Source organism: Mytilus galloprovincialis, chromosome 2 (assembly GCF_965363235.1).
Source record: "Mytilus galloprovincialis chromosome 2, xbMytGall1.hap1.1, whole genome shotgun sequence".
Taxonomy (NCBI): domain Eukaryota; kingdom Metazoa; phylum Mollusca; class Bivalvia; order Mytilida; family Mytilidae; genus Mytilus; species Mytilus galloprovincialis.
In genome coordinates, this window is record NC_134839.1 from 95,894,329 (window position 1) to 95,966,417 (window position 72,089).

Here is a 72,089-nt window from a genome sequence, read left to right on the forward strand (position 1 = left end):
GGGGTCATTAATTGTGGTCTTGGGCCTAATTATTAGGGGCCAAAAACTTGACCAATTCCAATAAAACTTGGCATGATTTAAGCTTAGTGTATTATGAGTCAGTTTACAAAGTTTCAAAGCCATATGATATATATTATAGAAAATGTGGCATTTTTTATATCTCAACTTTGGTTGCTGAATTGTGACGTTGAAATAGAACAATTTCAACTTTCAAATTTTGGCTTCAAAAATCCAAAAAAAACACCAAATTGCACTTTTTAATGTCTCAATGGATAAGATATTATCTATTCAAAGTACATGATAGCATACTTAATGTATGAGACTTATAAAAATTTGACAAAAGTTAATTTTATATGTGCCTATGCCTAAAAATAGAGGTTTTCAAATGAAGTGAGGCCTTATATGAAATGTAATATTTTCCACTTACAACAATTTTCTGAAGTTGTTAAATTAAAACAAAACATTTTACATATCATAAATGTTCTTTTGATGTAAATATAAGTTTCAAATAGCATAACACATGAGTTTTACATGGTCTTAAGCAATGTCAAGCTTAAAATAACAAGTTGTCAATTTGGGCCGTTCCCTATATTTCCATATTAAATTGCATATAAATGATATTGGAGATGGAAATATGCTTCTTTTTGCTCAAATCCTTGCTGAGATATGATCAAATATGAAGCCTGGATGTTACAAGACTGTTGCTTTTAACTATGTATGTAGACAGTATGGTCTGATGCAAAGTTTTTTTCAATTTACTGTTTAAAACCTGCATGAAATTTCAATCTTAAAATGCCAATATTTTAACCACCAGCCATCCAACAGAAGAAAATAAAGGTATTCTGTGAAACAGACAAGTTTAAACAACCAGTAATAAATGCTTTTGATATAGATTCAGTGCAATCTGTTTAAAGAAATACAATTTTTAAGTGCATAGAACTTCATATTTCACTTGCTTCATACGGACCGTTAGACCTAGACTATTAAAACAGCACATTTTGCACTCTTTTAATGCTTTTATCCACTTTTCTTTGTGTTCAGAGTTCACAAATGAGTAAAACACATGAAATAAATACCACAAACACAAATAGATATAAAAAAAAAAATGTCAGAGAAAAATTAAGGATGCTGCTTTTGCAAAAATATTGAAAAAAGTGAAAAAGCTACTTTTTGGGCATATCAGCTGAAAAGTGACTTTTTTTACAAATTTCTATGAAATAAAAGTGGAAATCATTTCTTCTCATATAGTTTGACAAATCAATACCAATAGATCATTCAGAGAAGTTGTCAAAGTATAAATTCAAAATTTGCTGAAATGCACCTCTTAGGCCCGAGACCACAATTAATTCCTCTATCATTTCTTTATAACGTTTTGTCGCATTAAAAAAAATTTGCCTATTCTTTTTGTCTAATTTTTTGTGTGTGTAATGTACAGTACAAGTCCAAAAATATGTCCAAGTTTCAGAAAAAACTTACAAATTTAGCCAATACACATCCATACCCCTATGGACAAGTCAAGAGATGTTCCGAAAACTGTAAATATCACCTTTTTGCACCTGACCTAATCACTCTTTCCATATCAAAATCAGTTAAAATTAAACATCTAAAAATTTATTTCACCTCTCTTCTTTCATTTCCACCTTATAAAAGCTAAGAAATGTTTGAGAAAAGGAAAGAAAAAAATTTAAGAAGAAATACACTATAATTAAAGGGAACTATATTCGTGAACAACGAAAAGCGGGGTCATTAATTGTGGTCTTGGGCCTATTACTTCAATGATGATTATGGCCAAGTATGGTTAAATTTGGACCAGTAGTTTTAGAGGAGAAGATTTTTGTAAAAGATAAGAAAACATTACGAAAAATTGGTAAAAAATTACTATAAAGGGCAATAGCTCCTTAAGAGGTCAACTGACCATTTTAGTCATATTTACTTATTTGTAGATCTTACTTTGCTGAACATTATTGCTGTTTACAGTTTATCTCTATCTATAATAATATTCAAGATAATAGCAAAACTAGAGGCTCTTGAGAGCCTGTGTCACTCACCTTGGTCTATGTGCATACATGTATTAAACAAAGGACACAGATGGATTCATGACAAAATTGTGTTTTGATGATGGTGATGTGTTTGCAGATCTTACTTTACAGAACATTCTTGCTACTTACAATTTTCTCTATCTATAATAAACTTGGCCCTATAGATACACAGAGGAAATATTTTGTAAAAATTTACAAAAATTTATAAAATTAATGAATATTGTTAAAAATTGACTATAAAGGGCAATAACTCTTTGAGGGGGTTAACTGACCATTTCGGTCATGTTGAATTATTTGTAGATCTTACTTTGCTGAACATTATTGCTGTTGACAGTTTATCTCTATCTATACTAATATTCAAAATAATAACCAACAAGAGGCTGTCACAACGACAGCAAACCGGATTTATTAACATTTATTTGTGTCCTGGCAATATCACAAGAACCATTACTGATGAATGGTGAAAGTGAAAATCGTCAATATCTAATTTGACCTCCATTTAGTCATCAGTATCAACATATTAAAATTTGAAAAGCTTAGATTGAATGGTTCATGAGTAAATGCAACAACGTGAATGGAAACGCCATTTTACGATCTTTCAAGAACTCCTGAACAGTAAAAGTCAAAATCGTCATTATTGAACTTGACCTCTATTTTGTCATCAGTAACAACATATAAAAATTTCAAAAGCTTTGGTTGAATGGTTCATGAGAAAATGCACGGACACGACTGGAAACACCATTTTTCAATCTTTCAAGAACCATAACTCATGAACGGTGAAAGTCAAAATCGTCATTATTGAACTTGACCTCCATTTTGTCTTCAGTAACAACATATTAAAATTTGGGAAGCTTTGGTAGAACAGTTCATGCGTAAATTCACGGACACGACTGGAAACTCCATTTTTCAATCTTTCAAGAACCATAACTCCTGAACGGTAAAAGTCAAAATCACCATTGTTGAACTTGACATTCATTTAGTTGTCAGTAACAACATATTAAAATTTGGGAAGCTTTGGTAGAACAGTTCATGCGTAAATGCACGGACACGACTGGAAACTCCATTTTTCAATCTTTCAAGAACCATAACTCCTGAACAGTAAAAGTCAAAATCGCCATTGTTGAACTTGACCTTCATTTAGTTGTCAGTAACAACATATTAAAATTTGGGAAGCTTTGGTAGAACAGTTCATGCGTAAATGCACGGACACGACTGGAAACTCCATTTTTCAATCTTTCAAGAACCATAACTCCTGAACGGTAAAAGTCAAAATCGCCATTATTGAATTTGACCTTCATTTAGTTGTCAGTAACAACATATTAAAATTTTAAAAGCTTTGGTTGAACGTTTCATGAGTTAATGCACGGACAACATTTGATTGCCGCACGCCCGCCCACCCACCCGCCCGTCCGCAGTACATCCCCAAATCAATAACCAACATTTTTGTCACAAAAATCCAGTTAAAAACAGCAAAATTTCTTTAAAAATTACCAATTGTGGGGCAGCAACCCAACAACCCATTGTCCAATTCATCTGAAAATTTCAGAGCAGATAATTATTGACTAGGTAAACAATTTAACCCCTTTCAGATTTGCTCTAAATGCTTTGGTTTCAGAGTTATAGCCAAAATCTACATTTAACCCCTATGTTCTATTTTTAGTCATGGCGGTCATCTTGGTTGGTTGGCCGGGTCACTGGACACATTTTTTAAACTTAAAGAGGCTCGAGGGTGTAAGATTTTCAGAAAAAAATTAAACATTAATTTTTCATTACAAATTTAATTTATTACCTTATTAAAGTAGTTGTTACTTTATCATATGGTACAAAAATAATTCCAAAAAATCAATTCGTGTTGGCCCCAGCGAATTTTTGAAATGTAGTTATCATTGAAAAAGCTCCAAATTATCTCCCTTTGGTGCAAAAATGCCATTTTTTGGCATTAGAATTGAAATATCTTTTTTAACTCATCGGTGAACTGTATTTTTTATTGTTGTTTTCGAATAAGCTGTACATAAACTAAATAATTGTAAAATTTTAGCGATTTCTGTAATTTAGTTCTTTTTTTATATCCATATTACCGCTATTTCTCCTATTAGTTCAACAGATAAAAAAGGACATTAACAAAAATGTATGCTTCTTTCGAATGCAGATTGTAAGCGTAAATGAACGGTGACCCCATTTTTTTATTTCATTTTTCCATTAAGTATAAGACAAAGTTCATTTATAGAAAAATATAGAGAAATCCTATATTAAATAAAAAATTTCATTTAGACCCGCGAGCCCCCTTAATACTCGAATGATGATTGTGGCTAAGTTTTGTAAAATTTGGCCTTGTAGTTTCAGAGAAGAAGATTTTTGTTAAAGACTACAATATTTACGAAAAATTGGTAAAATTTGACTATAAAGGGCAATAACTCTTTGAGGGGGTTAACTGACCATTTAGGTCATGTTGAATTATTTGTAGATCTTTGCTGAATATATTGCTGTTGACAGTTTATCTCTATCTATACTAATATTCAAGATAATAACAAAAAACAGCAAAATTTCCTTAAAACTGCCAATTCAGGGGCAGCAACCCAACAACCGGTTGTCCGATTCATCTGAAAATTTCAGGGCAGATAAATCTTTACCTCATAAACAATTTTATCCCATGTCAGATTTGCTCTAAATGCTTTGATTTCAGAGTTATATAAGCCAAAATCTACATTTTACCCCTATGTTCTATTTTTAGCCATGGTGGCCATCTTGGTTTGTTGGCTGGCTCACGCCACACATTTTTTAAACTAGATACCCCAATGATGATTGTGGCCAAGTTTAGTTAAATTTGGCCCAGTAGTTTCAGAGGAGAAGATTTTTGTAAAAGTTTACAGACGACGACGGACATCAAGTGATGAGAAAAGCTCACTTGACCTTTCAGGTCAGGTGAGCTAAAAATGTACATTTGCAAAACAAGTTTGTATGTATAAAAGATCATTTTATTTACATGATTTTATTTATATATATATATGTACACATTAAATAATACATAACATTTGTATCATAAATTAACAAATAATAATATTTCAACCAACAATAAATTGCATATTCATAATTCAATAATATTTTGAAAATTAACAATTAAAGATCAAAAGATGAAATCTTTAATAGAGTGAATACAAGTTAGATATGTAAATACCATTAAATCATTGCAACGATTTCTACAATGATTCCCAAATGTTTGTTCAAGTAAATGTTGGGTTAAAGGTAATACTGAAATTTAAGACAGAAAGTTTGATGCAACAAAATATTATCAAGTAGTTAACTTTTGTTTTGAGTGAAGCAATTCAACACATGCATCTCATTATTCAAATGAACCTAAAAAATCGGATGGATATACTGAAAGATCTATCAAACAGGAGTAACAGGGATAAAATCAACCAAAATCTTAAATATCAGTGGCAGATCCAGATTTTTTCATAAGGGGGGTCGCTGACTGACCTAGGGGGCCCGCTCCAGTCATGCTTCAGTGATTACATACCTACTTACGAGGGTTTGGATGGGGTTAAATGATTAAAGAATAATGCCTTTAAAAAATGAAGATTAGCGAAAAAAGGGGTCAATTTTTTGAAGATTAAAGAAAAAAGGGGTTAATTTTTTAAAGATTAGAGAAAAAAATGGGTGAAAATTAAATGTTTACAGTATAACAGACCCCCCCCCTCCCCCCCCCATCCAGACCCTCACTTACCAGATTGATAATACAAGATTCAATGTTGAAATAATGAAAAAATACAATGCAAGTTGCAACTACAGATGAGCTCAAGTTAAAACTTGGATAAATAAATAAGTTATGTTGGGTCCCATCAACTTTGCTTTATCAAGACTTAAATATGAGAGTCAGACACCTGAACTATGAGACGTCACATACTGCCCTTTGTTGTATCAACAAATGATCATGAGCAAAAAGTGTTACCATGGACGGAAGGAAAAACTTGTTATTAGAGGGTTATAAGGCTCCTTTTAAATCTTACATTTCATCAGTAGTTTATAAGCAACTGTATAGACAATAGTGTTTTCATGACTTATAAGTAACAAACAGGCTATTATTTCAACTTGGAATTTTTTATAATAATGGAATGTATTTTGTATAGATAGTGTTGTGCACAGCACAGCACATTCTATTGAAAATGTGCTATCTTCTTTGTACATGTAATAGAAAGTGTTGTGCACAGCACAGATCACTAAATACATAATAAACATGGAATTAATTAAAAATTTTAAGCACAAGAAATTATGCAAATTCCATAATTAAAAATAATTCCAAGTTGAAATAATAGCCTGTTATTACTGTTCATTATAGTGGTTTTTTTATGACTTATAAAGTAATGTTTGTTATAGTGTCTTTTGTGACTTACAAGTAATGATTAATAAAAGTGTTTATTCATAACATAAACCTTTTTTTACAAATATCAATAGCCAACGTTGAGAAACATGTTTATATGACTGAGCTATAAATATTTGTAATCCGTGTCATGAAACTTGTCAATTCAATAAAAATATAAATAGTTGCTGTAATTAATGTTGTCATTGTAAATGAGATAACGATATTGGACAGTTACTACTGACATCAAGGAAGAATGGTCCTTCTTGGCCTGGCAGGAATGTACTGGGCATAATATTATACAACCCGCCAGATATTCTGCTAATTTCTAGTACACAGTAACCATTCCTGTAAATAATGCAAACATTTTAAATGATTTTAACATTTCTACATGTCTGTTTTTGCAAACATACACTAAAATATCCAGTGTAAATATTGTAGTTTGAAGATTTCACAAAACTTGTTTTAATCTTATTATATCAGCTATGAAGACATGATAATTATGTATCTTGATGATGTTTTATCCTTTTATATTGTATAAATTCTCATGTTAGTGATACAAATGTGAAACTTTAAAAAGGTGTGTTTTTACATACATGTATATGATATCTAGTATAACTACAATACTCCAAAGACCTGCCTAGACCTTGTACTTTTATTTCTTTTATATTATAAGTATAAAAACTACAAATTTAAATATATAGATGAAATGTTGATGTTGTGGTCTTCTTATATTATCATTTGTAAATGTAAATACAGTATATAATTTCTTTAACATCCCCATATCATAATAAGTACATCACCTGTAATCTCCTGAAGAAGTCTTTTTGAAGGCACCTGGAGCCCCTGGATTTGTCTCATTCACTGTTGTTATCTCAAATCCTACACTGTACTGTCTGGAAAAGTTAAATATCAACATTAGTAGGTTTTATACATCAATGACCAACAAGATTAAATCCTCCTTAAGTATTGTCTCTGTGACAGTCTGACGTAAGCCCAAGAAAAAACATTCCATTTTGTTATCTTATAAAGTCACATGCCTTATCGTGATAAGTTGATACAGAAATTATAGTCGCTGAAACATTAAAATGAATTCAAGAACAACAGATAGTTGCAAAATCATTTTTAAATTTCAAATTTTAGTCAACTTTACCTTTTTACCATGATAGCACATGCTTTCAATTTTTATGATGCAACTTTATTATATGTATTAGGATTAAACTTACTTAGGTCCAAGCAGTTCTATTAGTACAAAATTATCTGTTCCATTCCCCTCCACCCGTAGTTGATAGATTGGATTTTTACTATGACTTTCCCTGTAATTTCCACACCCACCAGCAGATGGTCCACTCCAATTTCCACTGACCTGTTAAATTGTTATCCAAAGAATTAATATTTTAGTTGACTAGTCTTTTTATATTCTGTTTTCTGTCAGCTGCATTTATCTTAATTATTGTTTTCTATGTATTCACAAGTTTTTATCTTGAATCTAGATTTCATTTTACAGCAGATTCCATCGAGTATGTAGGCAAAGGTAGTATCCTTGTATTTGTTAGCTTGCTTGCTAGCTGATCTGTGAAGTCATTATTAGGTTAGGTAAACTACCCTCCTTTGAGAGTAGACTAATCAGACAGATAACCAATCTAAATGTCTGTAGGACTAGGCCACTTTGACAGGAGGGTAAAATACCTTACCTAATAATGACTTCACGATTCAGCTAACAAGCAAGCTAACGAAAGATATTACCTTTGCCCACACACTCAATGGAATCGGCTGTTATACCCCTCAAGATCTCTTTTTTCTAAACTTTTTATTTTATTCTAGTGAGAGCAATTAAACAATATTTTTATTTAAAAAAAAATATTGTTTAATTGTTCTCACTAGCAAATGACTAGAATAAAATATACTGATCAAACCATTTTTGGTAATTGTGAGATTACATTTTCCTTTAATAATCTTCTTATGAAATCTTGCTTTACCTTTTTTCATACATGTCAATGTAAAATGTGTGTTGATGTTAACAATAAATGGTAATGTTTTGTCTTTTGATTACATATATAGTTCCTGGCTTGTTCATTTGAATTTGTCAGGGGGAGATAATTTTGCCAAAAACATGTCCAATTCAGGGGCAGTTAATTTGGCCAAAAAAGTTTCTATTAAAGGGGAGATAACTTTGCCAAATGCGTTCAATTCAGAGGGGATAATCAAACTTGACATGAATGCAAATCAACCTTATTGTTTATGGAAAAAGCCAAATTCCTTTGCCTTACAAAATATGTGATTGAACTTAACTTTCTCTCCCTTCCCAAAAAAGAAGTTTTTTCAGTTTTTATTTACTTAAAGATTGGTTCAGTTGCCACCAATTATATATAATAAGCATAGAGTTCATATTTCTAGGGAAAAAAAAATAAAAATTAAGCACAGTGACCTTTATTTTTCAAATGTTTCTTTTTCTTCTTCAGATATTGAAGTAAAATCCATAGTTATATCCAGAATATAAATGCAAGTGTCAGGTTTATTTAATCAAAAGTTTCAGGTTAACTTGAATATGAATTTGGCAAAGCCTTGTTTATAAATTATCTAGTAAGAGTAATTATTCAAAATATTTACCCTTTTTTCATACTCCTTTTTATATGGATCTGTAATTCTGCTGAGTGAGAACTCACATGAGGAGTAAACCCTGAGTGTATAACTGATTGTGTTATTTTTCTCATATTGTGACACCACTAGTGAGTACCTTGAGATTCCTTTAGGTTCTACCATTTTACACAAGTAATGGGGACTGTTGATACGAACTCCATCTTTGTAAGGTGCTGGGCTATCTATAAAAAACATATGTCAAGAATTGGTTTGAAAGAGACATCTCACTATTTTAATTAGTACGGAAATCTAAGGTTATGTTTGCATCAATCACATGATTTGTTAACAATATGTATGGGCATGCAAAAAAAAAAAAAACATCTAATGACACAAAAAGAGGAAGAAGCAAATTAGAATAAAAACGCATTAACTGCGGCAGAATAACTATACTTGGACAACGCCTCTCATGTTTTATGGGGTAAAAAAGTTGTTTTTTATATGTTGAAGTTTTCATACTTTAAAGATGATAGTCAGAGTTTTGCCATAACTCACAGTTGTTACTAGTAATTGGAAGTGGCCAGTGATTTTAATAATCATGCATGCATGACTTATAATTGATTTGATTTTATTTGTTTAATATACTGTGGTAAATATTCAATGAATCTTCAGGACAATTGTAATATAGATATAGTATAAGATTGGTTAATAGTTCATGCATATTCAGGATGATTGTATTTAAGATTTAATCATATATATTGTAATAACTTCATGTTTAATGTTGAACATACATGGATAGTAAACTTTCTGTCCATTATTTTTGTATACTAGCAGTGTAATAAATTCTCTATTATCAGCAAAGTCATCCTGAAAATAGAACAAACCACAATACTTCAAACAAAGTCATTTTGGCGACTTTCTTGAGTAGAAATAAATGTAAATATAAATCATTTATGAATTTTCTTTAACTGGGTCTTCCACTATTCAAATACATCAAGAAAATAAAAAATAAAATGCTACGAAGTTGTCTAGAGAGGGCTTAACACAAAATAAATCATCTCCGAAATTATGTTTACTGCATGTTTTTGTAAGTCAACTGCATCATTTTTCTATATAATGTCATTGAATCTTTATTCATAACAATCTAACCATCCTTCAGGTGTACACTCTCTATAACAAATTACAGCCTTTAAAAGAGGAAATTATTTCTTCCTGATTTCTGTATATAAGATTTAATATACTGATGTAGGTTGAATACAATATGAGATCTCATTTAAAAGTCTTAATTATCTTTGATAAGGCAAATTGTATATTCACACAGAGATCTTCAATATTCTTAATTCCAATTTTTTAAATAAATGATATGGTATGAACAATTAACAATGGTTTTACCATAATTGTATGTTGGTTTGTCAACAAATAAAGATGTAGAAATAAACAAATATGCTGCATCTATTATTTCAAATGTATCAAATGTTGATATACAAATTACTGCTTATGTCAGAAAATATTGAAAGGTCATCTTTGAATCAATGTCCATTCGCTTTTACAATAACCATAACTACGTATTATAAAACTAAATATTTTAAAAGTGTTATGTAAAACTTGCAAAATAAAAGTCAGAAAAATGGAAAAACTATTAAAAATATCTATGAAAAGAATGAAAAGCTCTGACAGCATGCCTCACATGAGAGGGGTTTCAACCAATAATCTTTGTACAAATCAATTGTAAATTTTCTGACAATGTTTTGTATGTATACACACAAGTAAAACCTATTGAACCCCTTGAACCCCCACCACCACCCTCATTTGAATGGTAAGGTCAAACAAAATACTAGAACTTTAGGGTGTGGTTACCTTATCTGTGATATGTCTTGTCAGCAGTATCCAAACAGCAGAAGCCTGTGGTGCCCTGAGTTCTAACCTGTATTGTGGATTGTCACTTATATTATAAGCATCTCTCTTTGGTCCATCTTTGGCAGGCCATACACTGAAAGGTTGACATTTATGTTCAATTTTATATACAGGAAAACGTTCAGGTACAAAAATCAAAGAAAACAAACTAAGAGTAATCACTTTATTTTAGATAATCCATTGTGAATAGTTATAAATAACATTTATATACCGGTAAAATAAAATATGTGGTTCATATAATAAAACAAATAACAGGCATTTATCAAAAATATTTCCATAACCCATTTTGATGAATTGATTAGTGGTGTTTTCCTACTTTAACCAAAAATAAGAGTACTGAATGTAATGTTTTTTTAAAGGCACAACAGAAACAACACTTTAAATAGGATTTTACCTGTGTATACCATGAGTGTATTTAAACAGTTCTGGATTCCAGTTTATATAAATAACGTCATAAAATCTACATAATGAGTCATAATCAATCCAGAAAACACCTGTAAATAAAACAAGAATGCTTACTTATAATAAATGAAAATACTTTTTGAGAGCAAAAGTTGTGACAGCTAGTGGTGAATCCAAAACAAATTTGCAATTTTTTAGTTTTAAGGAGCATAACTCTGGAACAGTAAGCAACTCACTTCCAAATTTAGAACTCAGTGCGATAGATTTGGTTCTTAGCATTGAGTATGAGTTTCATAAAATTTGAATGAGGCAAACTTAAGTTAGAGTGCAGAAACAAAAAAAATGTTTTTTCTTATTTATAAAGAGGCATAACTCTTGAAATATCACTGACATCGAGCTGTGGGGGCATTAATAATTAATTAATAAATAGCAAACCTAATATGTTCTTTTGACTCAAATCAACACTTAACTTGCACACAATTTCTTCACATTAATAACAGACTTCTGGAGTTTACTATAGCCAATCACAAATTTTCAATGTGTGTCTAAGAGGATATAGATCTCTAACCTACTACTCCTATCAGACTGCTAAAGAGATGCAACCAAACTCGGAAAGACTTTTCAAAAGAAAATGAAGTTGTGCATATTGCCTGTCTCAGATTTAACATTAAAAATAATAATTAAAAGATCTAACAGTAGACAGTCTGCACATGACACTGGCATTTCAATTTTGATACCAGAATAAGGCCATCAACACATATCTTCCTACAGTTGTTGATAGCACTTAATAGTGACAGCCATTTATTTTTTTGTTTAATTAATATTTTACCATTGTCAAATTGTTGAGCACTTTTAGGATCATAATTTAAAGCTTTCTGCATTTCTGGTGTCCAATTTGGTGCATCATTCTCACTAAAATTCCCTTTCCATCTTAAATGATTCCAGGGATTTTTCAACATAAATAACTTTTTTCCCTGAAAAAAAACACATAAATAATCTGTAAATTTTAGAAAATCTCTGACAATGTTTGTCTCTCCTTGTTGTAAACATCATTAAAATGTGTAGAACAATAAATTCAATCACATGGATGTTAAGATTTGTTTTGATCCTTTGAATATAGCTACATCTGCATGAGTTTCAGTTTACTTTAAATACAATAAATGGAGAATGTGTCCCCATGGACACAGCTGATGCCCCCACTTGCATACAACATTATGAAGGGACATAACGATAAAAGTGACGCTACCCAAGTTTGTAGTTGATCTGAGCTTTGTGGTAATAATTATTGTGTATAGATTTCATAATGGTTGGTTGGGGGACAACTTAAGTTAGAGAACGGAAACTTAAAATTTTGCATTATTTTTCCATTTATAAAGGGCAAGGACGCCACCAAAATTCGAATTTGATCTTTGTTTTGTATTAATAAGCATTATGTATCAGTTTCATAACATTTGGTTGAGGCCAACTCAAGTTAGAGAATGGAAAACAATTTTGGGACATACAGACGTCTACACAGACAGACAAGAGAAAAACTTAATGCCCCCGCCACTACAATGGCGGCATAAAATCTGTTTTATGATATTGCTTAATGTTGGAAATTTCCATATTTTAATCCATTTTCTATTTTACCGGCGTAATAATGGCAGTATTGACCCTTACCTTAACCTCTCTGATATCTAACATTGCATATGCATGGGTAGGAACAAGTCCTGCTCTGTCAGCCTCAGTTTCAGGTATCTCTCCTGTTGCTATAGTAATAAGGCAATGACCCTGATGAAACCGTTCATGGATTCGATTAAATTCCTTGTCTCTATTGAATTCATCTGAATTGTTTCTTATAGCTACTCGCTCTGGTATCCAACCAGTTAATGCATTCAGATCTATATTCTAAAAAAAAAATCATCATAAAGCGTTTTTAAAATTAAATTATCATAAGCATAAAAATTTCACTTGTAGTTGGCAGAGTTGGTTGTCTGCAATCATGTTTTACCCTGTCATTATCTGTATTAGCCTGTTCCATGTCAGGAGCCCGTTATTCAGTGGTTGTTGTTTGTAGCTGTATATCACATTTGTTTTTGTTTATTGTTTTGTATATAAATCATTAGTTTTTTTGCTTGAACTGTTTTGCATTTGTCAAGTACGATCTCTTAAAGCTTACTATGCAGTATGGTTTTTGTTCATTGTTGAAGGACTCATCTTTAGTTGCTAACTTTTTACATTTGGTCTCCAATGGAAAGATGTCTCATTACAACATTGTCTTAATTTTTTTATTTCAATTTTTACATGATGTTATAATAGTAAGATGACATTAGTACATGACTGGAATGTATATGTGGGCTCATATGTATACCATTTGTCACACACAATGAAATGATACTCTTTATGCACTGAAAAACGGCTCCTAACCATAAAACTTAAGTGTCTAAGGAATAAATTTCTCTTTGATGAACCTGTCACATTAAAATACTTACTGAATTAGAACCAGGGAAATCATATCCTCCCATCCCCTTCATGTAAGCCTTCTCCAATACTTACTGAATTAGAACCAGGGAAATCATATCCTCCCATCACCTTCATGTAAGCCTTCTCCAATACTTACTGAATTAGAACCAGGGAAATCATATCCTCCCATCACCTTCATGTAAGCCTTCTCCAATACTTACTGAATTAGAACCAGGGAAATCATATCCTCCCATCACCTTCATGTAAGCCTTTTCCAACAAGGAAACCCATAACTCATTTTTATTGTTCGAAAATGAACACAAAAGTTCTCTGTCTTTCCCCATTGGTAAAAAGTCATCCACAACCACCTGCAAATAATGTGTTCAATTAATTAGATCTTGCAGATTTAAATGATATATTAATAATACAACAAATATCATCAGCTGGTAACCTGCTCATGAGCAAACATATAATATTCAAATCCCTGTGTGACATGTGCAATGTAACATTTCTATTTATCTCAATATCACGTTAAATGTATAAGTTAATGTTCTCTAAACCCCAAAAGGGTAATGTTAATAAAATTGAGAAAGGAAATAGGGAATGTGTCAAAGCGACAACAACCCGACCATAGAGCAGACAACAGTCGAAGGCCACCAATGGGTCTTCAATGTAGCGAGAATTCCCGCACCCGTAGGTGTCCTTCAGCTGGCCCATAAAAATATGTATACTAGTACAGTGATAATGGACGTCATACTAAACTCCGAATTATACACAAGAAACTAAAATTAAAATCATACAAGACTAACAAAGGCCAGAGATTACCTTTCTGTAGACTCCATTAAGGTGAAGTTTAATCATATATTTCCCACATGGATTGAAAACTGGATCACCATTTCTGTTCTGAGGATAAATTATCCTGAAAAATTGTAAATACATTTAAAAGAAAGTGTAATACATTTAATAACAAAAATTAAAAACAAATATTTTATAAACTGACTTGTAAAAGTGAATTTACAATGATTATATGTTGTCCTGGATGGTTCTCTGTTTAACTATTAACTCCACCCAAAGGAAGGTTGGATCTTGGCTCATAATTATTTCATGGTTGAAGCTAACCAGAGATATAATCTTTACCTACACTTAAGTCATGTGCTGTAAACTGAATGTAAACCTTGACTTATTTCATTGAACCATAAATTGATTCACGTTTTTTGCCAAAAAATTGGGCCAAAAAAATTAGACACCATTAGAAATACCTCCATATAATTTATAAAAAATAGAAAATAGCATTTACTAATTGGAAGATAATGGAGAACTTTTTCTTACGGAATTTGTTTTATACTAAGATTATCTTTCAAGCAGTTTCTGAAACCTTCTATTTAAAGAAAAGAAAAATTACCCACCTAGTTATCAGTTTCTTTTTAAATCTTCTCTCATACTGAGCACTGATGGCCAGTGAGGCTACAAAACTACAGTCACTAACAATTGTCTATAATAAAAATAATGAAGGTATTAAATGCAGTCCCTTAAAACAGTATGAACTTATATAATGAAGCCGTTAAACAAGAGGCATAAACAATGGTCTGTAGAAAAATTTCTTTTATCAAAGTGTTTGTAAGCACTAAAGGGTAAAGATTGCTTTAATTAATTAGTGGGAAGTAAAATTAAACATTGCATTGTATAAATCATTGGATGTATTACAATTATGGACAAGTGAAGGAAACTCCAATTCTAAAGATTACTTTAATGATGACATTATTGATATTTTAAAACAGATATTAGATTCTACACCTTGCACAAGTAATGCAATTTTCTTGACAAGTACAATATCAGTTTGTAACCTTAATATCTGAGCATATATTTCATTGATAAATTTCTGGAAAGCTTCATGGATAGGATGTTTATAATGTAATGATCAATGCACTTTATTTTGTATATCTCAAAAGAAGTAATAAGTCTTGGAAGATTTATATATCAAGTTAGTACAATAGGACTTTTTGGCATTTCATGCAATCTTAAACCAAAAATCTACCAAAATTACAGATTCTTAAGTTGATCGGTAAACATATTGCATTACTTTCTTTCATTGGGTTGCTGTATATATAATTTAAAAAAAAAAAAACACCACATATCCTTTTGTTCATATTAAAACAAGAAATTTATAAAAAAAAAGAGGAAAATAATTAAAATTAATCTATTTGGGAATGCATTGTGTTACTAACTGTCTAAATAGCCATCATTTTAAAAAAGAGAAAATCTGTGTTCTTATTATATGTTTTAAGTAATATTTTGACTGTTCTCTTTTGTTCTGACTTTACAGAGTCTTTATCTTCCATGACCTTTTTTCTGTCCATTCCTATTCCAACACAGCTCTATGATATGTACCTGTTTGATGCTAAAACATGAAATGGCATATATAAGTTGTGGATTATCACAGAATTCCTCAGGTCTCTTCCATCCTCCAAACCTTTCTCTCTGCTTAGGTGACAAAGCTAACTTCCCACATTTATCACTACAAAAATAGAAAACAGTCTATTTTTTTTTTACAATGAACAGATATAACATAAATCAGTTTAACATTATGTAGAAAGTGAGCCAAAAATTGTAAAACACCTTGACCTACCCAAATAGGTACCGGTACTCTTTAATATGGGTGATAATACAGGAAACAAACAATGTTCAAATTTACTATACAAACATGAAGAGTTCAGCTTAAGGATGAACTTAAGTGAGGTTTAGGAGTTTTTGTCAAATGTTCGAACCCTTTGGTTTTTTCCCTATGATAAAAGATAAAATATTTTGCCACATAACACACATTTTCTTTTAATTTTAAAGACTTCAATTAAGAATTGAATGCTTCTTTTTGTAACTTTATTGGGGTCTTAAAGCGTTGACCGAAGTACATTTTGTATGGGAAAAAATGTGCGCACGGTCAACGCTTTTACATCCCCATGAAGTTACAAAAAGAAGCATTCAATAATTACATTTTTTAGCTAGGATCATGAAAACATGATTTTTATCAAGTTTTTATTTAATTTACCTGTGCACTTTATTGTGGGACCTCGTGTCATCATGAATGATAAATTTTATTGTGTAATGAGGTTGATTAAGGAATAACACGAGATTACAGTGTAGCCAATCAGAATAAAGTATTATAATGAAACATACATCTAATGTAATTATTAACTCATAAAAGGTCTTTTATCAAAATTTCATCAGGTTCTAGATTTCTTTTCTTTCCATTTTTTTAAATCACATATATCTTGACAAGGAGCTCCAATATTTATCAATAATATTAGCTTATTTTGTTATTTACCAATGCTCTTCTGGCTTTAAATATAGTATCAATTTTAAATTCTACATTTTTTTAATTTCATTGAAGTACATCTTAAAATTCATATGAACAAATGTTAACTGAATGTACATATGTACATCTTTGAAAGCTCTATAAACACCTATGATAAAAGAAGAGATTTATAAATTAACTGGTGTAAAAATTTCATAGCTTTACAATTTTTCATCATTTGTTAGTTACCTGTAAATAATTTTAAATACCATTTTCTTATGGTTAACCTACCTATATGGTACAGGAAAGGCAAACTTTTCTTTCATATCTACACTCATAAAAGGCACATATTCTCTTCCATTAATAAAGGACGTTTTTCTCAGCACAGCTATCTCTTCTTTTGAGTAATCAGATGGACCAAGAGTTATTAAACCAGTCCTTGCTGTCTTGTTTGGTGCATTTGTCCTTTGATTCTGTGCAGTTGTCTCCCCTTCATCTAAGAATGCTCCATGTCCTAATGGTGCCACTTTCTTTTCAGGTAATTTCCCTACATTTCCTTTCTTAGTTATTGTTTGTTTTACCACCTCTGCCCTAAATTTGAAAGAAAAATTAGTGAAACTAGTGCAAATTTTCTTTCATAACTTAAGAAATCATACTGAAGTCAAATATATTTATTATGTATCTCAAGTTTGGACTGATTTCAGATTTACAATAATATGATAAAAACTTCTTGTGCATATTGAATTGGCCGAATAAAATGGAATATTTTGAAGGAATCTAATTAAGAAATAATTCATGGGGGCTTGAATATATCGTGATTTTACCACGGGTTGGCCCTTTATGACAAATATTTTACCCCTGAGCGATAGCGAGGGGTAAAATATCAGCATAAAGGGACAACCCGTGGTAAAATCTAGATATATTCAAGCCCCCATGAATTATTTCGATTCTGATAGGACACATACGGCAATTCTTTTGGATCGAAGCGCTCTAGGTGTAGGCAAATATTTGCCGTTCCCATAAATAAACGCACTAATAAACTAGCGTAAAAGAACGGAGCAAACTGCATTAGTGACATGTTTAAACTATTTAAAATAATGTATTTTGACAGTTTTGGATGAATTTGAATGATAATTTATTTATATGTCTTATATGATGTACAATAAAGGGCTTTTGCCACATTTTAGCATCATTTGTGTATGTTTCCTTGTGATGATTTTCGGATTCACAAGCGTGTATTTTCCCGTAAAATGCTTACATTCTAACGTCATTGTTCTATGACGTCGGGTATCTCATTCATAAAAAAGCATATGACGTGGGAGTACAATCGGAACAGCACTGGCAATATATTCATATTTTACCACGGGTGTGTACTCAAAGCGTTTGAAGGACGTCATGTTAGAATCTGAAATTTACTTTAATGCAAATATATATGATTTGGCAACATTTCAGATTTGGATTAAATTTTGTATGTATTTATTATAACTTGTTAAATTGCATTTTAATTAATAATAAATGAAATGCTCCACTAGTGTGCAGCTTCATACGACTGCAGATGTCCATTGGTAAACACAATGAAGTATTCTTTTGTCTCTCATTATATATTATAAACTGACCTATCCAAAGCACTCTTGGCCATCTTTTCAACCTTTGCTTGTAAACTTTTGTCAGATGTACTACTCCTCTGTGTAAAAAAAAAGTTCAGAATAGAATAATTTATATTTATATTTTGCAATCATTGTTGAAGAATTTTACATATTAACTAATCATTTACTAATGTACTGTGTATATATACATTTCGGGTATCAGTCATCCTTATTATTAAAGATATAAACCTAGGAAGATGTTGACTCTCATTTACATATGTACCATATAACTATAAATATTTCAGCATGTGTATCTGTTTATTCAAATTTTTATTTCTTTCAATTTTGCATTAAAGTGAAAACAGTTTGAGATTTTTGATATTACTAATCACTTTGTGTACTCCTGAACAGTTGCAGTAAAGTTGTTTAAGGTGTTTTTGGTGCTGTTACATATAAGTCTCAAACACATTTATGTGATTCAGGAATATTTGTTGGCATCCATGCAAAAATAAACCTTCACAGTTTTGATTGAACACTTAAATATGAAATAACAAAATAACATGTTACATATAAAGGTAAACGTTTAGTCTTCAATCATGGACAAGCATCATAATGTAAATAGGAAGTTGTTTGCAATAACTTAAGTGACAATAATAGTGTTTTATGAAATAGCATTGATTGCTATATTCTTACAATCTTTAGAAATAATTCCACTGCTTCAGAGTAGAGTTCTACGGCTTCTTTGAGGTTCTCTGATTCATCTTCATCAAATGCTTGGTTCAACAAAAATGTAGCTCTTTCTAAGTTTAACTGGAAAATATCAGACAATCACTATCATAAACATTGACTTTTCAGTATATTCAAAATGCACAACATAAAAGAAAACTTTTTAAAGCCAACTAAACTTCTTAATGGAAGCCTGTCTAATGCTCAAAATTTTATTTTCATCTGACAAAGTCACATTGCTTCTATCTTTTTACCATCCACATATTCTTAACAATGAATATCTTCTTCAAATATTTTTTTCATCTTGCTTTTAATAATCTTTGTAAGTTATAAAGAAATATGTGACTGTAAGTATAAGTAGAATAAACCAAATATCACATTTTAAACACTATTGTTCCTACCAAACATATATGGTTCCAAATAAAAAACAGCATGAAATGAGGGTGGTATTTGAAATTTTACTCTTGAATTAAATTTTAGACACAAAACACAGTTGTAATTTCAAGAACCAAGTAGATCCTGTTTCAGTAGCATTTTTTGTTAGCTTGATTTTACAGTTTGACAATGTATCTTCAATTTTGCAGTATATGTGCTCACTTTGTGTCAAAGACAGACAAAGTAGTTCTAGCCTTAAAATGAAGCTTTTACCTTTTCTTCAGACTTTGGTTGTTGCTGGTTTTGTTTAACTTGTGCAGCTGCAAAAAATAGCAATAGACACATTTTGTAATTTCACTATCTAAATAAATATTTGTTAGTAATGTACTATGTTTACTAATCTAATGTGTTGATGGCAGATTTTTTTATTATTTGATTGTTTCTGTTTCAATAATTCACATATTTTATAGATTCAGGAATATCTAGAGCTTGTCCTATTGTTTAGACATCCGTTTACTGTTAAAGACTGCTTGTTGCCCTTTATATGTCATTTGAATATTTTTGTGTAAGGCTGTTTTAAGTTTTTTGTCAATTTGATTGCATATTCTCTCATTTTGTCAATTTGATTGCATACTCTATCACTCTACCATAAGCATGATAAGTTAGACCAAGAATAGTTTATTATGAGCACTAAACGAATGACCTGTGTAACAATAGCTATCTCAAACTTTTTCATCAAAAGATTTTCTCTACCTCATACTGTTTTAACCCTTTCCTCCATAATGACGCCTTTTGATGCCACTCCCTTAACTCCTAATGACGCCTTTGGACTCCTGTGTAGTACCTTAGTTGTAACGTTTTGACTAAGAAATGTCTGCATCAGACTTAATAAAATTTGTATCCAATATGAAAAGGATATTCATAAGAATATCTGACATAAATTTATTTGCTGAAATATTTGTTATTCACAATGCATTAATATTTTAAAGCATATTTTCAGCATTTTATTGAAAAAATCCTATGCGAATCAAGTATGCAAAAAAAAAAAAAAATCCATTGAGGAAAGGGTTAAGAAAAATGAAAATTGATGCAGACAAATAGGATTTTTTCCCCTGAAAACCTCAAACATTTTATAATCTTTTAGTGTGTAAGAAGTGCAATCTAAAGTAACATACCTGCCGACTTGAGTTGTTCTGCTCTAAGAATGTAATCATTTGCTCTTTCTACAATGTTAGGGACATGTGAACCTGCTAATGCTGCGCTCAATAAAGCCTGAGCTGCTTCCTGTTCAATGATATTTATTTCATGTAGAACATCAATAATGTATGAAGTTGTTATTTCTTGAATGGCATTAGTTTTCATTTATCTTTTCTATTTATTGCTGTGACAATACATGCATTCATGAATTAATGTGTTGTTCGGTCACTCATTCAATATTTTTCTATATTTGAATTCCTTTGATAAGCTATTTTTTTATAATTAATTTATTAAGCCAGTTGAAGTAAAACAGAGAGATATTTCATCATCTTGTTTATATAAAATCCTTTATATTATCATCAAATTTTTTATAAGAATTATTTCTGATCCATGTTTCATAAAATTGCATGAAAAAAACCTCAGAAATGTTGTTAATGAAATACATCTATACTTTAACAGTACTTCATTTCTTTAAATATCTATCAAACTGATTGAAAAATTTTGATTAAACCTTGAAATTTGCATTTAATTAACCATAATTCTCAAAACTAAAAACAAACCAACAAACAAAAATAATAAGATATGGACAATACACCTATTTTTTTTAGATCTACTCGAACAAATAAAACACACTATGACCTTAAATTCAATTAAGCACAGTTTACATGAACTTTAAGATAGTTTAAGACTTACATTGTAATAAAATATTGCCATGCCATAGTTCTCATTTGTATCATTGTTAACTGCCTGTACAGCGAATGCCTTGCCATCGTTTTCTAAAGCTGTAGGATCAGGAGCATAATCATCACAACTAGGATCCATTTCTTTGTGTTTATTTCATTGTATTCATTATAATTACCTATCAAATATCAAATACAAATTTAAAACTTAAATGCTTTGTGCAATTGCTAGAATCTGAAACGCATCTCGGTTTACCTTTGATTAATAAATCAGTTAGTTTTTACGTCTTTGGTACTGTGCGTTATCAAACGTACCCTTTGGTACAGGGTTTCAATTTTCTTTAGGGCAAGGGAAAAAAAGTTACGACTCGATCTTCAAAATGCATATTAGAAGTATTATAATTATACTATAGTGGACACGTCCGTTCATGATATCCCCTTGGGCACGGGTAAATATTGAAACACACTTATTTTGTCACATCGCCGTGTCAAACTGAATCCCTTAGGATAAGGGTTTTCCTCTTGGGCAAAGGAAATAGTAAGGGAAGTTATACTCTGCAATATTAGTCTTACACTCTAAAAAGGGCACACCCATGTCACAGCGGTAACTGCTCAAAAAACTGTACTCAAATGTGTGTGTTTTGTGAAAAATGTGAAACATGGTTTCACCAAAGATGTCAGAAATTAACAAAAGATCAGTTTCGGGTCTTAAGTCAGACTAAAAGCTGTGATTTTATATGTACACAATGTTGTCATACAAAAGATCATCTTTCTATTAGTAGATTAGAAGCTTATGCAAGTAAAATTTGTTGACAGATGGCTTAAATGTAGACTTTGAGCAAAGCTCCTTAATAAGCCATTTTCAATGCACAAAAGCTCTATGGCAGATTAAATCTGAGAAAGAAAAGGCTTTTGCATTGCAAAAATTCTTGACTCATGGGAGAAAGTTATATGCAAACCCAAAGTCCATCACTTAAACAGATGGTGGGCTGACAATCCCATATGGACCCCAAGGTAGAACCATGTCCTCGTCGTGGGGTCTGGAAACACACTTAAATAATAAAGATGGCAAAGCGATGCTGAGAGTTCTACAAATAAAGCATAGCATTGACATAACAAGATTACAGTTAGAGCATAGCATTAAGCAAATGAATCAAAAGATTATGTTCTATTATGGCCACTCCATATATATCTCCATTTGTTTATTCATACTTTGACTTTGCTGAAAACAGATACATGTACATACAAATGGTGAAGTTGAAATCATCCCTTCGTAAATTTTACGGACGCCATCATGAGTTGGTTGACCGTTATGGGATAACCGTTTCACAAATGATATCGGATATGTTCCTTACGACGTAACTACAATCCCCTTCCCTTTCATGAATGTGACCTATCGAATTAGACTATTTACCGGATTTGTTATCACATAAGCAACACGACGGGTGCCACATGTGGAGCAGGATCTGCTTACCCTTCCGGAGCACCTGAGATCACCCCTAGTTTTTTGGTGGGGTTCGTGTTGTTTATTCTTTAGTTTTCTATGTTGTGTCATGTGTGCTGTTGTTTGATTGTCTTTTTCATTTTTAGCCATGGCGTTGTCAGTTTGTTTTAGATTTATGAGTTTGACTGTCCCTTTGGTATCTTTCGTCCCTCTTTTATCTTATAAATATTCTTCATATTCAATAATAAAAAAAAGAAGCTCAATCTCTTTCTTCCTCACAAATGTTTAATTTCTTCATCTACCAATATAATAATATAAATTTCACAATCTCTTTCTTCCTCACAAATGTTTAATTTCTTCGTCTATCTATATAATATACATGATATATAAAATATCTGCTCGTATATTAAAGAAAAAACATTAAATAAAAATTTAATTATATTTAATTAAAAAATCAAAGCGCGAAAGCACTGTAAAGGCAGTAAATTACAGGTTGTGTGTATTTCTGGTCCAGTTATATCATTATCTTCCATAGAACAGAGGTGGTTTGTAGTATTTAAGATTTAGAGTTCTCTTGTACCTAGTTTACCTATATCTATAGTCTACTGTTTACAGTATATTTTCTGTACCTCGCCATGAAATGCATTTTTAAGACATATAAGAACTTTTCATTTTAATATAAATAGACTATTTTCAATTACTGATTATATACGCATATTCAATGACTCCCATCTTATGAAAAATAGTTCACAAAGATTGACTAGTCTCCGTACTGTGTGTCTTGCAAGAACATCAAGTAACATAATGGTAGATGTACATAGTTACATGTCAACTCTTTTGATGACCATACTTTTTCTTAAATTCTAACTCCAAGCAAAACCATTTTTCAGTATAAACATGATAAAGTACATGTAATCTACTGGTATGAATGAAAAAGGAGTTTTTAATTAAGGAAACAATGACATCTGGTGGCCACAATAGCTGTCTCATTAGCATTTTAACCACTTCCCATATTTGCAATTAAGACAATAGAAGAAAATTATTCAACGCAAAAACAAAACTTACTTGCAAAATCTCTTTACGGTATGAGTTTTTCTCATTGTTTGAGATAGTACAGTAGTACCTGTAACTGCTTATACCCATTTCTTATTCACTTTAGTTTGATAACCTCACGATATATTTTGTATATACATTGTACCACATCTCCTTATTTTTATATGCATTACAATAACATGAACAATTGTAATTCAAATCTATATATCAAAGAAAAATGAATTGCACCACTTTCATTTATGCATCCTTTGGCAAAATACAAGTTCTAAAATGACACAATATATATTTATTTATAAAAAAATAAAATTTAGTATACGACTCTCAACAGGTATAAAAAAATGCACAGCTGTGTCATGATTTGCGAAATCTTTGCTGAAAACATAGGCATTAATGGTGTTTGAGTAATTCCATCTGTGAAGCTCAACATTAGCTCGACAGTTGGTGGTGGACAATTATAAATCCCTTCTGCATTCAGTCTCTTGCTTGCAAATAGTGCATGAAAATAGGATGGGAATGGCAGTAGACAAGACTCTTTAAAGTGGGTTTGTGCCCTGAAAAAAGTTTTATAACATTAGGCCTAAAATAAAATATTGTTTGTTTCCCCAATCCCGACCGACCCTGCAAAAACAGTGATACTCATAAAATTTTATTGTCACATTTAAGTCAAATATTATTTTATTCATTTCTGATTTTCAGGCTTGCAGGATCGTCCAATGTTCTTGTAGCTTTTTGGAAAAAATAAAATTATTTCCCTACCTTCCGACCCACACCTGGCTTAGCAGGGTCGGGATTGGGGAAACAAACAATATATTAATTTAGGCCTTAGCTTTTTTGAAACTTGTGAAAGACTTGTGCAACACACATACCTATATATGAATCCGGGCCCCTTCGCCCTAGTACCTGTTCGCCCTGATACCTGTTCGCCCAGGGTCTGTTCGCCCTACTTTTTTTTAATTGTTGTCCAGTTGCATAATGTTAATTATTTGAACAGAATGTTAAAGTTTGTTGAAAAATTTACCTAATATTTGTATTGCAGCAACCATACTAACTAATAACTAAATTAATACATTGTATTCCAGAATACTAAGCAAATCAAAGGGAAAATTATATATTGGTTGATTTGCATAATATACTGGAATACAATGTATTAATTTAGTAATTAATAGAATACTAACTAATTACTAAATTAATACATTGTATTCCAGTATACTATGCAAATCAAAGGGAAAATTATATATTGGTTGCTACAATACAAATATTCTATTAGAAAGTCCCTCATAACAAAATGATTGTTTTTATTATTAATTCATCAAAAGACAAGTATCACAACAATCAGTGAGAATTATTATGTCATTGAACAATTAATAATCCTAAAAAAGCCATAAACTTTTAAATAATTCCATACGTTTTCCTAAATTTCAAAAATATATACAGTACCATATCTAAATAAGTTTATCCAACTTCAATGACCTGAATATTATTTTAGTAGGGTGAACGGACCTAGGGTGAACATGTTATTAAGGCGAATGGACCCGATACCCCTATACATGTATAACTATAACATAGAAGAGAGCATCATTTAAGCCGACCGTGCGAGGGCTGTATAGCCAGTCAACGTTGTTAAAAACTTCCATTTGTTGTAGCATCATTCACGTCAATGTTTTGTTCCTGTTTACATTGTCATTGATATTTTTCAAGAAAGCCTGAGGCATATAGCTCATGAATTCCTGTCATTACATCCTAAATTAACATAATTACTGCTAAAATAATTATCAGTATGATATACCTCTTGTAGGAAAACCTTATTATTGTAGCATTCACCAAAAAATCTCAAACAGATGACATTGAATTGTTATCCCAAAAAATTATGACGTCTTGAATTAACCCCCCTTTTTTTTAATTCTATAATGATAATTGCGGTTGCAATCGGACTTTGATTTAATTGCAAGGCGATTATATAAATAACAGTATATATTTCTTAAAGAAAATAAAGTTTTACCACGAGTAGTTTCCTAAACATAGTCATTTTCGGTAAAATGACATTATGTGCCTTTCAAACAACAGCTGATTGAGATGGACTCTACGATTTCATCGTGACAATCTACATATGAGCCATGGTGTTGATCCAACTTTTCCTTCTTATTAATTCATTTGGAAATGCATGCCCTCCTCTTAAATGACACTCAGGTACACAACAACAAGGACTAGGCATTGTTAAATGTGTGGTTGTTTTGCAGTCGAGAAACGGAACTGACCGGTCTCACTAATAAGAGACAAGTAGAATTTTAGCGACAAACAGCGACAAGAAAAATAATTTAGTGACGAAGCGACGACAACAAACAAGGGACAAGCGAATCGTTATTCTCTCACGAGGCTATTCTCATTTGGTGTGATAGTGTGAAGCCACACCTATCAAATATGTCCCTATGAAGAACGACGAATTTCACTGTTTAATAGAAAGGAAATGATATTGCATGGTTTTGATTCAAAAAATTCTTTAAAAGGAAATTGGAAAATCTTTGTTTTGATTTCCAATTTTTAGCGTTTGCATAAAGCATATTCTTTATATCATGTATATCTAATAAAAACTAGACAACCCCTTTCTTGTTTATTAATTTTTATTTTTTTATCTATCAATGTAATATATAAAAAAATGTTTTATAACAGCCCTTTAATAAAAATAATGCATTTTTTTTTAATATCTATTGGGAATAAGTTGTTGCAATGATATTTTTTTATTTATGTATCGTCGCTTAATAGTCTTCTTGACGCTTCTTATCGCTAAATTAATTTTATTGTCGCTTCTGATCACTTTTTGACTCTTCTTGTCTCTAATTAGTGAGACCCAGATTCAGGGACGATAATTTTATACTTTGTACAACTTATATAACTGACACAGAAATAACTATAACGTCATACGGCTTCAGGTACAGAAATGCTTTAAATTGTATAATTTGCAATATAATTCATGTTCCGTCGACTTTTAATTGTAATATCAACGACTGAAATGATTTTAAAATATCGTGAGATCGCAGATAATACTCGAAATTGACCCGACCTCTTTCCACACGGAATTCAAATAAATAATGATAGTTTGTAATAATAATACATATTAATAAAAAGATTTTAAAACGTACAATACACACTGATCGTTTCTTTATTTCCCAATGTAATAGAAAGAAACAAAAATAATTTTATACCACAAAAAGAAGAGATTCCCGGATCTATTTCTGGCCAAATGACCCCCAGCATAGATTTGTTGGATGTCGCGTAAGGAAAGATGAACCTCATGACTTGAAAGTCAGGCCTTAAAGCACTGCCTTTAAAAATGTTTTCTTGTCGCTTTTTGACACTAAATTTATTCTTCTTGTCGCCTCTTGATGCTTCTTGTCGCTAATTAGTGAGACCCACTATAAGACAAGACAGATGAATTTGTGGAGAACAGCTGGTGTGTGCTGTTCTCTGAAAGTGACGACTGTGGCAACAGTGACTGTTTGCATTGGCAATAAATTCCACTGGGTTATGATACATGGAAAAAATGAATATTTATAAGTATTTTTTTCTAAATTTGTAAACATTTGAATGAGTGAAAAAATGGAAAAGTATATATCTGTAACAAGTCACAGTCATAAATAATTTACAGATATAATAAGTAAAAATAATTTCCATCTCCTTTTTTGCGGTTACACACGAAGAAGAGGAAAACAAGTGAGTTACCAATGTACTGACTATGACTGTATTTTCGATTTCGTTAAGTTCTTCAATCTGAAGGTGAAAAACGAGTCAAAACGACGTCGTATGTAACTCCCGAACCGGACGCGGTGAAACTTCGGAATGGTGTCGAAAAGACTTGGACGCATTACGTGGCTGTTATTTTTGTCTCACATATGGATAGCTAAGGGCTGGGATACTGATGACTTTGAACTTTTTGATCTGGTTGAAGAGGTCAGCCGAAACTTCTATGAAGTTTTAGGCGTAGACCAGGTATTGTCACAAATTTAACATTATTATAGGATTACCATAAGGTAATTTTGTCCATTTACAACGAACTTAGGTAATCCCTTTCGGCATGTTCGGGATTCTGTGTCTAAAGCAATTACAAGTAATTATTTTTCCTTCTTAAAAAGAAATTTGCAAAATGGAAAATTAAGAAAGAATTAAAAAACATACCTGTCCCCTCCCCCCCCCCCCCTCCTCCCCCCACACACACAAAAAATGTATAGTCCTACACACCTTATCACTATTTCAGTATATGTCCGCCATTTTATTCCAAATTGTGATGAAATCCTTCACCAGGACATTGCACATGCATAAAATTTATTTACAGAAATGTACACATTATATACACGAATAACCCATTCATTATCCAGGATCTAGGTACGGTGATAAAAGCAATGTCTAGTTTAATAAAATCAATGAACTATTTTGGCTGTTGAATTCACTGGATAGAGTTAATGATTTAAAGGTCTTTGTTCATATGAGAGCCAAGGAGAGCAAGCCTAAAATACTATGCATTCAGAAGATGCTACGGATGGTTATTTTCTATCTAATGGATTACTGGATATCACACAGGTTCCCATAAAGTTTGACATCATAAAACAAAATGTCTGTCGCCACAAGGTAAAAGTGATTGTGAACATGGTGAATGACGTCAAAAGTTCAAGTTGCCAGTTCAGCTGGGATTAGCGATATGATGTATTGTTGTATGACGTCAATACACCTAATCGCTATTTGTCCACCATTGGCATAACCAGACTTCACACAGGTTCCTGTAAAATTTTGACATCATTATATGTCGCCACAATAGAAAAAACGATAATTGTATGATGTCAATAATTCAAACGGTACAGATTCTCAGGTCAGTGTGAATAGTGATAAGGTGTATAGTTTAAATGGCAAAGATTTCCAAATAACTGATACATTTATGATGTATATATGTTGTGTACAAGTTGTACTGTTGTACAAATTATAATATTCGTACAAATTTTTTGTACAAGTTATCAGTGTTTTATGAACTGCTAAACATAAATGGATGATGCAAGCTTACAGTCTTTTGCTTCGCATATTTCTGTCATATTTTCACAACTACATGGCACAATCTAATATCGTGCATTGATACAAAAAACATTATTAGACCACAAAAGGACTTTTTATGGATATGAATATGGTACCAGGAGAAAAATAAAATTAGAACTTAAACCATTCAGGTATCCTCATTTCCAATTTGATGACAAGGATAACAGCACTAAATGTAAGGTTGAAGTATATACATTTGAATTTAAAACATTGAACTAGTACATATTAGAAGATAAATCTGTATCACCTGGTGCAAGAAGGTGTGTGTCAAAAAACTTATAAAAGAGGGCCGAAAGATACCAAAGGGACAGTCAAACTCATAAATGTAAAACAAACTGACAATGCCATGGCTAAAAATGAAAAAGACAAACAAACAACAGCACACATGACACAACATAGAAAACCAAAGAATAAACAACACGAACCCCACCAAAAAACTAGGGGTGATCTCAGGTGCTCCAGAAGGGGAAGCAGATCCTGCTCCACATGTGGCACCCGTCATGTTGCTTATGTGATAACAAATTTGGTAAAAAGTCTAATTCGGTAGGTCTTGTTCATGAAAGGGAAGGGGGTTGTAGTTATGACGTAATGATCATATCCAATTTCATTTGTGGAATGGTTATTCTATAATGGTCAACCAATTTCGTGATGGCGTCCCTAAAATTTACGAAGGGATGATTTCAACTTCACCATTTGGAACTCTTGGTTTAATAGCTTCCTTGTGAGCAGCAACCCTCTATCAAGAAAATCATGATAGGAAATGCAAGCACGGGAATTTCGTATCAATTGGGAGATATATACCCCGTTACGCGTATGCAGGTGCTGCTGGAATGTTGCTACTTAGAAATGGAAAGTTCACAATTGGAAAGCTGAAATCATCTCTTTTGTCATAAAGTTTTGTTTTCAACCGACCCTCATTGTCAATTTCTAGATGTAAGTCAAGATATGAGGCCGACTTAACTGTATCTGTAGTATCCTTTATCTCTAGCTCGATGGGATAGATGTGTTCCACATAGTCACCAAATTTTGAATTATTTAGGGAAAGAACATCATCTATATAGCGGAAAGTAGAGTTAAGGATATTGCTAACTTCTTATCTTTCTTCCTAAGAAGTTCCTGCATGAAGTCAGCCTCATAGTAATAAAGAAACAAGTCAGCAAGTAGAGGGGCACAGTTTGTTCCCATTGGAATGCTGACAGTGTTGAAAAACATGTCTTATAACTTGTACAAAAACCCTGTACAAATTACAATTTGTACAAAGTTACATCTTGTACACAACATATTCACTCACGGTACACCATATTGCTTTTCCGGCTGACCCGAGAATCTGTACTGCTAAAACTATTGACATCATCGTCAATAACTTTTCCATTGTATCAGATATTTTGTATTATGTTGTCAAAATTTAACAGGAACCTGTGTGATGTCCAGTAATGTAAATAGTGATAAGGTGTAATGGCCTTGCCAATTGGTGGTTGCTTTACTTAACCTCGTATCAGGTTAGTTTGCTCCCATACAGGTTAGCACTCTACACATTCGACCCCTGAGTTCATTTGTACCCAATTTTATTCAATAGATATAGGAAGCTTGAATTATTAGATGTCTTGAAGGATGTATGTTCAAAATTCAATTATGTATCAAAATATATTTTCTTGACTAAATAGTCATGTTTTTGGGAGTGATTAGATAGTACAGGTAAATTATTGAAGAGGAAGTCACTCGCCCCATTGAGTTATATCTATTAGACAGTTAGAATATTTTTTGCATACATATATAAAATAAAAAGGTTTTGTATGTGTGTATATATTCTGTTATTCAGTTGATTTGAAAATCTAACTTTATCATGTTTATAGCTAAAGCTTGTGTTTATTTAGTTTATTCACAAATTATTGAATATCGACTCTAAAAAAACTTGGAATTGAATTGAATTTGTCTTATTTTCTTCTTCTCTTAAATTTCTCTTGATTATATTGCTCTCATACATGTAGAGCGTTTAATTGTCCGCCATTAAAAGTTGTCTTTATTTTTCCTAAAAGAATGATTTTGTGGACAATGAAAATCTCATTTTTCTGTTATCTTCAAAAATACTGCTCATTTACAAGCCACTAGGGAGAAATTTTTGAAGGCTTTGTGCAATAGATTTCTTTGCTTAGTTCATAAGTCTAAGACAAGAGTTTGAACTCTAATTAGCAATTTAGTAGCACATCAGAAAAATTCTGTTATGGCATGTTTTGGCCTCTCAAAACGAGAATTTAAGATTGCTTTTTGTCGAGCCTGCAACTTTTGTTGCAGAAAGCTCGACATAGGGATAGTGATCTGACGGCAGAGGCGTTAGCTAACTTTTTAAAAGGTTTATATTTTAGAAGGTGAAAGACCTGGATGCTTCATACTTTGTATATAGATGCCTCATGTTACGAAGTTTCCGTCAGTCACATGTCCAATGTCCTTGACCTTATTTTCATGGTTCAGTGACCACTTGAAAAAAAAGTTCAAAATTTTTGTAATGTTGAATTCTCTCTTATTATAAGTAATAGGATAACTATATTTGGTATGTGCGTACCTTGCAAGGTCCTCATGCCCATCAGACAGTTTTCACTTGACCTCGACCTCATTTCATGGATCAGTGAACAAGGTTAAGTTTTGATGGTCAAGTCCATATCTCAGATACTATAAGTAATAGGGCTAGAATATTTGGTGTATGGAAGGACTGGAAGGTGTACATGTCCAACTGGCAGGTGTCATCTGACCTTGACCTCATTTTCATGGTTCAGTGGTTATAGTTAAGTTTTTGTGTTTTGGTCTGTTTTTCTCATACTTTATGCAATAGGTCTACTATATTTGTTGTATGGAATGATTGTAAGGTGTACATGTCTAGCGGGCAGATGTCATCTGACCTTGACCTCATTTTCATGGATCAGTGGTCAAAGTTAAGTTTTTAAGTTTTGGTCTTTTCATCTAATGTTATATGCCAAAGGTCAACTATATTTGGTGCATGGAAATATATTATGATCTATATGTCAGTCCCGCAGGTTTTATTTGACCGTGACCTCAATTGCACAGTTCATTGCACAGTGTTAAGATTTTGTGTTTTGGTCTATTTTTCTTAAACTATAAGTAATAGGTCAACTATATTTGTTGTATGGAAGCATTGTTAGCTGTACATGTCTGCCTGGCATGGTTCATCTGACCTTGACCTCATTTTCATTGTTCATTGGTCTTTGTTTAGCTATCTTGGTTAATGTTAAGTTCAGTGACAGTTGTAATAAAGCTTTATACTTAGGAGTATCAACATAATACCAATGATTAGTAAAGAAGGCGAGACATTTCAGTGTGTGCACTCTTGTTGTGTTTTTGTCTATTTTTCTTAAACTATAAGTAATAGGTCAACTATATTTGTTGTATGGAAGCTTTGTTAGCTGTACATGTCTGCCTGGCATGGTTCATCTGACCTTGACCTCATTTTCATGGTTCATTGGTCTTTGTTTAGCTATCTTGGTTAATGTTAAGTTTGTGTGACAGTTGTAATCAAGCTTTATACTTAGGAGTATCAACATAATATCAATGATTAGTAAAGAAGGCGAGACATTTCAGTGTGTGCACTCTTGTTTTAATGACTGGCATAAGTAAATTTTGGGAGAAGATTAAGGGGAGCTAAATCAAACCTTGAAAATAAAATAAAAATCTTACAAATTCACCTATACTACATGTACTAGTAGATATTACTTACATCTTACAAAAATGACTAACTAATCCAAAGTGATCCTGATCGTGATCCTTTGATGAAAACAACTTGTCTCTTTGTAAAAATTTTAATTTCATCTTTATCTGGTGCTCTACATTGTATATCTTTTTAAAGTAAAACTTAATTTAAAACTTGACATTCTAAGTAATACAATGTAGTATAAGACAGTGTATTTTAATATATTTCGTGACACTCAGTTCCCCTATAACATGTTGATGTGGCCTGCCTTATGGGTAATATCTGTTACTACTTCAATGTTTTTGTTAGAGATCCCAAAATATCAAGTATTATCCTAGGAACAATTACGATTAAGTAATGGTAAACTTAAGAATTTCCCCTGAAGAAACAGTGATTGATGTTACAGATTGATTACAGCACATGGCTCAAACTGGACTTATAAGTTGTAAGTTATAAGTTAGTAAAAAAATGTATCTAGTGGAATTTCCCTGATTTTTATGCAGATAAGTGTTAATATAGGTGAATTTTACTTCATTTTTAGGCTGCAAGTAGCTCAGAAATCAGAAAGGCTTACAGGAAACTTTCCTTGCAGCTTCATCCGGATAAAAACAAGGACCCTGATGCTGAAGCCCAATTTAGACAGGTAAATTTTTAAATGATTACTTTGAGCTACAATGTAAATATATGTAGCTATATTCACATATATTTTCATTAAGTAGCTGTTGTGTTATTTTAGTCTTATTATATATACTTATACACACAATATTGATAACAGAATATATATAACAAAAAACAGCAATTGCAGCTGCATGTGTTGTTCAGTTATGATGTGAAAGTAAACTAAAGTGTATGTGAAAAATATGTAATTAAATTCCAGGTTTACTAAGAAAAAACTTTCAATTTCTTATGTTATTAAATATTTAGTTAAAAAATTAATATATAACAGAAAGGTTAAAATAATGTATAACACAAAGGTTCATATGTAATCATTCATGTAATTACATGTAGTGTTGAAACATATTGTTTCATTTTTTTAATTAATGCATTAGTCATTGATTTTTATGGTGACAGATTGATTTGTCATAATAAATGTACATGTCTAATAACAAGAATTTCTAGTTAAGCTTGTAAGATTAGTCTGAAAATTTCCATAAATTTTCCTGAATTTTTTAAAAATATTTTTTAACTATAAACATCAAGTATGAAGATCCTATGAAATATATATTATAGTATTATGTTTTAGCAGAAAATATACACTTGTAGAACCACTTTTTTACTCGTGGTATTATGGGAAAACAGTTGAATTCCTAATGAAATGTATAACGTTAAAGTCTGATTTCTAATCTGTGTACTGCAGTGTTTTTATACGAGCGCAAAAATTGGAAATTTTTTGGTCGTATATTTGTATCACGTTGGTGTCTTCGTCGTCATTGTCGTTGTCGTCGTCGTTGTCATCGTCGTTGTCATCTTCCGAATACTTTTAGTTTTCGCACTCTAACTTTAGTAAAAGTGAATAGAAATCAATGAAATTTTAACACAAGGTTTATGACCACAAAAGGAAGGTTGGGATTGATTTTAAGAGTTTTGGTCCCAACATTTTAGGAATTAGGGGCCAAAAAGGGCCCAAATAAGCATTTTCTTGGTTTTCGCACTATAACTTAAGTTTAAGTAAATAGAAATCTATAAAATTTTGACACAAGGTTTATGACCACAAAAGGAAGGTTGGGATTGATTTTGGGAGTTTTGGTTCCAACAGTTTAGAAATTAGGGGCCAAAAAAGGGCCCAAATAAGCATTATTCTTGGTTTTCGCACAATAACTTCAGTATAAGTAAATAGAAATCAATGAAATTTAAACACAAGGTTTATGACCACAAAAGGAAGGTTGGGATTGATTTTGGGAGTTGAGGTCCCAACAGTTTAGGAATTATGGGCCAAGAAGGGGCCCAAATAAGTATTATTCTTGGTTTTCGCACCATAACTTTAGTATAAGTAAATAGAAATCTATGAAATTTAAACACAAGGTTTATGACCATAAAAGGAAGGTTGGGTTTGATTTTGGGAGTTTTGGTCCAAACAGTTTAGGAATAAGGGGCCCAAAGGGTCCAAAATTGAACTTTGTTTGATTTCATCAAAAACTAAATAATTGGGGTTCTTTGATATGCAGAATCTAACTGTGTATGTAGATTCTGAATTTTTGGTCCCGTTTTCAAATTGGTCTACATTAAGGTCCAAAGGGTCCAAAATTAAACTTAGTTTGATTTTGACAAAAAATGAATCCTTGGGGTTCTTTGATATGCTGAATCTAAAAATGTACTTAGATTTTTTATTATTGGCCCAGTTTTCAAGTTGGTCCAAATGGGGGTCCAAAATTAAACTTTGTTTGATTTCATCAAAAATTGAATAATTGGGGTTCTTTGATATGCCAAATCTAACTATGTACGTAGATTCTTAATTTTTGGTCCCGTTTTCAAATTGGTCTACATTAAAGTCCAAAGGGTCCAAAATTAAACTTAAGTTTGATTTTAACAAAAATTGAATTCTTGGGCTTTTTTGATATGCTGAATCTAAACATGTACTTAGATTTTTGATTATGGGCCCAGTTTTCAAGTTGGTTCAAATCAGGATCCAAAATTATTATATTAAGTATTGTGCAATAGCAAGAAATTTTCAATTGCACAGTATTCAGCAATAGCAAGAAATCTTCAATTGCACAGTATTGTGCAATAGCAAGAAATTTTCAATTGCACAGTATTGTGCAATAGCAAATATTTTCAATTGCACAGTATTGTGCAATAGCAAATATTTTCAATTGCACAGTATTGCACAATAGCAAGAAATATCTAATTGCACAATATTGTGCAATAGCAAGAAATTTGCAATTGGAGTTATCTTTCTTTGTCCAGAATAGTAGTTGAATCAACTTAAATCATTGTTTTATACAATATACAATGTATATTCACTTTTACTACCAACTGATAAATTAAAACAATCTTTACCATTCAGTGATAACAAGCACTTTATTTTACATTTTAATATTTTATGACGTATTTAAATGAGTAGTTATTGTTGCAAACTCCATTAGAAATTTGAATTGAGATCAGGTTTGGAAAAAGGGAAAGGGGTAAGTGAAAAAAAAGGGGGGGGGGGGTAAATTTTTCTCATTTCAGATTTCATAAATAAAAAGAAAATTTCTTCAAAACATTTTTTTGAGAGGATTAATATTCAACAGCATAGTGAATTGCTCAAAGGCAAAAAAAAATATTTTAAGTTCATTAGACCACATTCATCCTGTGTCAGAAACCTATGCTGTGTCAACTATTTAATCACAATCCAAATTTAGAGCTGAATCCAGCTTGAATGTTGTGTCCACACTTGCCCCAACCGTTCAGGGTTCAACCTCTGCGGTTGTATAAAGCTGCGCCCTGCTTAACATCTGGTTTATATATGACAAAGGTTTTCATATTTAAGTGACTTATATTTTCATCTAGCTTGTTGGTGTGTATGAAGTGCTCAAAGATGAAGAAAAGCGTAAGAGGTAAGAAAACTTCAGAAATTTTTTTTAACAAGAATTAAATGCTTTTTTGTAGAGCCTTTGACTTAATTTGTTGAAAAAGCGAGACATAGTGATCCTGCATTCTGTCGGCTGCAGCTTCCACAAATATTCACTCTGTGGTTAAAGTTTTTGAAATTTTAACTTTCTCAAACTATTTTGGATTTCTATCAAACTTGGATCTAAGAAGCTTGTTTATGATTATAATATAGTATCCAGAAGTAAATTTTGTTTTTGCAAATTTTACTTATAAATGGACTTGGTTTTTCTGCAAGGAAACATTACAATCACTTTGTGTCTAAAGATTTTAATAATTTTGTTAAATTATCCTGGATTTGTACCAAATGTGGACAGAAGCTTGATTATGATCAAAAGCTAGTACATGTATCTAGAAGGAAATTTTGTTAAAATTTTCTTCCTGTTTTTCTATATTTTACTTATAAATGGACTTTAACATTATATACAGTCTGCAATTAAAGATTTAAAACATTTATTAGATTTGTAAACTATTCTGGATTTTTTTTCAGACATAAACAGAAGTTTCATACAATCAAAAGATAGTATTGAAAGGAATGTTTTCAATCCCCCGTATTTTACTTATAAATGGACCTAATTTTTCTGCCAGTTAACATAACATTCACTCTGTGGTTAAAGTATAACTTTCTTAAAATATTCTGTATTTGTATCCAAACTTGGACAGAAGCTTGTTTATGATCATGAGATTATTATCCAGAAGTAAATTTTGTAAAAAAAAAATCCTGTTTATCTGTATTTTATCTTTCGTCTTCAGTATATGTTTTGTTTTGTTTTGTTTTAGGTATCATCTTGTCCTTGAAAATGGGTTACCAGATTGGAGACAACCTATATTTTACTACAGACGAGCTCGTAAGATGGGAATGTTTGAGTTACTGGGATTATTATTTAGTATTCTTACTCTTGGTCATTACATTGTTTTATGGGCTTCGTATGCAGAAAGAAAATTTACAGTGGTAAGTAGCATTTTTGATAATGTACATGTTTTTGGATATCACAGATATCTAACAAACTTGACACAGACTTGGCAGTGAATACTTCAATTAGCTTTGATAATACCAAATGAATGCAACGTTGCTTTTAACCACAAATAAAGAAGAGAAGAAAGCAAAAATTACAACAATTAATAAGTTATATACTGTTGTAAAAGTTACCAACCAAAACATAAGACTACTGGTATATATTTTTTGCATTCTGAAATTAAAGTATTCGATATCATCATATGTAAAAAGCATGACAAATGTTTTAAAACTTATGAAAACTTAAAATACTATGATGACTTTATCCTTTTCCACGGGGGGGGTCTCAACATGGGATTTTGGGTACAGGTGTGCAGCTGGGATTTTAAAAACACCCCCCATTCATATATTGAATAATTGTGAAATCCCTACCTATACATATATTTCACAGCGAAATCATAACCCATTCATATATTTATCAGCTCAAATAGTACCTATATCGGTCAATTACTACCTATTGATATATTTCCTCGGTAAAATTGCACCCCATTGATATATTTGACAGATCAAAAAAGGGACCCATTCCAGCGGCACATATGTATATACCTTTATATAGGAAGAGACCCCCCCGTGTCCTTTTCACAGTGTAATATCATTTGTTCATATGACTGTCCATAGGCTTCATTATGAAATCATTCTTAGCCTTGTCCTCTAGACTATTGTTGATAATGTTGGGATGTATCATAATGTATACTGTCCTTGTTTCGATGGAACCTCAGTTTTCCAAAAATTCACTGCTGACAAAAACCTATGCCCCACCTTCTACAGGAGAATTTAATTAATGAGAGAAAATGTATAGAAATACTATGTCTTTTAATTAATGAGAGAAAATGTATAGAAATACTATGTCTTTTAATTAATGAGAGAAAATGTTCAGAAATACTATGTCTTTTAATTAATGAGAGAAAATGTTCAGAAATACTATGTCTTTTAATTAATGAGAGAAAATGTACAGAAATACTATATGTCTTTTAATTAATGAGAGAAAATGTTCAGAAATACTATGTCTTTTGTTCAGAAATACTATGTCTTTTAATTAATGAGAGAAAATGTTCAGAAATACTATGTCTTTTAATTAATGAGAGAAAATGTTCAGAAATACTATGTCTTTTGTTCAGAAATACTATGTCTTTTAATTAATGAGAGAAAATGTACAGAAATACTATATGTCTTTTAATTAATGAGAGAAAATGTTCAGAAATACTATGTCTTTTGTTCAGAAATACTATGTCTTTTAATTAATGAGAGAAAATGTTCAGAAATACTATGTCTTTTAATTAATGAGAGAAAATGTTCAGAAATAGTATGTCTTTTAATTAATGAGAGAAAATGTTCAGAAATACTATGTCTTTTAATTAATGAGAGAAAATGTTCAGAAATACTATGTCTTTTAATTAATGAGAGAAAATGTTCAGAAATACTATGTCTTTTGTTCAGAAATACTATGTCTTTTAATTAATGAGAGAAAATGTACAGAAATACTATATGTCTTTTAATTAATGAGAGAAAATGTTCAGAAATACTATGTCTTTTGTTCAGAAATACTATGTCTTTTAATTAATGAGAGAAAATGTTCAGAAATACTATGTCTTTTAATTAATGAGAGAAAATGTACAGAAATACTATATGTCTTTTAATTAATGAGAGAAAATGTTCAGAAATACTATGTCTTTTGTTCAGAAATACTATGTCTTTTGTTCAGAAATACTATGTCTTTTGTTCAGAAATACTATGTCTTTTCAAATGAATATAAAGCAGCAAAACCACTAACATTTTATACACAATGTACTTAAATATTTGTTATTTGTCTGTACATGTACAAAAAAACTTCCCTCATCTCTTGTCGGGAAGAAATACATTTATTCATGTGAGAATTAATAGAGCAGGATCTGCTTCCCCTTCCAGAGCACCTGAGATCACTCCCAGTTTTTAGTGGGTTCGTGTTTGAATGTCCCTCTGGTATCTATCACCCCTCTTTTACTGAGCTAAGTTGCAAGATTGTTTATTTTCTTATAACCTATTAATAATATTTTTGTTTTATAAGATTTTGGAGAGTTGAAAACTTTTAAGACTTTTATATGTAGGTATGGTATATAAATAAAGGTATGCAGTGCATACTATACCCATCGTAAATATGTAACAGTTTGATTGAAATCTTATTATTTCCTGTTGTAGTCTGAAAACTTCACAGATAGAATGAAGAAAATGGAATCAAAGAATAGGAAAATTCGAGGAAAACTTGAAGATCAGATTGAAGAGGAGATGGAATTAGCCCTTAAATTAGTCCCAAGACCAACAGTGTCAAAACTATGGCCAGTTAGACTTACTTTAGCAATTATCAACCTTATAAGGATTTCTCCATCTCTAGTAAGACAACTAGTAGAGTATATAAAACACAGACAAGAATTAAAGAAGATAGAAGAACAAGAATTTGAAGAGGAAGAGGACACTGATGGTAAGATTTTTAAATCTTAGATATTACTAAAAAAAAAATAATTACTGGAAAAGAAGATTTTATTTCATTAATTGGTAATTTTACAATTAAAAGCTAGACCTGAACAGATTAAGGTAAAAAAAGGCATATGTGCTGTCTACAGTTCTTTAGGGACTACAGAAAACCTTAGTACATATAGTATCAATATTTTGTACTTGTGTATCAATAAACAGAACTAAAATTCCTCTACAGTTACTTTTGTTTACTATTTAATTCCTTCTATATATACAAAATTAGATGTTGTGAAGAAGGTGAAAAGAAAAGTGAAGCAAGAGTTTCCAGAGTACATCCCACAAACTACTGATGGTCCAGTTGTATATACACCTATTGGATATGAAGATGACGAACAAAATTTACAGGTTGTGGAGAAAAAGGTAACATTACTGTAAAGTAAGATTTTTAAAAACAGCTCAATAAAAATTATTTTCAGAATAAAATTTTTGATTTTTTTTCAAACCACTTTGGATTAAAAGTTAAAAGAACATGCATGTTTTTGAATCTACAGAGTTTAGCTGGAAAAAAAACCCAGTAAAATATATTTTGAAAGCACTCATTAAAACATAATGACATAATTATGTCCTGAAAATTATACAATAGAAAATATCCCAAGTTGATATTGGGGAAAACATGTATTTATTAGGTGTTACTACAATGTTTTTGAAAATATGTACTTGACCTTTAAACTCCTTTAAAATAATGATTTTTTTTTATTAAACAAATTTATTTTTGATATTCTGACCATTAATCCAGATTTTTTTCCACCTGATTTATGCAATATCTTTATTTAAGAACCAAAAGTTATGATAATTTTTCTTAAATTCTTCAAATTCATATCAGATGTCACAACAAGAAAAAAACATGTTTTTAAAGTTTTCAAAATGGAGTTTATTTTTGTCTAGCTTGAAACTTTCAATATGTTTTTCAACATGACTAAATATAACTTTTGGTGCAACATATACATGCATACAGATAGGGGCATCATCTTTGTCTAGTTTTGTTGAACTACATAAACACAAAACTTGAATTGTTTCAAATGGAACTTTTTCATAGGGAAAATGGAGCCAAGAAGAGATAGCTAACCTAGCTAAGGCTGTAAGTAAGTTTCCTGGAGGTACACCTGGGAGATGGGAAAAGATTGCTGTTATGATGGAAAGACCTGTTGCAGAGGTAATATATCTTTTATCAATAATTCTACAGTAATCTGAAGCTATCTAGACTTGAACTTTTCAATGGTCTTTTGAATGATATCCACCATGCACCTATATGATAGGAAATCTGGTCAGATTGCTTATGAGTATTAAATGACTGTTTTACTTTTCACATGCAAAAATGCCAATATACTCATGATAAAACCTTATGAACAGAACTCAGTTGTGTTCATTTATCTGAAAAGTGTCATATTTGTTAAGAATAAAAGAGATAAGAATGTTAAAAACCAATATAAAACTAGTTTTTATACGACCACACATTTTTTTTTTCGGGACATATAATGCTTAGATGTCATTCGAAGACACATTTAGTTCCCGGACAATACCTAAAGTTTTAGTGAATGGATCTCTATGAAATTTTATTGAAAGGTTCAATACCACATAAGAAAGGTTCGGATTGATTTAAGGGGTTAGGGTACCAACAGTTTAGGAATTAGGGGCCAAAAACAAGCATTTTTGTAGTTTGCCAGACAATAACTTGTGTTTACGTTAATGGATCTCTCTAAAATTGTACTACAAGATCCATACTACAAAAGTAAGGCTGAGATTGAGTTTTGGGATAATTGCTCCAAAGGGGGGGGGGTCCAATTTTGTTTTATGGAGGATCAATTTTTGTTTTTTCCTTCATTTTTCAAATTTCAAATTTTTGAAAAGTTTCAAGAAGAAATATTTAATTGCACAGTATTGTGCAATATATTATAAAGATCGTTGACAATTAGATTACAATCCAAATTCAGACAGTATCTAGATTGAATATTGTGCCCAAATTTTCCTGCACTGTTCAGGGTTTGACCTCTGCGATCGTATCAGGCTGCCCTCAGCGAAGCATTTATTTCTGGTTATAATCCCATTAAATGGAATGAATTTGAATGATCAAAACTTTTTTTTTTTTTTCATTTGGATTATCTTTGGTAACTTGAAACTTAACTAAAAATCTTTTGGCCTTTGGATGACCCTTAAATGATGAATGGTTTGCTACCATGAATACTGTCTCTAAGAACTATTATAGATAGGTATTAACTGTTAACATCAAGAGTTATCAGGAATACAAGATCTACAAAAAGATCAAATGACCATAACTATTGGTTACTCTGTTTGCAATTAAAGTCCTTAAATTTTGTACTTTTACCTTTTTTCATGTTTTTGCATTTACTTATATCATTGTCTATAAAGTTGCATTACTATCAGTAAATCTCAGTTTGTAGACCATTTTCATGGTCCAACAACTTTGAATTATATTGCAATGTTGCTGACCATCAGCAGGAAAAATTGTATGACAAATAAAATGTTGTACATGTATATGCAAATATATAGTGTTTAGTAACTTAACTTATTTACAAATGTTTATTTTAGTGTGAACATTTTCAGGATATTGAAATAATTATTTTCAAAATGATTTGAATTTGATTGATAATACTGTTATTATATTTTTAGGTGACAGCCAAGGCCAAAACATTGAAAGAATCTTATAACATAACAGCAAATGCCAGTTTACAAGGTCAGCATTTCATTTGATTTTCTCTTTAAAAATTAAAAAAAAAATGTTTTACAAACAAAGATGTAACTTTCTCAATTTTATGTGTTGTTTTATCCCTAAATGTTCTGTCACCATTCCCTATTTTATTTTAAATGAACTATTATGCAAATAAAATTCATAATTTATTATAACTTAATTGTGAAATAAACATTTCAAAACCAGCAGTGGTCATACACTTTACATCTCTCAACATGAATCGAAGTCGTATAACTGGCCAAGTGAATCCGTAACATTTCAGGTCAATTGCCGTTCAAATTTGGTTTAAGTTCAAACAGCTGGGCAGGACAATAAAGTGTCATATATTTTAGTTCCATTATGTCAGATGACAAACACATATTAATTCAACAAATCTTTTTAATTTCAATGACATTCACAATTTATTCAACTTTCTTGTTCAAGTTTTCTTCCATAAATGTATAATTTCAATTTCACTTTTACTATCCATGGTTACATTGTGACAGAAACATTGTAACATTATTTATGCATACCTGATTTGTTTTTCAGGTGCAATTTTCTCTAGGGCATGGGTTAGGGTTGTTTTATTCTGATGACGGTACCCATTTTGATCACTAAAATTTCTGCAGCAGTCTTTTAAGTGTTGTTATTATAAGACTTTCTACTTTTTTTTGTTTATATATTCCTAAATACAATTGTAGTAATTTTAGCTGCTGTATAAAAAGAACACAATCTTAGGTAAATTTGAATTTGCTTTTAATTGGCACAAAAAAGTTGAAGAGCTCAGTAACACCCCCATTTTTCAGACATTGACCAAATATTGTGTATACATTCAGAAGGAATTTTGTGAACCACAGTACCAGTTAAATTTTAGTTAAAATTAAGGTCCTTCATATTTTTATCAATCAACAAAGCTTATTTTTTGTTGGAATAATACAAATAATTACAAATAAAAATGGTGTTTTTTTTTGAAATTTTACCTCTATAGCATGACAAGATTTCTTTATCATAGCACAAAAAAAAAGACAATCACAGGGCATCTATTGACCTTTGTATGGAATTTGGAAATCTTTACAAACAATAAAGATTTTATAACACGGGTAATCCGTTGATCTATTTAAAATTTATTGTAAAATATATATTAGATATCGATTATGCAGAAAATTATTTGGTAAACTGTTGCATTCCCATCAAATCCATTAAACATATAGAATCAGGTAATTTATGTATGTACTAATGATCTTTTGATTTACAATGTATAGAATTGTATTATTTCAGGTGGAATGTTGAAACAGCCAAAGAAATCTCAAACAATTACAGATGAAATGATATCTCAGAATGAAGAATTACCTACTGTCGATGGGGATATAGGTGATAGTCAGGTTAGACGAAGGAAAAATAAACCTCAAAAGACTGCCGATAAAACAGTCAAAGATAATAGTGAACAAGGAGGGAGAGTCTCAGAACATACAGATAGTAGTAGCTCAAAACAAAAAATTACAAATAATGGTAAGATTAACTCTTTACCAAATGGAACTGATGTATCAACAACTCTATCTAAATCAGGCAGTGCTGCAAAATTGACTGATGATTCAGATGGATGGAATAAAAATCTACAAACGATATTAGAATGGGCATTAAGACAACATCCAAAAGGAACAGACCAAAGATGGGACAAAATAGCACAGCATATCCCAGGAAAATCTAAGGTAACATTATTTTTCTTTAATGCTATTTATCAATCAATTTCTGAATGATTCAAGGAATTATTATTACTATCTATTTTCACATTTATATGATATCTAATTATAAACTAATTCTTTTTCATAATAGAGGAAAAGAATTATAGCTTTCATAACGAGTGAGAGTTGGATATCACTTGATATCAACTTGTTATTTGATTTCAATATAATAAAGGAGCATCCTCCAAGTGTATTATTACAATTTAAATTAGATAACAAGATTTGTCTTGATATCAAGCGATATCCAATTCTCACAACTTGTTAAACCTATTTCTCTTATTGTAAAACTTTAATTGTGTTGAAATAAGAATACCATGAATTGTTGATATAGTCTTTTGCACTTACAAGTATGACATCATATGTCCTGTTCTGATGTTAATCTTTAAAATCAGCATTTTAAAATTTTTGCATGCTTCAAAATGTAATCCAATTTGACAAAATGAAGATTTTCATGTGAAAAGTGTGAGTGTTTTGTATATTATTGAAGAAAATGTCTCCACAGACAAAATTGGCAATTCTTTACCTTTGAAAGTTATCAATGAACAAACAAACAGCCAATGCAAATGTCGTTATATTTTCTGATGATGCTGACTAAGCCAATCAAATTAACTCTTAATTTCATGTCACTTTTTCTTATCACACTCTGTACAGTGTGATGTGAGAAATATCTCTTCATTCAAGAAATAGAAAACAGGCCAAAATCATAAGAGAAGGATAATTCCAATTATGTCTTTCATGTTGAACCAATTTGAATTATTTAAAATTGATTAAAATTATTGGTGTCATAATTGAATTTGGAATTTTTATTTTTCCAGGAGGAATGTATTGTCAGATTTAAGTATTTAGCTGATCTAGTCAAAAAGAAGAAAGAACAAAACACACAAGAACAATAATATCTAATGAAGTATAGGGACAGTGCAACCCTAGAAAATCAGTGTAATAAACAAAGGAATTTATTTTACTTCAATCCAGAAATTTAGGAAACCAAAGAGACTCTTACCTACAGATGTTGAAGGTTTAATATAAATGCTGTTGACAGTTCTATTGGAGTTATTTATTGGGACTTTTTGTCATATGTTGTTGTATTTATAAATTTTTATAGAAGTCGTACAATGTTGTATAAATGACTTTTTATGCCCCCATAGTGGGGGTCCCAAAGTGGGGATGGCATTTAGTTTTCCCTTGACTGTCTGTACATCCGTTCGTCATTCCTTACATCCAAAAGTTGGTTTCAGATCTCCAACTTTAGTTTACCTCAACCAAATGTTTTGCAACTTATACATAATGCTTATTACCACAAATCACAGATCAAGTTTGAATTTTGATGGCATCACTTAAACCGTTTTAGAGGTATGTCCCTTTTTAAATGGAAACATTGCTGAATTTTTTGCTTTCGTTCTCTTACTTTAGTTTGCCTCAAGCAAATATTATGAAATTTATACACAATGCTTATTACCACAGAATAAAGATCAAGTTTGAATTTTGGTGGTGTCACTTTAACTGTTCTAGAGTTCTGCCTGTTTACAAATGAAAAAATTGCATAATTTTACATTTCAATCCTCTTATTTAAGTTAGCCTGAATCAATGTTATGAAACTTATACACAATGCTTCTAACCACAAAAATTCAGATGAAGTACACATTTGGGTAGCATCACCTTAACGGTTCCTTAGTTATGTCCCTTTATAACTTTATATGATATGCAATAGAGGGCATCATCTGTGTCCCATGGACACAATCATGGGACACAATCCCCATTTGAAGAAGGTGTTTTCCTCTAGATATCTATTGTTGATGAAGGTGTTTTCCTCTAGATGTCTATTGTAGAAGATGGTGTTTTTCTCTAGATGTCTATAGATTATTTTTGCCCTCTGGATATCTTTTGGTGATATTTTGGTTGGGCATCATCTGTGTCCCATGGACACAATCCCCATTTGAAGATGTTTTCCTATAGATGTCTATTGTTGAAGAAAATGTTTTCCTCCAGATGTCTATCGTTGGAGAGGTGTTTTCCTCTTGATTTCTATTGTTGAAGAAGGTGTTTTTCCTCTAGATGTCTATTGTTGGAGAGGTGTTTTCCTAGTGATTTCTATTGTTGAAGAAGGTGTTTTCCTCTAGATGTCTATTGTTGGAGAAGGTGATTTCCTCTAGATGTCTTTTGTTGAAGAAGGTGTTTTCCTTTAGATGTCTATCGTTGAAGAAGGTATTTTTCTTTAGATGTCTATTGTTGAAGAAGATGTTTTCCTCTAGATGTCTATTGTTGGAGAGGTGTTTTCCTCTTGATTTCTATTGTCGAAGAAGGTGTTTTTCTCTAGATGTCTATTGATTATTTTTGCCCTCTGGATATCTTTTGGTGATATTTTGGTTGGGCATCATCTGTGTCCTATGGACACAATCCCCATTTATTAATTTTTAAAATATTTTTTTGATGTCAGATCTTGTTCATTGTTTCCGTTAAAAAATATTCACAGCTTTCATAAACTCTAGTGATATTCAGCATGACATATGTCTAGATGTCTATTGTTGAAGAAGGTGTTTTCCTCTAGATGTCTATTGTTGAAGAATGTGTTTTCTTCTAGATGTCTATTGTTGAAGAAGGTGTTTTCCTCTAGATGTCTTTTGTTGAAGGTGTTTTCCTCTAGATGTCTTTTGTTGAAGGTGTTTTCCTCTAGATGTCTATTGTTGAAGAAGGTGTTTTCCTCTAGATGTCTTTTGTTGAAGGTGTTTTCCTCTAGATATCAATTGTTGAAGAAGGTTTTTTCTTCTAGATGTCTATTGTTGAAGAAGGTGTTTTTTCCTCTAGATGTCTATTTTTGAAGAAGGTGTTTTCCTCTTGATGTCTTTTGTTGAAGAAGGTCTTTTCCTTTAGATATCTATTGTTGAAGAAGGTGTTTTCCACTAGATGTAATTTGTTGAAGAAGGTGTTTTCCTCTAGATGTAATTTGTTGAAGAAGGTGTTTTCCTCTAGATGTAATTTGTTGAAGAAGGTGTTTTCCTCTAGATGTCTATTCTTGAAGAAGGTGTTTTCCTTTAAATGTATAATGATGAAGAAGGTGTTTTCTTCTAGATGTCTAGTGATGAAGAAGTTTTTTTTTCTAGATGTCTATTGTTGAAGAAGGTGTTTTTTCCTCCAGATGTCTATTTTTGAAGAAGGTGTTTTCCTCTAGATGTCTATTGTTGAAGAAGGTCTTTTCCTTTAGATATCTATTGTTGAAGAAGGTGTTTTCCACTAGAAGTAATTTGTTGAAGAAGGTGTTTTCCTCTAGATGTAATTTGTTGAAGAAGGTGTTTTCCTCTAGATGTAATTTGTTGAAGAAGGTGTTTTCCTCTAGATGTCTATTCTTGAAGAAGGTGTTTTCCTTTAAATGTATAATGATGAAGAAGGTGTATTCTTCTAGATGTCTAGTGATGAAGAAGTTTTTTTTTTCTAGATGTCTATTGTTGAAGAAGGTGTTTTCCTCTAGATGTCTATTGTTGAAGAAGGTGTTTTCCTCTAGATGTCTATCGTTGAAGGAGGTGTTTTCCTTTAGATGCCTATTGTTGAAGAAGGTGTTTTTTCTAGATGTGTATTTTTGAAGAAGGGGTTTATTTCTAGATGTTTATTGTTGAAGAAGGTGTTTTCCTCTAGATGTCTATTGTTGAAGAAGGTGTTTTCCTTTAGATGTCTATTGTTGAAGAAGGTGTTTTCTTCTAGATGTTTATTGTTGAAGAAGGTGTTTTCCTCTAGATGTCTATTGTTGAAGAAGGTGTTTTCCTCTAGATGTCTATTGTTGAAGAAGGTGTTTTCCTCTACTAGATGTCTATTGTTGAAGAAAGTGTTTTCCTCTAGATGTCTATTGTAGAAGAAGGTGTTTTCCTCTTGATGTTTATTGTTGAAGAAGGTGTTTTCTTCTAGATGTCTATTGTAGAAGAAGGTGTTTTCCTCTAGATGTCTATTGTTGAAAAAGGTGTTTTTCCTTTAGATGTCTATTGTTGAAGAAGGTGTTTTCCTCTTGATGTCTATTGTTGAAGAAGGTGTTTTCTTCTAGATATCTATTGATTATTTTTGCCCTCTGGATATCTTTTGGTTATATTTTGGTTGGGTTTCTGTTTTTAGTTAACAAAGTAATTTAACATTATAGGTTTATTTATTTTTTTATATAGGGTTTTGTTGTGAGTAGAATCTGTCTGCCATAGATATGCTTTTGATATTTTAAAAAACCTTTGCCTAATTTTTCAGTTGATTCAGTTTGCAGGATTAGGTTAATGTATTCTGCCACAGCTTTGACAACATGTCTACAGTATCTGGAATGTTGTATATTGATAAGTGTATTTCTATTTGACATGTCATATGTAACCTATGGATAATATGTGAAAGGTATATTTCTGTCTGACATATGGGCTTAGATCAGATAAAGTGTAATATTTGTGTGACATGATGTACCATCACATTCAGGCCCACATACAAAGATTCTAAATTTTAGAGGAGTCTTCATCTTTTTAGAGTTGAACTTTGTGATTATTGAGATTGTTCTTTGATCCTTTCTTGTCAACAGAGGTTGGAACACAGACACAACTTTTGTGATGGGTGTTGCATTGACCAGTTTTGCATGCTAATTTCAGATAAAAAAAAAAAACAAAAAAAACTTACTACAATTTTTTTTTTTTTTTTTTAAAGAAAGCTCTTCAAATTAGTTAAATTATATGGTATTCATTCTTGTTCTTAACCCATGAAATTGAACATCTTAGAAGTTTATTAAAAAACAAGAGTCTCTCAAGAGCCTGGATCGCTGAGCTGTAATTGTTTGCTTAAATCTTTCATCAATGATTAAAGGGCAAAAACTCTGTGAGGGGTCAATATACAATTTTAGTCATATAAACTTATTTGTAGATCCTACTTTGCTGAACATTTTTGCTTTCTACACTTTATCTTTATCCATAATAATATTTAAGATAAAAGATAATAACTAAAAATTATAAAAATTCCATAAAATTACCAATTTAGTGGCAGAAACCCAAGAAAGGGTTGTTTAATTCGTCTGAAATATCATAGCTGGTAGATCTAAACCTTGTGAAAGTTTTTATTCATATCAGATTTGCTCTTAATGCTTTAGTTTTTGAGATATAAGCCAAAAACTGCATTTGACCCTTATGTTTTATTTTTAGCCATGGCAGCCATGTTTATTGATGAATCAAAACTTCAGATTTAATTTATAAACTAGATGCCTTAAGGAACATTCAGTTAAAGTTTAGAAAAAGGCAAAGTTGTTTCTGAGGAGAAGATTTTTAAAAATGTAAGCAAACATGATAAACAATTTGTGTAAAAATTTTTCTTAAAAATACCAATTCTTGGGCAGCAACCAAACAATAGGTTGTCTGATTTGTCTTGAAATTTCAAGGCAGATAGATCTTGACCTGATGAACAATTCATATCCCATGTCAAATTTGCTCTAGATACTTTAGTTTCAGGGATAAAGGCCAAAATCTACATTTTACCCCTGTGTTCTATTTTTAGCCATGGTGGCCATCTTGGTTGGGAGGCCAGGTCGTCAGACATATTTTTCCAGTGACTATAAATGAAGGTCAAGTTGGATTTTATCTTTTATCGTTATTGATTTGTAAACCTTTGAGCCCCTTCAAGTAGTGAAAGTTGATACTTTTATTTTCGTGGATTATAAAAATCTTGAATGTTCGTAGGTGTTTAAATCGTGGTTTTTCTGAGGTCTGAATACAAGCCTTTAGAAAAGTTGTTATTCATTGAACATTTTAAATTTCGAGGTTCACCTGTTCCAACGAAATCCACGAAAATTGGTATCCAACGAATGATAATGAATCCACAGTAATTGATTTTGGCCTTTCCATTTCATTCGTTTATTTTAATTAATTTGACCCTTTTAAAGGATCCAGATTTGCAAATATCATTTTCATGCAGGAAAATCCGGTTGACTGTCAATTTGACAGCCTCTTTCCCTTAAAATCATCTTGATTTTTTGGAAAGATTAGAACTTGTTCTAAATCTTTACTTAGGCACCGGCCTCCCTAACAACTGGACAGGTTAGCTACTTTTACTAAATGTATTCACACTGAAATATAGTTCCCTATGGTTCTCATGTATGTGCACATAATACACATATAAACTGAAAAAAACTGGGTATATTATTGCAGCAGTTCATTTAAGAATGTATGTCATTAAGGTGCGTTGATGTGCAGGCTTTTAAAAAAAAAAACATTTTGATTAGGTAACTGGGTATTGATTCAACTAGTATGATTGACAACTGTCATTATCACTAAACCATCAGAGACAAGGTAGACCTTTAATTACAATGCCCCACCTCCTAAACTGCCAATCAAATTGACCACATTACCTATCAACCTCAGTCTTACATAATTATACAGACCACTCAATATACATATAATTCTTAATACACAAGTATTTGACCTCATAATTGAATACACAAATGTGTATATTAGATGTTTGATATTTAAAAGGATGATAGATTTATTTATTGCCAATTACTTTTGATCTACATTACATAAAGTGATTCTGTAAATTATATCTGAAAGATAAACGATTAATGGATTAACAAGATCTTAAAAAAATGAAATATGAATATAATTATGAATAAATAAAAGGTATTCAAGCAAGGCCTATAATTTACTTGATAAATTTCCAATAATCATCTGTAATTAATTAAATTAGTACACTTTTTTTAATCAGGAATTGGCTTGAAACAGTTTAAAAATTTTAAAACTTTTAATTATAACAAACCATTGTTTATTAGTTTATTTCTCATCAATCATTATGTCTTTTTTTTTTAGTCATTTGAATTTTTATTAGAAGTAAATATACATTTTTGCAATCAAAAAAGAATCCACATTTCAATAAGATAAGTTTTTTAGTTGGTTTACCTTGAAAAAGTACATTTTCAATGCCCTGTGTTGAAAAATACTTTAAAAATTGATCAAAAGGCACTCTGAAACTTTTAATCTTCAGTGCCATATAACCTCTGTTTCAACTTACAAAATGCCCCTAAACAACATTTTTCAATTTTGTTTGACAATTGGAACAATTTGTTCCCAAGTTGAGATTTTTAATAATAGAGTTATACCTACCAGTTAAAATTGACATTTATTAAATTAGAATATAATTCGTGTTAACTAGTTCTCATCGCAAACATCTAGGTGATCTAGAAATAAAAACATCCCTAGGATGTCCGATCACCTTACCTGTGTAATACACCCCACTACAGGTAAATATACAGGTATTCTCATCAGTTTTGATTTTTGTCATGTTCCTTCAATCTACACTTACATGTATCTCGAAATTCATCTGGGGGATGGTGGTGGCCCCTTCACTGGTAGGTATAACTCTATTATTAAAAATCTCAACTTGGGAACAAATTGTTCCATTTTTAATAATATTCATTATACCTACCAGTGAAAATTGACATTTATTAAATTAGAATACTCACTGATTCCAAAGCAGTGTTGAATTCATTCAACGGTGGTGGATGAATTTCCTTCTCTTCAAGAAAAAATCCACAAACAAATATCTTTCCAACAGGATAAAATACTACCACCATAACAAAAAAAACCACTATTTACATCTATATACAGCTACATGTTATACTGCAAATACAAATAAAATATCATACAAATAAATGAATTTGTATGCTTATATCCTATTCTAAAACTTTAGTGGCATCAAAATCTCGCAAATAAAACTTTGCGAATGTTGATTCAACTGCCCAGTCGGCAGAATCTAGAATTGATTTCAAAGAAGCTCCCTTGTACAAAGCCCAACTTGGAGCTATAGCACGTGTGGAATGTGCATTTACTTTCATATTGTCATCATTATATGCTATTCTAATAGCCTGTACAATCCAACTTGAAATAGTTGCTGTTGATACCGGTTTGTGCGGTTCATTTATTCCCAGAAAAAGCTTAATTCTTTCTGATTCACTCAACTTTCCTCGAAAATTCTTAGTTTTATCCAAATAAACTGACAAAGCTCTTTTTGGATCTATTAAAGTTTTCTCTGGAAAACTGGGAACAAATAATTTTTCTCCAAAATGTTTTTGTCTATCTTGCTTGGCTAAGCCATGTCTTACAAAAGTAATACCCTTACTTTGAACTCTCATTGACTTGTCATCAATACGGAGACTTTGCAAATCACTACATCTTCTGAATGTAGTTATGGCAACTAAAAACACTGTTTTTAAAGTTACATGCTTTAAATCAACTTCTTGCATAGGCTCAAAAGGTTTGTTCTCAAGAGCCAGTAACAATAATTCTAAGTTCCATTCAGGCAGAATTTTAACCTTAGGAGGTCTAGAATTAAAAACACCTTTGATAATTCTAACTATGTTAGGGTGTTGGCCGACAGGAAAATTTTGCACTGGAGGTAACACTGCAGATAACATAGATCGATAACCTGCTATTGTCCTATATTGCAAACCAGAATGAAATAAATAAGCCAAAAAATCGGCAATCTGATTTAAATTTGCTGAATATGGATCAATTTGTCTCTCACCACACCAGCTATTAAACTTTTCGAATTTTGAGGAATAGTCCTTTTTTGTACCATCACGCCATGAAGCTGAGAGCAATGTTCTTGCTGATTCAGAAAATCCCTCTGTTTTAAAACGTCTGTCGAAAGAAGCCATGCTGTCAGATTTAATATTTCTGGATTTGGATGAAACATTTTCATTTTGGACTGAGACAACAAATTGTCCATTACTGGTAGTCTTATTGGGCATGCTATCAGTAACTGTAAAATCTCTGTGTACCAGTGTCTCCTTGGCCACTGGGGCGCAATCAAGATAATCTGACAGTGGAACAGCCTCATATATTGCAATATCCTTGGAATCAGACAAATTGGGGGAAACACATACGCGTACATGTTCTCCCAAGGAATTGTCAGAGCATCCAAGGCCAAAGCATTGGGATGAGGAATCCAAGTGCAAAAGATTTCTGTCTGGCAATTTTCCCATGACGCAAACAAATCTATCAAAGGAGTTCCCCATATCTGAAAAATCTGCTGCACTATTGACTTGTTCAGAGACCATTCTGTGGGACAAACCTTTTCCCGACTCAAATGATCTGCCAAAACATTCTTCTTGCCCATTATATGGGCTGCTTTCAATACTATGTTGTTTTGAATTGCTATCTGCCATAGCTCCCAAGTCAAGTAACATAAATTTGGTGACTTCGTCCCCCCTTGACGATTTATGTATTGCACTACGCTTGTGTTGTCGCTCCTTATCAGAACACATTTTCCCTTCAAAATTTTCAGAAAATGCTGAACTGTCAAAGTTACAGCTTTCATTTCCAAACAATTTATGTGCCAAAGTTTCTGTTCTGAGTTCCAAACTCCCTGAAAAATCTGTTTTCCCATATGACCCCCATAACCTTTCATTGAAGCATCTGTCGTTATGGTCACATTGATTTTCGGCAATTGCAAATATCGGCCTTTCAGCGTGTTGGCTGAATTTTTCCACCATAAAAGATGGGATTTCAGATGTTGTGTCAATGGAACATGTGCCAACATATTTTTGCTGACTGGTCTCCAAAAACTTAACAAATGAAGTTGGATGGGTCTCATAAACAGACGAGCATTGGGAATCAATTCGATGCATGATGCCATCATCCCCAAAATTTTCAAAAAATCTAGAGCCAAATTCTGACCTGAAAGCATTTTTTCTAGTAAAATCTGTAATTTTTCTATCCTTTCCATTGTTGGATAAACTAGGCCCTTGTCTAAATGAAAAACTCCCCCTAAGTAAGTTATCACTTGACTTGGAACTAGGCTCGATTTGTCTATGTTTATCATAAAGCCTAGTGAAACCAACAGATTGAGGCATTTCAGACGATCCTGAACTAATTGCTGTTGGTTTTGATTGACTATCAACCAATCGTCTAAATATACTGACATTCTGATATTTTGAGTTCTCAGATATGCAGCTACTACTGACACCAGTTTTGTAAAAATTCGAGGAGCACATGTTGGGCCAAAGCACATTGCTTTCCATTGATAACATTGATTTGCTATGCAAAACCTCATGTACGGACGATGTTTCTGAAAAATTGGTACATGGAAATATGCATCGCTCAGATCTATTGAAATTGCCCAATCTTTTGGTTTCACTAGATTTATGACTTTGCTCATTGTGTCCATCTTGAAATGGACTTTCTTTAGATGTGCATTTAATGGTTTTAAATTTGTCACAGGTCTCATTTTCCCGTTTTTCTTTGGCACCAGAAATAGTGTACTGTAAAAACCTGTGAGAGATTCCGGAAAAAATACTTTTTCTATAGCATCTTTTTCTAATAAAGAATTTATTTCTGCCAAAAATATATCTGCGTTTTTGTGAGATAGTATTGTTTTCTTGATGCCTGTCCATGCAGGTCTTTGAAGAAATTCCAGTTTGTAACCTTCCTCTATTATAGAAAGTACCCACTGATCTGTTATCATTTTCCAATTTTGAAGAAAATATTTTAGACGCCCCCCTACCGAAATCTCTGTACACATCATTAAACATGAGCCTACCTTTGAGTCAACTGTTGTTCTTTCTGGGGATCCGAAAAGACCCCCAGCTACTCTGACCAGCCTTGTTGGTCTTGTCCTTATTTGACTCTTTTGCAGGACCCTTATAGCCTTGATTGTCTCTTTGTGGCTGTCTCCCACTATTTGATGTCTTAGGCACATTGAACCTATTGTTATTTGAGCCTCTAGTCTTATTGGCATTAACAATATTAAGCTCAACATTGAACTTGGGAGTTTTATTTTGCCAATCTCTGTCAAAATCTGCCCTTCTCTTCCTACCCTGACCTAGTTCAGGTAATAAATCATTCAATTGATCTTTTTGTTCCTTGCGCTTTTCAAGGCATGTCTTAAGACCATTCCCAAAAACACCTTCTCCTGATAGAGGCAAATATTGAGTTTTGTCTTTTATATCAGACAAATTCACAAGACCTGATTCATGTGATGCAGCCTTACGTCTGACTAAATGAAAGAATGCACCAGTCCTACCCGACTGGTCCAAAGACTTAGTTGACATTGAGAACAAATCTTTCACAATTTGACAACATGATTCTTTCTCTTCATGCTCTAAAGACGGAGAATTTTCAAGCTTCCCAAGCAGAGTACCCATTGTCTGTTGCATATACATGCCTGAAATCACATTCATTCGAGACGCCATTTGCCCTTGATATGAAAGTTTTTCAATTTGTTTTAAAGGCTGTGTATATAATTGCCTATGGCCAGTATCCCATGACTTTACTGCCTTTGGCCCATGATTCTTTCTCATCATTGGCTCTAGCAAGTCGTCCAGACTAGGAACTTGCAAGAACTCTACAGCACTATCATGCACAGGAAAACAACTCCTGTATTCCTCTCTATAAGCGGAAAGTTTCTCTGGGTGCTGACACCGCCAGGAGTTTTCCAAAATAGTGACTTGTGCCTGATCCATAATCAACCCAACACTACCTTTATCATTGTTTGAGGCAATATCCTCACTAAACAATTCTGACAAAACATTATGTCTAGTTATATTGTCTGAGCTTAACTCAACATCTTTGTTTACATCATTTGAAACAGATTTTAATTGTACATGTTTCATAAACCTTTCACCTTTTCTAGCAACACTACCTGTTGACTGCTCAAATCTAATTTCGCTCTCATTATCTGACTCATTGTCAGAGCGAATATCACCAAGTATATCCCTTTCTATCGGATTAACATGAATAGAAATTTCCGACCTTGCGTCGAAATCTATATTCCTAGAAATTCTAGGAGAACCCAAATCCTCGTCTAGATTTGAAACTAGTGGAATGATGGGTCTAAGGGTGTCAGATCTGAGCAAACCTTGTGTTTCTCTATTCTGACCCCTTGAATCTGGATTAGTTTCAGATCTGGGCATACCTTGCGTATCCCTATTCTGAACTATACTCTCGTTATTTGCCCCTCTAACATTGGCTAACGACTGCATCATGCTAAATAATGTATCAAATTTACTATCAAAATTGTCTTGCAAACCTTGGATTTTCTTGTCATATTCCTGCTGCAATGCAGTTGACTTTGACGGCTTTTTCTTAGCCTTACCAGTGGTTTTGGTTCTGGACATATCTTTACTTGCCGGTAAAAAAGATGGCGTATCTTTGTTTACCTCCTCCGAATTCTCGTGCACCTCGAGATCGGATTCCATACTCAAAAATATATTTAAATTTTCAATTTAAACGATATATTATAAAAACTTTGTTATCTAAAGAAGTCTTCAATAGAAAAAAAAAACTAAATTTCTAATGTTGTTGAAAAACTTTGCAGCGACGAGAACATCTGTTCGCTAGCTCGCAAAAATTAAAACTGATGAGAATACCTGTATATTTACCTGTAGTGGGGTGTATTACACAGGTAAGGTGATCGGACATCCTAGGGATGTTTTTATTTCTAGATCACCTAGATGTTTGCGATGAGAACTAGTTAACACGAATTATATTCTAATTTAATAAATGTCAATTTTCACTGGTAGGTATAATGAATATTATTAAAAATTAAAGTTCTAAGCTGTTGGTCCAGATTTATGTCTTACAAGGATAGTTGGTAACATTTACTTGAAGAATTTTTGCATTTTTTTGTTTTTTTGAAACATGTTCAGAACCGGAAACATAATTTTGATAAGATATAAACTGCAGTGTAAATAAAATTGTGCAAATAAAGAGACCTATATTACTTAATTTGAGCTTATTTTATCCTCATAATGGAAAAGCAAGTTTCCTTCTAAAGACCTGCTGTAAATGCAATTTTCAGAAATAGTGCTTTATAAATGTTCATTTTTTCCCCCACCATACCTTAATATGAAATAACTCAAACTACTCCTCTAATCTTTCCATGAGTGATTTCCATCACTTTGATTTTCTCTCACCAGGACCAAAGTATTATCACTTTGTACTGAGACTACTTTGTTATAGTAAGTAGTCTCATCTATGTAAGAACCTTATAAGGAACGTTTCTGAAGTTCTGCATGATTTGTTTTTATTTTCTTAAATCTGCTCTTGTAAAGAAAAATTAAATATACTTTTTCATATGGTTGCAATTTAAAATTTACTTCAGTTGTTGGTCTTTTTGGATTTTACAAAGGAACAAGCTGGGAACAGTATATATAATATATAATGTTCCTGTGACAAGTGAAAACACCTGTAAAGATCTTCCCAGGAGTATATCAGGAAAGTTTGGTTTCAATTGCTTAAATGAATCTTATTGTGACATTCTTTGGAAGTAATGTCAATTCGACCCCTTCTGTCCCTTGACTTTTAATCAGAAAAAAAACTACCTCGACTCGGGCGCATAGCTACGTTGCGTCAAAACGCCCGGGCGTGCACATGCATTTTGGAGGGGAAATATTTTGATCCAAATGAATTAAAGGGGGTGTTTAAAGCAGACGAGCGATTGTAATGCTTTCTTCGATGACTCTTATTGAAGACAAAAGTATGCATAACCTGTTGCACATGTGGCACCGTCGTGTTGCTCATGTAGGTAAAAACTCGGTGATAGATCTAATTCGGTAGGTCAAATTTGACGAAAAGAGGACGAATAATGGTTACAACAATGGAACATGTCCGTCGTCATCTGTGAAACAGTCAACCAACTCGTGATAGCGATCTTAACATTTTTGAAGGGATGCTTTCAACTTCACCACTTGGAACTCTTGGTTTAACAGCTTCCTTGTAAATACAAATCTCATTCTAGGAATTCGGACGTGATGGGAAATGCAAGTTCAAGTTCAAGTATCAACTGTTAGAACTGGGAGATATATACTCCATATGCAGGTTCTACCGGTATGTTACTATGTAGAATTTGAAAGTTCACAACTGGGAAGCTGAAATCATCTCTTACTGTCGAGCCTGCAACTTCAGAAAGCTCGACATAGTAAAGTCATCCGGCTAACTCCTTAAAATCTTTACATTTTAGAGAGTGGAAGACCTGGATGCTTCATACTTTGTATATAGAAGACTTATATTACGAAGTTCTCATCTGTCATATGTCCATTGTCCTTGACCTCATTTTCATGGTTCAGTGACTACTTGAAAAAAAGATAAGATTTTGCGTAATGTTAATTTCTCTCTTATTATGAGTAATAGGATAACCATTTTTCGAATGTGCGTACCTTGCAAGGTCCTCATACCGTCAGACAATTTTCATTTCAGGACCTCGACCTCATTTCATGGATTCCTATCGAAGGTCGGTGGTTTTCTCCGGGCACTCCGGCTTTCTCCACCAATAAAAACTAACCGCCACGAAATAGCCTAAATGCGGTGCTTTAAAGTGGCGTTAAAACACCAAAAATCAAATAATTTCCATATCTCAGACACTGTAAGCAATAAGTAATAAGTCTTGTATATTTGGTGTATGGAAGGATTGTAAGGTGTACATGTCCAACTGGCAGGTGTCATCTGAGTGAACCATGACCTCATTTGCATGGTTCAGTAGTAATAGTTCAAATTTTTGTGATTTGGTTTCTTGGTCAAGTCTATAAGCAATAGGTCAACTTTATTTAGTGTATTGAATGATTGTGAGGTGTACATGTATTACTAGTTTGGTGTATATGACTTTGATCTCATTTTCTTGGATCATGTTAAGTTTTTGTGATAGTTGTAGTAAAGCTTTATATTTAGGACTGTCAACATAATATCAATGGTTAATGAAGAAGGCGAGACATTTCAGCGTGTGGACTCTTGTGTAGTATTAAGTTTTGTTCTCAACCGACCAAGTAAAACTGTATGTTGCTGTTGAAGAATTTTTAATGACAGAAATGGTATCTATTTCATCATTCATGTAAACTTCAATTTGACCCTTACCTGGGGATGGGTTTCAAATGTGTTTTGTCATTAAAAAGGAAGGCATGTCAACTTTGAAAAGTGAAACAAGGCATCTACCGGGAAGAACCGATTCTGCCCACAAAAAGACAATTCAAAAATAAACTCACACATTCCAGATTTAATTTCTGGGTGCCAGACGCGCGTTTCGTCCAGGAAAAGACTCATCATTGACGCTTGAATCAAAAAGTTGGCCAAAATAAACTACAAAATTACGGAAGGTTTTATCAAATACAGTTAAATGAATCTATTCATGGCCGTTAAGAGAAATTCCTAAAGTATTTTGAGAAAAAAAACCAGTTTGTTTATAATTATATGCATTGTATTTTTTTTTTACTTTTTGTAATTTGGATAGGCGTTTTAGTATGTTACATTTTGTATAAATAAAAAAATGAGAATTTTAGAAGAATCGATATGAACATGCTTTTTGCAACTATTGCCCGGTTAGAGTACCTATTTTCATTTTTTAATTCATTAATGAATTTAAAAAACTCACCTTGCAACTTGTCTTCTCTATAGAAGAAAAATCCACGATCCGAGAACCAGATCTGTATGCGATCGCAAGACATTAGGTAGCAATACACAGTTAGGAAAAAAACTTAAAATTGACACTCATAATTTTTAAACACCCTCTTTCCCCTCCTGTCTAACAAAGAAGGCTTTATATGTGTGTTATGCATGTATATACTTTTAGAAAGAAAATCTTCCATAGATTTGATTTCTAATGGTCATAAGGGTGAAATATAATCCCTTTTGGGTGTAACCATGGCAACAATCTGCATTTCTTAGATACAAAATATAGCAAAAAAGGGGGGTGAACATGTCACAAAAGTCTCCTAAATTTGGTCTAAAGGAAAATTTCAATGAATTACAGTGATACCTTTCCTGAATCCATAGGTTTATATCTATCAAGTGGTCCAAAAAAAATCATATGCTTTCCTGCTCGTTTTTCCATAAAATTGAATTGAAAAGATCGAGCGCAAAATCTTTGTTGATAAACACTACAATAATTTATGGACCTATGAACGGTACGGATAGGAAAATACGGACTGTCAATCATAGAAATGGCCTATAAAACATGTTAAAATCAATCTAAATGTTCATATAAACCCACTAAGAAGGCTATATTATTCTTCAATTATCTAAAAATCAATTTTATTGTACAAAAACTTTCATATTTAAAAAATTCACAGGGGCCATAATGCGAAACTAAACTTCTAACTGTGTATTGCTACCTTACTTCTGTTACCATCAATTCATCTGCCTCGATCAACTGAATCATGAATGCCGTGTATATACATTTGTCTAAATCTATTCGCCCAAGAATATATTTAGATAAGAATTAACCAAATTATATACGGTAGCATTCGGAGATAGAGGCAGCCAAGCTTTCGTCATAGCCATTGCGCGTACCTACATTGTTTCACTGAAACATTTCTGATCAATAAAAAAAATAGGTATAATTAAACTTTTAATCAATATCTTGCCTTCAATTCTAGCAGGTTGGTAAAGGTTCAGTTAATTCAAAAACTTTATGTTTGATACTTTGTATAATTAGTGGACTTCTGACCTGTCGTTGTATTAAGCGACTAGGACGTATCTGCTCTTTTTGCATTCTTTCAAGAGCTATCGTCTTTCCTCGTCCCATTTCACCCGCCTTTTTTAGTCTTATAACTTCCGTTTTGTTCCTAAGCTTCTCAGCCCTGATTGACACATTTTCTAAATATTCTTTATGTCGAAGCCTAGCTTCAAGAATGCGCTGCTCTGTTCGTCTTCCAGATTCTCTGAGTTTAACCTTATTCTTTGGTAACCAAATTTGTTTTTGCTCTTCACCATCTTCTGTTGGTTGTTTCTTTTGCCGTCCTCTTTCGGTTGTTTCACATGCTTTACAAATTTCTTCAAAAAATGCTTTTGACAAGTTTCCAGAAAATAATAGTTTAACCAGATACGGTGTTCCATACGACCACAGATTCGAACTATCTGTCATCTGACGAGCATTGCTATTATTGGAGGAATACAACGACGACAATGTCGGGAATTTCTTCTTGAAATGTTTAACAGTTACTCGGAAATCTTCTTTAGTTTCTTGTATATTTGATGTCGGCTTTTTAAGATAAAATTTCGGTATACGTGGGGATGACGGTATAACCAGAGACGGCAAAGTCTGTACACATGCCGTCATACCAGTCATACCAGATTACTTGATCCAATAACCAACAGAGGTCTGCATGCATTCGACTATGCGTCGTTGCTACGGATGTAACGTCACTGTGAAAGTAAAGATAACTCGCATTAACTTTAACGTCTTATACTGTGGATTGATGTTTTTCGTGCGTAACAATTTTCGTGGATTGCAGAAATCATGCTGCTTTATGTGTGATTTCGTTGTTTTGCCAAAGCCTGCTTATAATCTTACTTTAAATTTGTACTTAAACATTATAATTCGTGGTTAACCTGTCCCCACGAAAACTACGAAAATTAATATCCAACGAATAATAATTGATCCATGGATATTAAATAAACAATGAGTGCAAACGCATAGTCAGCTATAAAAAGCCCCGAAATGACAGATTTAAAATACAGCACTTATAACATACATAAACTGAAACGTCTACAACAAAGCAGTCTTAGACATAACTAAAACTATTCATTGATAAATTACCAGATTATTATTGTTTATATGATGAGGTAAGGGAGCAACCATTTAACTTTAAAAAAAAAAGGGGGGGGGTGTTATGTGAATTTTTGGCGAGCCTGCGACTTCTGTCAAAGAACGCTCGTCATAAGGATAGTGATCCAGCGGCGGCGTTAGCTGACTTCGTAAAAGCTTTATATTTTAGAGAGTGTAAGACCTGGATGCTTTATTTTATATATATAAGAAAAAAATTTGCATAAAAAATCTTACCTTTTTTTAAAATAGTCACTGAACCATGACAATGGGCATATGACAGACAATATAAGGCATCTCCTGCATATATATAAACAAGTCTAAATTGAAAACTACGTTCAAACCTATGATTGTGTTGAATAAAAACCGCAATTTTTATACGTGTGCATGTAAAACAAATTTCGTTGTAGAAGGGTCTAAATACAGCACAAACAACATTTTCCAAAAGACCAAAAAAGTGAAAAAGTATATTTAAACAAAACGCATTTGACTAGCAGGTCGAACAACTGATGTTCTTTAACCCTGCTGACTGCCATTGGCGATTGCCAAATAAAATTGATCACAAGATGTAAAAAAAATGGATCTCAGTATATAACTTTAATACTAAACAGAAAACAATTAACTTGTGGTCACGATGTTATGCCACAAACATAAGGTGTTAATATTTTTTTGTACACCAGATCCAGATTTCGACAATAAATGTCTCTTCAGTGATGCTAGGGATCGAAACGGTATTTGGAAGGCCATATATATGTAACACTCAGAAACGTGTCCTTCCCCCCAAACGTGTCCGATTCCCCCAAACGTGTCCACATTGACGTAAATGAACTGCAAAACATGTCTAGTTGTAAAATTGCGCCAAAGCGTGTCATTTGTATAAAACGCCCAAACTTGTCCATTTTTAATACCCACCCAAACGTGTCCACATTGACGTAAATGAACTGCAAAACATGTCTAGTTGTAAAATGGTGCCAAAGCGTGTCATTTGTATAAAACGCCCAAACGTGTCCATTTTTAATACCCACCCAAACGTGTCCAATCAACCAAAACGTGTCCACGATAGGCGTTTTTACCTGCGCATTAAAACCTTGGAAGCATTCCACTTTTCATAATGTGCCATCAGTTGTATTTGGAAGGCAACATTTTTTTTTAAATTTTCGTAACTTTTATTTAAAACGGCTTCTATTACATAACAGATATTGAAGTAGCTGCCTGCTTCTTACTGTAGTTATAAACAAATCGGTCTTTACTCGCATTTATTTTTTTAGACTAAAATCTCAACTAGTGTTAATCACAAATAACCTTAAAAATTAAGGCCAAATCTTAAACTCCCAGTATGATAATAAAACCTAACTACAGAATATATCGTTAACATAATGTCGTTCGAATAACGAATGTAATATTTGGCACTGGACGTTATGTCTCTTGTTCTTGTGTCTTCGGTAATGCTCGTTACCTAAAATTAATTAAAAATACCAGAACTGTAAAATAAAAAAAAAAATGATTCACATAGCAAACGATTAATTCAACTGTACTCACATTATTTGTATGTTCGCTCTAAATGAGCAAGAAATACTTGCAACACAATAAGTAATTTCAGTCAAAAGTTAATTTATATGTTACAGATTAAATTTTCAGTTATGATAATCATTAACAACCAGCATTGATCAAACTAATGTTGATAAATGACCACTCCATCAACTGTCATAGAACTGCTGTAAACGTTATCAATGTCCTTTTTGACATACATGTATTAGCGCTAAAAGACTTGAGACGTTCTGACGTTTAAAAGTGGACACGTTTGGGCGAATAACAATTATCGGACACGTTTGGATGTACTAAAATCGGACACGTTTGGGCAACATTGTATAATATGGACATGTTTGGGGATAATAGACACGTTTGGGGGAATCGGACACTTTTTGGGGAATGGACACGTTTGGGAGTGTTACATATATATAGTCTGTCATATGCCCATTGTCATTGACCTCATTTTCATGGTTCAGTTTCCATTTAAAAAAAAGTATGATTTTTATGCAAATTTCTTTCTTATAATGAGTAATATGATAACTCTAAAAAGTATGTGCGTACCTTGCAAGGTCCTCGTACCCGTCATGCAGTTTTCGTTGACCTCGCCGGACCTCATTTCCATGGTTCAGTGGTAAAAGTTAAGTTTTTTGAGGTCTTTTTTCTAATACTATATGTAAGATGTACATGTCTGTCTGGCATGGTTCATCTGACCATGACCTTGACCTCATTTTCATTGTTCATTGGTCAATGTTAAGTTTTCTTTGTTAAATCTGTTTTAAGAAATTATATGCAATAGGTCAACTATATTTGTTGCATTGAATGATTTTGAGATGTACATGTATTTCTTGATTTGGTTTATCTGACCTTGACCTCACACTTTTTTAGAAGTTAAATGGTCGTTCCCTAAGGTATATGCACTGTGAATATGAATTCACAACCGGTATATCCCAATAAATTCCCTGAAATCACAAACAACTTTACCGCTTCTCCGCTTGCAGCTCTAGATCCACTTATGTTGTTTTGTTATGAAGAATAAAAGGGTAATTTTCAGGATTTTGGAAGGGTGATCTTGAATTTATCTTTAAATTATTCCTTCTACTGGATGAGAATTCTGTAAAAAAAAAAAGAAGAAAGAGAGAAATTTCGATTTTTCCTCCAGTATCCCTCTAATCAAGGATTTGTATAGTATAGTATACTATACATCCTTGCTCTAATGAAAGAAAATGACACGTCATTAGGATCAGATATAATCACTGAGGTCAGATAAACACGTATATATAGTTATAGTATATATAAAAAAAAACACATGTTCGTTTCGGTCAATAGTTCGTTCTACGTAAAAATAGATTTTTGATTTGGAGATAGATTGCTCCCGGTTCTGGAGGTTCTGAATGAGATCGATTATTAATCGGAATTATTATAATATAAGTGATTTGTTTTTCGTTAACCTTAGTGATAATATTCTAACGTTAGTTATCGAGATTTAAATTTTAACTCATAAAACTTTATTCTTCAAAGTAATTTATGACAGTAATTTTGATATTTTTTCAATGAGATAAGCGTCCAACTTTCACTTTCGTTTTGATCATGTGCGATGACTCTCGTTGTGAAAAACTTGCAAAAGGTTGTTAATTTTAATATTGGTTTGCTGGAAAACCATGTGATGTTATTGAGAAGGCTGATGGACATAACTTCATTCGATTTAGGTGTTGTTTGCTATGACAATAAATCAATTCATAAACTGAATAAGACATACAGAGATGTGGATGAATCAACAGATGTTTTAGCTTTTCCTTTTATAGAGGTAAGAGTTAGAATTTGTTGACTTGTTCCTTTTCAGTAATGAAAGTTCTCAGCAGCTTTGTTTTACTGATAGTCTGGGGTAAAGTGAAAACTGTGCCTTTAGCCTAATGTCAAATAAAAATATATGTGTGGTTCCAGTTACCCTACCTACCCTACTTTTTAGTCTTAACAATCAGAGGCGGATTAAGGGGGGGGACAGGGGGCCCGGGCCCCTCCTTTTTGGGAAAAAATTTGGTTGCTAATATAGGGAATCACTGAAGCGTGACTGGAGCGGGCCCCCTCTTAGGTCAGTCAGTGGGCCCCCACTTATGAAAATTTCTGGATCCGCCACTGACAATAGCCTACCCTAAACTTTTTATTGCCATTTTTCATTAAGCACTGTTAAAGTCAGTTATGTTGCTCCCATAAACTCAATAAAAAAATAACATTAAATAGAATTAATCCCTACCTACCGACCCTAACTTTTCAGTTTTGGATGTAACTTCAACCACACATACTTTTTTATTTGGCCTTACAGGGTTTGCTTTAGCTTATTAATTGTGGAGTTCAATGTGAAGGTCCAAATACAAAAACACTGAAAATCTTAGAGGAATGGACCTTTGTCAGTTGATGCACCGTGTCTAATGACGAAGGTCCACATTAACTCAAATTCATATAGGAATGCACATATGACAGTGACTCAGTTTCATTCGTCATGTTTGATGACCAAGGTCTCCATTAAAATAAGGGTTAATTCATCTTCTTTTCAATTATTTAAGCCCGTCATAATGTTTCATAAATATACACAACTCAGTTTAAATGATAAAAAAGGAATGATATTTTTTTAAATTTCGCATTGGATGCATTATGTTTATAAGAGGAGAATTTTTATATCAAAAAGCATGGTCCAGTAGCAGCTAATACCAGTGGCGGATCCAGAAATTTTCATAAGTGGGGGCCCACTGACTGACCTAAGAGGGGGCCCGCACCAGTCACGCTGTAGTGATTCCCTATATAAGCAACCAAATTTTTTTCCAAAAAGGGGGGGGCCCGGGCCCCTGCACCCCCCTAAATCCGCCTCTGAATACCAAAAGTATACATTGACATTCATTTTACTTATCAGTGGCTGTATAGATTAAGACCAACGAAAAAAACGCTAAAAAACAACGAAAAGAAAAACAACAGCCTAGAAAAAATAATGAAAAATTAAGACTGAGCAACACGAACAAAACTAAAAAAACGGGTGTTATTAGATGCTCCTGAAGGGTATAAACAGATAAATTCAAAAAATTATTCTGTTTGGCTTATTATGATAGTTATGGTTGTCTATGGTTTGTTCAGTCCATTTTCAAACTGAACTTGCTTTTGAAATATTTTTAGTTTCTTTCTTTAGTTAACTTACCATGTATATGCCCATCTAATTTCAGAATAAAAGTCTAATCATGAATGGTAATTAACCCCTCCCAAACATTCAGCTAATATGGCTAGTGTTTCTCAGGTTAGAAACGAAATATGTAATGTTATTAGGATATGATTAGTACTCAAAAATTTTGAAAAATGAAATATACAAGAAGAAGCAATAGTAGCGAGATCTAGCTTTGGCTTCTAGGGGATCTACTCTTCACTTTGATATTCTGAAATATGTTTGCTACTACCGAAGATCAAATCAATGATAGTGGAAATACCTGTTTTGATCGAAGGCTTGTGTCTTAGTAGATTTTATGTGTATTCTTTCAGGTAATCGAGCCAGGTATTCTTCCATTTATAAAAGATCCCGAAGAAAGGATTCTCGGGGATATTGCACTAGGCATACCGTATATTGTGGAAAATCTAGAAGAGAACGAGAAACTAGAAGAGGTTTTACCGGTTAGATCATTAAACTATAGTATATGAAATTAAGATCACCACATAAAAATAGAATTAGAAGATACCGATCTTTGCAACAAAGTCAGATGTAGGCCATTTTGCATAATCATGTTTTCCAACGTGAAATGGTACTGGGTGTGACATAGATTATATATACACTAGAACCAGCCGAGAAATCGCAGGGAAAGAGAGCATATGTAAACTGTAAGAAAAACCTGGAGAATTTCAGGAGAGGTATCAATGGTCAAAGGTACTTGGGAACTGGGCACATTTTTTTGCCCTCCCCCTTTTTTCCAAATACCAATTTTTATTCCTTATGTTTTCTGTATATAATGAACAGACATATAAACTATGATTACTATAAACCAACAATGATATATTATATATATATATATCGGTGACCGTGGTGAAAAGTAAAGAGCCCCCCCCCAGAGGCGGATTTAGAGGGGAGCGGGCCCCCTCTTAGGTCAGTCAGTGGGCCCCCACTTATGAAAATTTCTGGATCCGCCACTGCCCCCCCCCCCCCCCCCCCCCTCACACAGTAAACCATTGGAATTTATAGTAAATTACAGCAAATACAATTTATTCATAGTATATGTATGTAGTATACAGAATGTCCCATTCAAAGGAATAGAGCAATGTTAACAAACGTGTCGGATATATAAAAACGGTTTCGTCTGTCCCATAAGAATGACCATGGGATGAAACTGGGCCACATTTATATTTTATACACATCTTGTGATCAATTTATTTGACAATCGCCAATGGCAGTCAGCAGGGTTTAAGAACATCAGTTGCCAGTCGTTCTGTTAGTCAAATGAGTTTTGTGAAAATATACTTTTTCACTTTTTTGGTCTTTTGGTAAATGTTGTTTGTGCTATATTTAGACCCTTCTACAACGAAATTTGTTTTACATGCACACGTATAAAAATTGCGTTTTTTATCCAACGCAATCATAGGTTTGAACGTAGTTTTCAATTTAGACTTGGTTTACATTTTTCCGTTTGGGCATGTATCATATTTTCCCTCCGGTTTATATGATCCGTTATCCTATTTTGACTCTATAAAATTCAAGAGTCTATCCTAAATTGTGGTAAATTATATGGCCTTCCAAATACCGTTTCGATCCCTAACATCACTGAAGAGACATTTATTGTCGAAATCCGGATCTGGTGTACAAATTGTTGCACCTCATGTTTGTGGTATAACATCTTTGCCGCAAGTTTATTGTTTTCTGTTTAGTTTAAAATTCAAATTTGTTTTACCATTGGATATTAATTTCTAACATATTTTATATTCATTCTTGATCCCCTGCTGAAATCATGAGGAATTAGCTTGACATGCACACGTATAAAAATTGCGGTTTTTATCCAACGCAATCATAGGTTTGAACGTAGTTTTCAATTAAGACTTGTTTATATATATATATTGCTGTACTTTTAAGTCTGAATGGAAAGCCCGTTGCGGTGTGAATTAATGCAACATTGTCCATTTTTTTACCAATCGTGCAGGTGAGGGTCCCCGAATGGTTTTGTTTTAAAACATTTTATCTCAATTTTTTGCTGCATGCAACTGTCCGTTTCAAGTTTTCTTTGTACTCCGGTCACACACAGTCCCCCATTTTGAAAATCTTTGGACCCTGGTTCCCCCTTTTGAAAATCTTGGATCATCCACTGCTAATAACAAGATACGTAATTAATGATGTAAAAATATTTGTTTTTTTTCTGACAGGTTATGGTTACTCACGGAATCTGTCATCTGATTGGATACGACCACGAAGATGAGGTTCAGTGGCAACAAATGTACCAAAAAGAACTTAACATACTTCAGAAATTTAACGATCAGACCGGTTATAACTGCAAACCATTATTAGGCGTGGGACACTTTATTCAATGACTATGGAACTGAGATTTTCTTACATAACACAAGGGATCTGTTTGGTTATAGATCAAACTATTTGTAATAACTGGTTGTCGGAATTATTTTGGTACTTACCAAAACTTAGAATTATTCGTTCGTCATTTCGTCCTGTACTTTATTTAACGCCATTGAAGGAGAGTCATTTTCTTACTGCTAACAGTAATATTTTGTGATAATTCCTCTCTCAACAAGGCCAGTCGACCAACATTTTTTACAACTATTTCGCGTAGCCTATAACATGATCTTATCGGCCGATTTGTCACCATACATTGATTTTATTGTCGTGGTCACAAGTTATATTTGGTATGCATAATTACTGACCAACAATGTATCCGACATTTGAATGTAAAGAATGTCGCTTAAACCTAATGTTATAAATGCGTGTGTTAATTTTTAGTATGCTGTAAGAATGTTCTGAAAGATGTACATGTGAATAAGATGAAATTCTACAACCTCAATAACAATAGAAAGCGTTATAATGCCAGTGTATGTTTGATTGTGTCGCCTGTTATAGTTTGTTTTAATATGTTACTGTGCATGCTTATTTTTCTTCAGCATTTACCAGGCTCAAAATATCCACCCGTACCCCCCCCCCCCCCCCAAAAAAAAATATAACTATCAAATGATCGTCCCTTTATTTTATACGACTTTAAGTTAACGGATTGTTGGTTGCTTATTTTTAAACATCCAGTGGCAAATATTTCATGCATGGCCATGACGACACGAGTTTATAAGTCGGGTATACCTTTTATAATATACAAAAAAACTATCTTGTTTAAGTTACTTTAAACTTGACAAACAAGCAACATGTCTTTTACGCCAGACAAGCATTGACAAATTTTTATACAGTTCGGTATTACTCAGCGAATGGAGCACAATTTATCCCCATCGGATACACGTATATTTTCTATCCAAAACGGAACATTATCAAGCAAATGAAGTTATATATGGGCGTTAATCATTTTGTTTGTGTGTCTTTCGTGGTGCACCAACATTATGTATCAGATGGTTAGACCATGCTCTATCTTTATATTCCATGAAAACAGAATTGCTGTAAAGAACTCACATGCTCATCCCGTTGGCCTTACCAATACTTGTTTCAAAGACTATTCGTTAATCAAATATCACAGCATTTTAATCATTCATTTAATATCACAGTATAACAAATGTTACATTATATATATGCAACTAAATAACAACAATGGTTCATATCTTTGCTATGGGACTAAACAGTGTCCACTGTAAGTTATAAATTCACACTGTTCACAATCTTTTAGTTTTTGTTTCAAACAGAAACTATATATATGTATAGCTGTGTCAGTTCATATATGTCATCTTGTTTCATCTTTCAATCAGGTCTTGTTGTGATGATTTACCGTCAGCCTGTTTTCAACTTCTGTTAAAAGAAGTCCATGTCGAATGCGTTAAACATCATTGCTGCCCGGGCAAGACTGTTACCTTAAAAAAAATAAATGGATGTAATATCAATATAAAAGTTTCTTTAAAAAAACAACCGATAAATGCAGTTGATTTCGTGACCAATGAATATTTTAAATTGTATATATAGTTTTGAGTAGTATTCAATATGTATAGATTTCAGTTTAGCTATGTTTCAATTTCGGACAACTCAAATATTCAATGGCAAATATGCCATGCATATCCAGAAAGAGGACATTCATATATTATAAATTAATTATATCTTCTGTAAATTATGTCAATTGGAAAAGGGCAAAATTTCTTGCTACAGTATTTGTCGTTCTTTCAATTTGACAGGAACATAGAATAGAATATACTAAATCCCCCGTGACTGCGACCAGATGGTTTGCGCTTTGAAAATAACCTGCGATTTAAGCTTACCTACACAGATTAATTCGGTTCAGGACATCGTGTGCCACTAGCCAATTCTTGTTCATATCACTTCATGTGGGTAGAATAATTAATAGGGGACCATTTAAATCTATATTTCTTTACCGCCTCCCTTAACTAGATCTGTCCGTGTATCGGTACGTGCAATAATATGTGTTTTATGTATTATCAAATTTTCTTACCTCCGAAAAAGTTTCTGTTTGTTTGAAAACGGTTGCTAGCAGAATTTCTTGATGTTCGTCGTTGACTGTTGGATCTTGGACGGTTTTGAACACGACGTTGGGGTTGGTTTCGAGAAGATCTCCGTGAGTTTCTAGAGTTTTGATTTTGAGATCTTCTTCTGCCAGTATTGGATCGTGAAAAAGTTTGTTGTCTGCGTTGTTGGAGACCAAATCCTCTTTGTCCCCAACGTTGGCGTCTTCTTAAGCCTCCTCCAAAGAATCTGTTTCTGTAGGATTCGCCTGAATCGTCGTCGTTATAATTGCTGTTATCGTCATACAAGCTGTTTGAATCTGAGTCTCTGTAATTTCTGTAACTTCCGACAAATGAATCACCGTAATTGTCTGAATCTCTGTCCCAGAACTGTGCACAAATACTTCCAAAAAGTACACAAACTATAATTTCCCGGAACATCATTGTAAAAACAACCTTTTCGTCAGGACTGCCTGTCTGAAGTGTAATGATTCGATTGTATAGCATGAATTCTATTTATACAGTCGAAACGATAATACTAATAGTCTACATATAATTATTAACCAATAAAAACTTAACGTCATTCACTACGATAACTGTCAACAACCAATCAAAACGCTCGAGTTAAGCTTTACAACGAAGGCGTGTATTTTATTATTATTACTGATCTTTATAATAATCAGCTTGACAGTTATGAGATCTTGGTGTTCAATTGTTTTATTTCCGTTTTATTAAAAAAAAAACCACTTGTATTCTTTGTTGTTCGGCGGAATGCTGTGAAATCTATGCCTATATTCTGATTTGAATTAATGTATTATATGTCTCTGATAATATTGATTATATACCGTATATCTTTAATTCATTTTGCAGTACATAAGTGCCAAGATATAAGAGTCTCATTCTAAAAGAAATTTTGGTCCTGTTCAATTAGTTATAAAAGCATAACATCAATGTCAGTTTAATTTCAAAACCTATAAAGGAATGATATTAATGTTTTTGTTTTTCATAAACAAAATG

General features: G+C 32.4%; 3 protein-coding genes and 1 long non-coding RNA gene across 6 annotated transcripts; 2 read left to right on the forward strand and 2 right to left on the reverse strand.

Moving 5' to 3' along the window:
- Nucleotides 1-5,123: 5,123 nt before the first annotated feature.
- On the reverse strand, nt 5,124-27,882 carry LOC143064979 (calpain-7-like). Of its 3 annotated transcripts, none has more exons than XM_076238229.1 (20): nt 27,811-27,882; nt 21,598-21,763; nt 20,883-20,991; nt 19,981-20,027; nt 19,300-19,416; nt 18,637-18,704; nt 17,312-17,611; nt 16,120-16,246; nt 15,138-15,223; nt 14,557-14,650; nt 13,953-14,099; nt 12,949-13,176; nt 12,119-12,263; nt 11,282-11,381; nt 10,831-10,963; nt 9,765-9,840; nt 9,007-9,218; nt 7,623-7,762; nt 7,200-7,292; nt 5,124-6,744 (listed from the first exon to the last, which is right to left on the reverse strand). In XM_076238229.1, the coding sequence occupies exons 2-20, from the start codon at nt 21,724-21,726 to the stop codon at nt 6,600-6,602; spliced, it is 2,496 nt and encodes an 831-aa protein (XP_076094344.1). In that variant the 5' UTR covers nt 21,727-21,763; nt 27,811-27,882; the 3' UTR covers nt 5,124-6,599. The 3 variants fall into 3 exon arrangements, with proteins under 3 accessions (XP_076094344.1, XP_076094343.1, XP_076094345.1); XM_076238228.1 differs by having other exon boundaries at nt 27,799-27,875; XM_076238230.1 differs by lacking the exon at nt 27,811-27,882 and adding an exon at nt 26,081-26,619.
- A 3-nt stretch (nt 27,883-27,885) lies between these two features.
- On the forward strand, nt 27,886-45,509 carry LOC143064980 (dnaJ homolog subfamily C member 1-like). Its single transcript, XM_076238231.1, has 10 exons — nt 27,886-28,065; nt 33,399-33,500; nt 36,347-36,393; nt 37,226-37,397; nt 39,636-39,915; nt 40,192-40,328; nt 41,005-41,121; nt 42,597-42,660; nt 43,933-44,363; nt 45,212-45,509. Exons 1-10 carry the CDS (start codon nt 27,916-27,918, stop codon nt 45,287-45,289), a joined length of 1,578 nt encoding a protein of 525 aa, XP_076094346.1. The 5' UTR covers nt 27,886-27,915; the 3' UTR covers nt 45,290-45,509.
- Nucleotides 45,510-64,910: 19,401 nt separating this feature from the next.
- On the forward strand, nt 64,911-69,501 carry LOC143064981 (endoribonuclease YbeY-like). The gene is made up of 3 exons (XM_076238232.1): nt 64,911-65,250; nt 66,966-67,094; nt 68,826-69,501. Exons 1-3 carry the CDS (start codon nt 65,041-65,043, stop codon nt 68,988-68,990), a joined length of 504 nt encoding a protein of 167 aa, XP_076094347.1. The 5' UTR covers nt 64,911-65,040; the 3' UTR covers nt 68,991-69,501.
- A 630-nt stretch (nt 69,502-70,131) lies between these two features.
- Nucleotides 70,132-72,072, reverse strand: LOC143064982 (uncharacterized). The gene is made up of 2 exons (XR_012975370.1): nt 71,063-72,072; nt 70,132-70,472 (listed from the first exon to the last, which is right to left on the reverse strand). It is a non-coding gene; the product is annotated as an uncharacterized LOC143064982 (long non-coding RNA).
- Between the last annotated feature and the right edge of the window lie 17 nt (nt 72,073-72,089).

Bases quoted from the DNA above. Each gene is read 5' to 3' on its own strand.
- LOC143064979 (XM_076238229.1), bottom strand. From the start codon at position 21,726: ATGGATCCTAGTTGTGATGATTATGCTCCTGATCCTACAGCTTTAGAA. The intron at 10,964-11,281 runs GTAAAATCCTAT...TCAACCTTTCAG, and splicing joins TACACTCATGGTATACACAG to TGTATGGCCTGCCAAAGATG. The intron at 6,745-7,199 runs GTGATGTACTTA...CATTATTTACAG, and splicing joins ACTTCTTCAGGAGATTACAG to GAATGGTTACTGTGTACTAG.
- LOC143064980 (XM_076238231.1), top strand. From the start codon at position 27,916: ATGGTGTCGAAAAGACTTGGACGCATTACGTGGCTGTTATTTTTGTCT. The intron at 36,394-37,225 runs GTAAGAAAACTT...GTTTTGTTTTAG, and splicing joins GATGAAGAAAAGCGTAAGAG to GTATCATCTTGTCCTTGAAA. The intron at 37,398-39,635 runs GTAAGTAGCATT...TTCCTGTTGTAG, and splicing joins CAGAAAGAAAATTTACAGTG to TCTGAAAACTTCACAGATAG.
- LOC143064981 (XM_076238232.1), top strand. From the start codon at position 65,041: ATGACTCTCGTTGTGAAAAACTTGCAAAAGGTTGTTAATTTTAATATT. The intron at 65,251-66,965 runs GTAAGAGTTAGA...GTATTCTTTCAG, and splicing joins TAGCTTTTCCTTTTATAGAG to GTAATCGAGCCAGGTATTCT. The intron at 67,095-68,825 runs GTTAGATCATTA...TTTTTCTGACAG, and splicing joins AACTAGAAGAGGTTTTACCG to GTTATGGTTACTCACGGAAT.